This window comes from Diabrotica undecimpunctata, chromosome 9 (assembly GCF_040954645.1).
Source record: "Diabrotica undecimpunctata isolate CICGRU chromosome 9, icDiaUnde3, whole genome shotgun sequence".
NCBI lineage: Eukaryota > Metazoa > Arthropoda > Insecta > Coleoptera > Chrysomelidae > Diabrotica > Diabrotica undecimpunctata.
Window position 1 is genome coordinate 36,144,653 of NC_092811.1, and position 72,089 is coordinate 36,216,741.

General features: G+C 32.6%; 4 protein-coding genes and 2 long non-coding RNA genes across 7 annotated transcripts in view; 5 read left to right on the forward strand and 1 right to left on the reverse strand.

Moving 5' to 3' along the window:
• Positions 1–1,778: 1,778 nt before the first annotated feature.
• LOC140449838 (U6 snRNA-associated Sm-like protein LSm6) lies at positions 1,779–2,622 on the reverse strand. The gene is made up of 2 exons (XM_072543202.1): positions 2,435–2,622; positions 1,779–1,996 (listed from the first exon to the last, which is right to left on the reverse strand). The coding sequence occupies exons 1-2, from the start codon at positions 2,523–2,525 to the stop codon at positions 1,848–1,850; spliced, it is 240 nt and encodes a 79-aa protein (XP_072399303.1). The 5' UTR covers positions 2,526–2,622; the 3' UTR covers positions 1,779–1,847.
• Positions 2,623–3,041: 419 nt separating this feature from the next.
• LOC140449840 (uncharacterized) lies at positions 3,042–5,781 on the forward strand. 2 transcript variants are annotated; one of them, XR_011951897.1, is made up of 2 exons: positions 3,042–3,481; positions 3,828–5,781. It is a non-coding gene; the product is annotated as an uncharacterized lncRNA (long non-coding RNA). The 2 variants fall into 2 exon arrangements; XR_011951898.1 differs by lacking the exon at positions 3,042–3,481 and adding an exon at positions 3,495–3,539.
• A 433-nt stretch (positions 5,782–6,214) lies between these two features.
• LOC140449839 (eukaryotic initiation factor 4A-III) lies at positions 6,215–9,411 on the forward strand. Its single transcript, XM_072543204.1, has 5 exons — positions 6,215–6,554; positions 6,613–6,948; positions 7,647–7,869; positions 8,100–8,342; positions 8,995–9,411. The coding sequence occupies exons 1-5, from the start codon at positions 6,413–6,415 to the stop codon at positions 9,257–9,259; spliced, it is 1,209 nt and encodes a 402-aa protein (XP_072399305.1). The 5' UTR covers positions 6,215–6,412; the 3' UTR covers positions 9,260–9,411.
• Positions 9,412–13,872: 4,461 nt separating this feature from the next.
• On the forward strand, positions 13,873–29,710 carry LOC140449841 (uncharacterized). Its single transcript, XR_011951899.1, has 2 exons — positions 13,873–14,231; positions 27,874–29,710. It is a non-coding gene; the product is annotated as an uncharacterized lncRNA (long non-coding RNA).
• A 35,869-nt stretch (positions 29,711–65,579) lies between these two features.
• Positions 65,580–69,053, forward strand: LOC140450521 (uncharacterized). Its single transcript, XM_072544178.1, has one exon. It carries the CDS (start codon positions 65,580–65,582, stop codon positions 69,051–69,053), a length of 3,474 nt encoding a protein of 1,157 aa, XP_072400279.1.
• A 360-nt stretch (positions 69,054–69,413) lies between these two features.
• Positions 69,414–72,089, forward strand: part of LOC140450522 (uncharacterized) — a 3,244-nt gene continuing 568 nt past the window's right edge. Inside the window, exon 1 of the mRNA XM_072544179.1 lies at positions 69,414–70,736. Coding sequence (XP_072400280.1) covers positions 69,414–70,736 — 1,323 coding nt within the window. The remainder of the gene's footprint in view (positions 70,737–72,089) is intronic.

Here is a 72,089-nt window from a genome sequence, read left to right on the forward strand (position 1 = left end):
CTGCGCTCATCCTACTGTAGGATGGGTTTTATTATATAGGAAGAAATGAAGATTTTTATTAAAGAAATGTGTTTGGATAATTTGGAAAAAAATGTAGTGTCTTGTGCACCCGGTACACAGACGCTGGACGTTAGTTGGATTGTACTTAGCTTTATCGGTCGTGCTCCCCGGGATATATCCCACAATAGAGGGACCAAGACTGATGACTAGCCTTTTCTACCACGGCAAGGTTATTTTATAGCCCAAGATGATTATCTAATTTTGACCTAATTTTCTCGCTACCATTGTTTCTTGGATTTCAACACTTCAAACTTCTATTTGGAAATCTTCGTTTTATTTTTCTAACTATCTGTTAATCCCTGGAGATGTCGATACTACCACATAAGCTTAACAATGTTGTCAATAGCCTTTTGAGGACCATCTACTTTGAGTAGTTTTTCTTTATCATACGGACTAGAAAATACTCATAACAAGTCTGGTTTTATTCTGGACTTCTTTCAGGATCTTGGCCAGTGTGGCATATAATAGTTCGTTTGCAAAGGGTCCATATAAGCCTGCATATAAGCATATCGATTTGCATTGGTATACCTGTAGGATATCCGGGCAAATCACTAAATTTAGTAAATCCTTTACCATGTATTGTTTTTTATGGGGGATTTGGTTTATTATTGCATTCACTACAATGAGTACCACGTTTTCTGATAAAACTATACCATATGTACACATTTTTACACCTAGACTGTAATTTCTTCCCTGAATATTCCTGAAAGAAGTGAATTGTATGCAATGCAGCCACTTCGATGTCGAATGGAAAAAACGCCAGGATATGGAGGTATAATTTATCTACCTGGGTATGCAAGACCTAGACAATCGCCTTGTTGTTCTATGAATCGGGGCTTAAATGGACAGCAGTCTGTATGTACATTGATCTGTTTTTGAAAACAACGAATCGTCTTTAGGTGATGAGTTTTTAGCCATCGTAGGTTCGTAGTCGTAGGGATTTTTATACATTGTTTTATCGGATTTTGGTGTATATTTGCTAATTTTAAAACCTTTACCAGCCTTCTTGTATCTATACAAAGATTTTCTTTCTTTGATTTTAACTAATAGACTTTTCGTTTAGATTCATTTGTAAATGCGTCACTATAAGCTTGCCAAAACAGGACATCCTGATGTAGACATCTATTGGGAGATGTTATATAAATTTGCCCCTTAAAAATTGTGTCGTGAGAACATTTTCTTCATCTTCAGTTGAATAAGTTATGCTGGTAGCATCTTTGTGTAAATCTTTAAAAATATGTGAAATTTATTCAAAGCTTCTTCAGCTTACTCAGGATACAGAGAAAACAGGCAAAAAAGAGACTTTCCATTTTTTATAATGGTAAATTTTGGGCAATTAGACGATTAAAATCAGTTTCCCATACATCGAGGGGAGCATTATCTAAAAAATTGAATGTTACACATTTTTCATCAAAATTATCATCATTGTTGTTGTATTTTGGATCAAAAGTCATATTATCCATAAAAATCCCACAACCACTCTAAGCAGTTAGAAAGATATGAAAGAATAAAAAAAATAGTGGAAATCATGGAAACACCAAAAAGGAACACAATTTTAGGAATGAGCTGAAGAGAACTACTAAAAACATCATATACTGATGATATACATATGTATGTATAATGATGATAATATGATTCTACTAATATCTCAGTTGATTTGTTCCTATTCATACTGCTATATATAAATACCTTACTATATAAATAATTAAAAAATAACATTTTACAAAATTTACAAAATATTTTATTCTTAGCAGGTTACATGTTACTTATATAGCTTAAAACAAAAATTAGTACCGCCTTTTTTGTGTACTTATATACAAAACGTTATTTCCTCTGATAAAGGCATCACCAAATTTATTTTTTAGCTGGCCATTAACATATTCTTCAGTCTGCTCTAAAGCAATGTTCATGTATCCATCTAGGCAGGCTAGAACACCTAAAAAGTTAGAAACACATGAAATAATTTGATATATTTACATTATATAATTTAATAATTGTTAAGCTCAGGTAGACAACCAAGACGAAAATCACAGATGAGATGGGTAAACAACATAAAACAATAGCAGGAGCAAATTGGAAGTATGTTGCTCAGGATAGAGATCGATGGAAGGAGTTGGGAGAGGCCTATGCCCAAAAATGGACGATAGAAGGCTAACAATAAGAAGAATTGTTAAGCTTATATACATTATAGAGTACTATAGTGCAGATATTACAAATGCCCCCTCAGGTTGAATAAGTTGTAATAACTTGTATTATGATTCTTCATATTTCTTTCAATCTCAATAACTGACGAATCGCCCCGTAGCTAAGCCGTAAAAAAAGATCTCAATAAGATACTAATTAATAGTATATAAATAATAATACAGTGTTATACCTCTATAATCCACACCACTGTTTAGCTTTACCACAACAGGTCTACCATGAATTTGTTGAATGAAAGTCGATAGTGCCTCCTTTCTATTCATTTTGTTAATAAAATTAGTAGAATTTGGAAAATTTGATGAATTTCAGTTTTCAATATAAAATAGGTTTTAGGTTATCTTTATGTTTGACGTTTTTTGGTCCCAGTCCAGTAATCATTATCTTCTTTTTCATTACTCTGCAAATAAGTGTTCGTTTGGTCTATGATCGATGTGTTTTATGATGTGAAACAATAAGACCATTTTTTAAAAGCTACCCATTTTATTTTACCAAAACTTAAAAACAAGTTAAAACAGATGGTTAATACATAATAGAATTTTCTTAATAATTTCTTTTTTATATTTCTAATGTGAAAGTAAATAACGGATCCGTGATTCTTTCATTGAGACTATTTTTCTGTTTCCATCTCTATTTTGACACATTTTGATATGGGTTGTTTAAGTCAAATGTCATTGTCAAGGTACATAGTACATAAAAAGAAATAGTAGTGCAAGAGAGATAGGGCAGCGGGGAAGTTTGTTTGGACGATTCCAGTCGTACGTAATGGCGGCGGCGCTACAGTCACTCTAGGTGGGGGTATGGTATGAGACGCATGTGCCGTGGAAGAATTGAAGTTGAGGTTGGTGTTGTGTTGGTCTGTTGGTATTATGGTATTGTATTATTTGTATTGTACGCCATTGAAATATTGCAAGTTGAATTTTGTTTTGTTTTGTCTTTGTTGTAATCATCTTATTGATTGTTGATGATTGTTGATCGTTAAAATGGAACAAAATAAAAGAAAAGAAAAAGCCAACCATGTTGTGTTCCTGGTTGTAAGGACCACACAAGCAGTAGATTTTGTTTTCCAAATCCGAAAAATGAAATGGACACGTTGGAATGGTTGAAAGTAATTAAGAGAGGAGTATTAAACAATTATACACCTCTTACTGTTTACAATAAATTTCGTGTTTGCTCTAGACATTTTACAGACGAAGATAAAGTGGATTTTTACCGGCAATAGGTAAGCACTGTACCTCATAGCAAATGTTTGTTAGCAAACTTAAATTAAATAATATTTTGTATGTTTAAACTGTTATTGTTTAAATTAATGTTAATCCTATCATATGAATCTTACTTATATATTTTAAAATCATCAAAACTTATAAATCTAATTGTACTTAATTGTATTCCGCAAATATGACTTTGATTTTTAATATAAGTATTATGAATATTAATTGTAGTTAATTATTATAAATTTTGATGGGCCTTCTGGGCAACATATTATTTGGGTTCATTTCTGATGATGATAAAGATCAAGATATCTAGTACTTGTTTATTTATTAGTCCAACAGATTTATAAATTTCAGGCTCTCAGAATGCAGCAGATATTGAAGAAGAAGAAACTCAAACTATAAGGTTTATTGACGTACATGGTAATATCAAATATTCTATATTCTTTGGTAATATATTATAAAAATATGTCTTTACATTTTTCATTCAGTAAGTGTGCCAGATGCTATAACCACTTTCAAAGCTTTGCTTATAAATAATTTTATATCTTTTCATTCACCTGAAAGCAATTGTGAAAATGATAGTGAGGGAGCATTAGATGCATTAGGTTTTTTTTAACAGGTGAGGTATTACCAGGTTGTAAACCTTTGGCACCTGAAGTGAATGTTTCACTTCCTCTTTCAGTTTCAAATGTTATGAGAACTCAGGTGGGAAGGTGTACTGTAACCTATGTTGCAGGATATGTAGCAAAGAAAGTATTGAAGGTTTCCTGTGAGCAATGTAAATATAATATGTTATTTAGAGTAAAGAAAGAGGATACAGATTTCATTGAAATTGAATTGTTTAAATTTTTCACCATTCAACTGTAAAATCCATTCAAATACAGGTATAAATATATGTAAATTTATTGTTAGACTTTCTCTGTATATGTGGTGTAAAAGTGTAAATGCAATTGTAAATGGCAGAGACCAGAAGTTTATTAACTTACTTAAAAATAAACCAGACTACACTATGATAGATCCTATGAAATTAGTAGCTCACAGAAAATATGAAAGTAGGAGAAAACAATTTTGTAAGTACAGGTCATAAGTGTAATTAAATTATTTCCAGTATAAAACTGTACAATTTGTATGTTATTCATTCTTGTTTACAGTTTCATATTTCCATTTTGTTGTAAACAAATAAAATTGTGTTTTCTATTTACTGGACTCATATGGAATCTTTAAAATTCTTTTTATTGTTTTACATATATCTTCATCATCAAACATTTTCCATCTGCTCCTGAATCTAGGTCTTTCACAATTGCTTTCATCTGTATCTACCTTGTCTTATAGAACAAGGGTGAACAGTTTGGGAGAAATGCTATGTCCTTGTCTCGCTCCCCAATGTAGTACATAGTTACATATTTTACTTTAATTATACATAATCACATATTTTCCTTTTATTATACATAGTTACATATTTTACTTTAATTATACTTAGTTACAAATTCATGAAATTCAAAGAAATTGCATATAATTTGTGAACACAGTGTATTTAAAAATTCTCCTTTGATGTAAGTTCTGGAAAGAATGTTACTTACTCTTTGTTTACAAAGGTTTTCAAAACATTTTAATTGTAAATGAATGAGATATTTCACTCGCCATTGTAGTACATAGGTACATATTTTACTTTAATTATACATGGGCACATATTTTACTCATAAACATAGTTTATTTTTTATTTATATATGTTTGTGTGTAAAATACATTAGATACATAATAAATCTCACACACATACACAACATATACACACACACACACACACACACACACATATATATATATATATATATATATATATATATATATATACACAAACATACAAATAGCATAGCAAGACTAAAGAGCCTCATGCTGCTCTGCACTATTCAGTAAATATATAGATGAAACTAGCCTCCCATAGCACATCAGCGTGGTATGGGGGGGAGGGTGAGGAAAGCCTGGGGAGCATTGGGGCTCGAAGGAGTGGTCCCTAATTTACTAGGACCAGTCTTTCTCACCTCAATGAATTGTATGCCTGAATGTCCATATGGGTATGCAAGTCTCCGCAGGTAGGGCTTACTTATTTCGGTGTTGCTGCTTGTGTGTAATTCCATATATCATTTTGCAGGTTGCAGTGAATAGATGGTTAAGTTCAGAATGGAGCCTAGTTTCGTGGATACAGGTGAAGACCACCACAATGGCAGTGATGACGATCTTTATAATTTATTATATCTCTGTGATTCCTCAAATTTTATAAATTACAGAAATAAATAAATTTTTAAGAATATCTGTTTTTTTAATGTAATGGAAAACAGATATAGTCACAAAATAATAAATAAAAACTTTTCCTGTGCCAAAACATATGTCTCTATCTGATATGTTATACATTTATGGTATACAAAATTGCATAAGTGTATACTACATTTTTGGACAGAGAATATATTTTGGCATAGAATAAGTTTTTATTTATTATTTTATGACTATATTTGTTTTCTATATAATATTCGGAACATTTTGAATTTCCCGCCTAAAATTTAGAAATTTATTTTTTGAATTTCCCGCCTAAAATTCAGTATATCCTTTTTGAATTTCCCGCCTTAAATTTAGAACCTACATTTTGAATTTGCCGCTAAATTTTTAGTTCCCGATTCCGAACTTATTTGGCGCTAGAAACTCTCTCCCCACTTTTTCTCCGGCACTTACCTTACTAGGGGGGGTATATACTATGGTCAAGGTAGTTGATTTTTGAGCGGCGTGTGTGGAAAGAAGTATGTACATAATCCGATTATAATTGAAACTGAAGTAGTAATAACAGAATTATCGCATTTTCCAAAGTAGTGAAGTAACACAACTTTACCGAAATCTAAAAGTTGTACCAGCGTTGTGGTTTAAGTTAAGGTACAAAGAACTTTATAAATATGGCAGTTCCAAAAAGAGGTGCCTCAGTTTTTGAGGACTTATCAAATGTAGAGTTTGAAACTAGTGAAGATGTCGAAGTTATCGAGAAGTTTAAAAACATGAATCTTAAAGAAGAACTTCTTCGTGGTATCTTCGCATATGGTAAGTCTAGAATGTAGGTCATACTGTGTACTCTCACTAACCTTGTTTTTCTTTATAGGTTTTGAAAAACCCTCAGCCATTCAACAGAGAGCAATAAAGCCTATTATGAAAGGCAGAGATGTAATAGCTCAAGCACAATCTGGTACTGGTAAAACAGCCACCTTTTCTATTTCGATTTTACAAGCTTTAGATTTAACAATGCGAGAAACACAAGTTTTATGTTTGTCTCCTACTAGAGAATTGGCTGTACAGATTCAAAAAGTTATTCTAGCTTTAGGTGATTTTATGAATGTTCAATGTCATGCTTGTATTGGAGGTACAAATCTTGGAGAAGATATCAGGAAACTTGATTATGGACAGCATGTGGTTAGTGGAACACCTGGGAGAGTTTATGGTATGTATATTTCTAAGCTGTTAGTGGTCAAGAGAAGGGTTCTAATCAGATGAGACTAATATGTTCACCTATAGTAAATCTTTCAGCTTCTTTTTATATTGAGGTGCCACTGAAACTATGGGAAATATACTTAGTCAGTTGAAGATTAACAATATGAAGTCACACAGTATTTGTAGTGAAGTCCCTGTTTATTATAAAATATTAATCCTCACTGTATGCTTTGACTATATTTTTACAATAATATTTTAGAGAGCAGTAACAAATTGAATATTATTTTTTTAGTTCTAGGGGACATAGCTCGTTCTTTACATCTGTAAGCCTTTTCACTTATTTTTATCTTGGAGCGTTAAGATCTGATTATATTTTAACTGTTTGTTCTCTCAGAAAACACAACCAGCCCAACTTTGATTGTTTTGGATATAATCTTCATATATTGCTACCATTTACCACATATATAGTTCATCAGGGAGGGTGGTTTATTAGCACAGATTTTACAAAATATTCTTGTCATACCTTCAAAGATACATAGATGATGTGCATCTACTTATGTATCTTTGAAGATACATAGATGCGTCTTAAAAATAGTCCATGTTTCTGAATCATATGTTTTTTACAAATATTCTAAAGCTGTATATAAACGGCATACAAGTATGTTTAATAAAAACTGCTATGACTAATTTTAAAATTGTTTATTTTAGATATGATCAGAAGAAGAGCTCTAAGAACAAGATCTGTAAAAATGTTGGTTTTAGATGAGGCTGATGAAATGTTAAATAAAGGATTCAAAGAACAAATTTATGATGTATATAGATTCCTTCCCCCATCAACACAAGTTGTACTCATTTCAGCTACACTGCCTCACGAAATTTTGGAAATTACTTCCAAATTTATGACAGATCCTATTAGGATTTTGGTAAAACGGTGAGTTTTAAAATAAAGATAGCAACTGATACTATGTAATTTTGATGATATATGAAAATTTTGCGTCAACATACTTATTTTAACAAATTTTAATTATTTATTTAACATAATTTTTTATTATTCATAAATTAAGATGAATATAAGTATTTCAAGATAGATATATTTTATTATCTTGTCCACTGCATACAATGTTATTATCCACCAAATATATCTTTTATTTCTCTTTTAAGTGATGAATTGACATTGGAAGGTATAAAACAGTTCTTTGTGGCAGTTGAAAGAGAAGAATGGAAATTTGACACCCTCTGTGACCTCTATGATACATTAACCATTACTCAGGCTGTCATTTTCTGTAACACAAAGAGGAAGGTGGACTGGCTGACAGAGAAAATGAGGGAAAACAATTTTACAGTTAGTTCAATGCATGGAGATATGCCACAAAAGGAACGTGACAATATTATGAAAGAGTTTAGGTATGTATTTATGAAGGATGTATTTATTTTAAGACTTTTTTCACCAGGTCTTTTAGCTCATATACAATTATTTAGCCACACTATATTTTGTCATAAACACATCATTTTTGAATACTACTGATGATAGAGATATATTTCTATAGTTTTTGCATGACTTTGCCTTCATTATGTATTGAAATCAGTAAGTTGTCTCATTCTATTACATTTTTTTGTTTTTCAATGTTCCACCAATCATTATTTTCCATATTCACATTATCATTTCAAGATCAATGTTATATGGTCAACAAGGTTTTCCTAAGTTTATTTTACTTATTGCTTTTCCTAATTCTTCAGTTGTTATTTTTCCATTTGGTTTTCTTTTGCTGCTATTTGTTCTATGACCTCTGTGTCTGTTAGTTTCTTTCTCACATATATTTCTAGGTACAATATTCTCTCCACATCTCTAATATTTCTAATATATCTGTTTTTATTTGGTCTACTCTTCAGAGTTCTTTTCTTTCCTTCCAGAGTTCTTACGTTTCTGTGTGTTTGGTATTATATTTTGTCTTGTTCCTTTCTTGTTCATGCGTTTTCTCTTTCCTATACTCACTATACTATTATGTTGACCACAAAATTGATAATTAATGTCATATACTAAACATTTCTGTTTTAGATCGGGACAGAGTAGGGTCCTAATCACGACTGATGTTTGGGCTAGAGGTATTGACGTACAACAAGTCAGTTTGGTTATCAATTATGACTTACCGAACAATCGTGAATTGTACATCCATCGTATCGGTAGATCTGGTAGGTTCGGGCGAAAGGGTGTAGCCATTAACTTCGTGAAATCCGACGACATCAGAATTCTGAGAGATATTGAACAATATTACTCAACCCAAATTGATGAAATGCCGATGAATGTTGCTGATTTAATTTAATATTTTCTTATTTATTTTTATACTGATACCATTAAATTATCAGTAGATACTTTTATTTAATGATAATGTATTATGTAACGAAAAATGTAAAATATTTTGTATGTAAATTTAAGATTTAGAAATGTAAGAGAATATTAAAATGTTTTTGTGGATTTTTTACTTTTTATTTATACAGATTGTTTATTTTAACGATAAATTGCTCAGTCATGTCGATTTTTTAAACTTTTTCTAATATCTGACGGTATCAAAGTTTCGGTATTTCGATGAACCACCTTCAGGTGAGAGCCATACTCTTAATTTTTTTAAATAGCAAAGGGTGTCATGTGACAAAACCTTTAAAATTTCTCTCTAGTTTTCCCTATCCATCACCTTCCTCTGCCAAGCATGTATTCCCATATTTCTCATGTCTTCATCGATGTTATCAAGAAACCTTGTTCTGGGTCTTCCTCTTCTTCTTTGACTAATGATCTATCAAGGTTTTTCTACCTGTTTCATTTTGTTACATCCGCATTACATGTCCTATCCACCAAAGATATCCTATCTTAATATGTTTTACAATATCTAGTTCCTGGTATATTCTATAAAGTTCGAAGCTGTATCCTCTTCTCCAAACTCCATTGTCTTTCACTGCTCCATAGATTCGCCATAGTACTTTTCTTTCGAAACATCCTAACATGTTTTCATTACTTTTTGTATTAGTCCAGGTCTCTTCTAACCATATGTTAGAAATGGGTGTATTAGTTTTGTAGAGTTTTATTTTTGCATTTCTCGATATAATTGTGGATTTAAGCAGGAGATTGGCCCCTAAATAGCCTCTGTTGGCCGTGCAAATTCTGTGCTCCCAGGTATACAAATTCGTTCACTGCTTCGTTGACGTCGTTTTCTATAACAAGTGGTTGTAGGATTTGTTGCGTGCTGTTTTTCATATACAGTATACACCCTCTATAACGAACACGGTTATTACGAGGTTTCGCTTATAACGAGGTACATTAGATGTCTCGTGAAATTTCTATTGACCTATAACCCTCTATAGCGAGGCAAATTTGGTTATAACGAGAGAAAATAAAATTGTAAAACGTGTTTTTTTACGTTTTCGACCCAACCGTGGTTATAAATAAATACCCTTTTAACTGCCCCGCAATAAACTTCTTTACAATAAATACAACTGTTTCACATCTTTAGAAAATATTATAGATAGAATAATACTGGACAATTTAAAGCAGTTAAAAATGACAGACTTCTTTCAATTGCAGAAGCAATGTTTTATGTTATCCTTCAAAATACGCTTTATACATTATGCAGTTGGAAAAAAATGTAAGTACAGATTTTTTGTTTTAACGAATATCATTGACAATAAAAGTAAACAACTCTTTTTGTTTTAACCTATTTCATTGACAATAAAAGCAAACAACTTTTTTTCAAAAACGTCATTCAAACAATATTTATTAGCATCTTATATTGCTCCAAATGGCTTCACTATAGGAAGTTAATGTTTTAGAAAACTACATATTCATATGTATGCGCAGTATTATTGTTGTCTGATATAACGAGATCGGCTTATAACGAGGTAATTAGTTTGCCATTTCAGTTTTCGTTATAGAGGGACGAGTCTACTGTACTTTGTTTTGTTGGTGTTTGATATTAAATCCATTTTTGTAGCTGATTATTTTCGTTGAGATTTGTTACATATGTATTACTTTTCCCAGAGCCAGATTGAACAGTATACGGGAAAGAGGGTCTCCCCGGCACAGCTCGTTATTTGTTTTAAAAGGTTCAGACAGTTCCCCCTGAATTCATACTCTATATTCAACATTTTCAAGAGTTAGTTTTGTTAAATTTACCAACTGATTTGGTATTCCTAGCTCTTTCATTGCTTTGAACATTTCCCTTCTATTCACAGAGTGGTAGGCTGCTTTGTAGTCTATAAATATAATGATAAGTATCTATGCCATATTCCAGTGTTTTTTCTAAAATTTTCCTGAGGGTTGCAATCTGACGAATTGTCGATTCACCACATAGTACTGTGGAAAATATTATATATGCTGCATTTAGAAGCATAATTCCTCTTAAAGCATTTAAAGCAGGGACGGCCCGTCAGGGTAGGCAAGGTAGGCACCGCCTAACCTCTTCAAATGTACAATAATAAATTATTTATTATTATAAATTATTATTTCAAAATTGTGATTTATAAATTTTGACATAATACATATTTAAAATAAAAGAGAATTATATTCTCTCCATAGTTCATTCTCTCCTAAATAATTATTTTGCGCCCCTCGTAGTAGTTGAGAGGCTCTTCAGAGAGGCTTTAGGCTGTTCGCCTAAAAAGAGAATACAACGTCTATCCGTATCTCTGTCTTACGCTTACCCAGAAGCAACACGGCTTCACTTATATTTATTTTACTTATTATTATTATTATTATTATTATTTTATATTTATTTATTATAATATATATATTATATTATTATTTATTTTACTACTTATTTTAGTCAGTGATTTTATCGTTTTCAGAGGCGATGATTTCGGTCGCCTCCGGACTGCTTCGGGCTATGAATATTTTAAACGATTAATCTGCAGTTTGAAACGATTTTTTCAAGGCACCAAAATCAAGAAAGATTAGAAATTATTGTAATGAGCCTTCCTTTGCCACATTTACAAATTTTATCCACAGATAAGAAGGATAATCGACCATTTTTGAGATAGTTTAAAACAATATCGTATGATGCGGTAATAATTTTAGAAATTCACTGTTTTGTTGGTCTTATCTACTGCTTGCAAAATGTTTGGGTGAGTAAGGGATATTCAGATTTGAAAAATTTATCCGCTAGTGTCAAAAAAATTAATCTTCGAAAAAACATTTAAACAATTGTTTAGGTTTAAAAAGGTTAGAAAAAAATACGCCAACTATTGACAGTGCTTTAGCTGTGCATATTACTTAATTCAATAAGCTATATAATGAAGAAGTTAGAAAAAACAGAATTTTATTTTCATATTTAAATTGACGTTACGAATATTTTAGCAAAACAAGAACATTTCGCCGTCGGGACGAGAGCCATCATTCTTCAAATATGGGTAATTTTAAAGAAATTTTTAATTTTGCGGTTAAGCCGAATCAGGAAATCTAGGATCATATTAAAAAAACAGAAGGGGTGTTCACGGGTTTGTAAAAAACAATACAAAACGATTTAATAGATTGTTTTGCTGATTAGGTACATAAAAAAATGAAATTTCAAGCGAAATTATTAAAGCTCAATTTTTTTCTATAATAGCGAACAATACTACTAATATAACCGAAAAATCACAGTGTATTATTTTATCAATCCATTTTGTTAACAAAATTGGTGAGATAACAGAAAGATTTTTGGGGTTTTTTGATATTAGCGAAGACAGATTCGCAGATGCTCTAGATAGTTTAATTACAAACGTTCTTGAGTCATATGATTACAAAAATTAATTGATTGCTCAATATTACGATGGTGCAAGTGTAATGGCCGGCTCTTTAAACGGCATCTACGAGCCGCCACTGGTTTAAAGATATCTTATTTTTTGTGTATGGTGCAAAGTGTTCCAATCATTGGGGAGGGATTTCTGTGTCCATTATTCTGGCTAGTTTTATAACTGCATCTTCAACTTCTAGACTTGTTGGTGGTTCCTCTTTCCTCTCGTCTGTTCCCCTTACCTCATCTCTTTCGTTTTTCAGTTTTTCTTCTTCTTCCTCTATATTAAGTGCCTGGTTAAAGTATTCCACCCACCTATTCAATACATATTTTCTTGTTAATTGGTCGCCATTCTGACTTCTGCATTGTCTTGTGGTTGCCTTGAATTCTTTTCTGTTGACGTTAACTTCCTTACAGAATGCTCTGAATTCTTTCTCTGTTGAAGTTTTCTATATATTTAAGTTCATTATTTTAGTGATTTCGTTTTTTTTCTGTTGTGTATCCTCTTTTCTTCTATTCTATTTGTCTGGTAATGCTCTATAGCTGTTCTAGTTCATCGGATAAGCATCTTTCTGTAGGCATAAATGAAAACGGTATATGGCTTAAATGATAACTCATACTCTCAAGGACTCACATATAGTAAAAGTAGTAAAGATAAACCTTATAATATGCGTTGGTCACGTGTTAAGAATGAACTCTGGACTAGAGGAAGATTTAGACTAAGATTTCTCGACGATGTCGAAGAGAATCTCCAAACAGTTGGCATTAGAGGATGGATAAGTAGGTAGAAGACCAGAGCTGTAGGTTCATTTATAGTTAATATTAATTGTTGCTCTGGAGTGCAGTGTGTTGTAAGCATTTCGCTACGAAATGTGCGATTTGCTGTTGTGGTGATCCATGCTCACTTCCACAATAACTGCAGCGTAATGATGGATACCAATATTGCGATAGTCAGAAATTGTAGTTATGGTTGCCTTCTTTTTATATATTTTCTTCATTTCTCATCCGAGCCATACTCCTTTTTATGGATTAAGACAACTGTTAAGGTTATAAAATAAATATTTGAATTAATACCATTTTATTAGACCTTTATATCAAAAAACGAAATAAATAACTTTATTATAAATCAATAGGAGACAAAAAATTTCAAACTAGACAACACTGATTACACGACTCCTCACAGCTGTAAAGGTAATTTGATATTTTTTTAGGATCAGCTGTTGACGTAAACAAATAAAATGTTTTTGTTGTTATATCTATGATATGGTTTTATTATACAGATATATCTGGTATTTTTATTAATTATTATCAAGGTTGTATTATTTAGGTCATCCCCGAAAACTACCGTTAACCTGTTTAGAGCCTCTGGGAATCCCGTAATTTTATAAATATATAGCAGTGACCTCAAAATAACTTTCATTTTGACAATATTCCTTGAACAAAATGGATAATAATCGTGCAAATCAATTGAATCCTAACAATGGTGCCTTTTGGACAAGCAGAGGGTATGAGGATCGTCCTATGGGATGGATGGGTAAGTTTTTTATATTTAATATCCTATTTTAAATTGATATAAAACAATATGTAAGTAGGTACTCATTTCAAAAAAGTAAATTTACATAATTGATTTAGGATTCTTTGGTTGATACTAGTTACTACAGAATATATTGTGATATAGTATATCTTTCAATAGCCTATATATTTGATAAAATAGCTCTGTAGGTTACATGAAAACCCCAGGACCAGAAGTAACTACTTTTTGTAGAAAAAATATTATCTTTTACTGTTTATGACCTTTTGTTAACATTTAAAACTCCTAATGTTTAACTGTGTATGTTACATTGTAAACCTACATAGATCACTTTCACCATGAGCATAGAAATTCTTTTAACATATTTTCATTTGTCTTAAATGTCAATTACTGAACATTCTTTGATAAGTGTTATATTTATTTTTGGTGTGTGTATTTGTTTACTCATCCCTTCTTCTAAGCCCTTTAATATCCATAAAATACAATTAATCATTAATATATTTTTCATCATCCATGGGTAATGGGCTTGCTGGTTTTACTCATAAAAATGTTGCTATTTGTCTATTTCTTAAGTGCATTATATTATCCAAGAATTAATTATTCCATTCTTTTGTTTAGTTGTATTTATGCTCTTTTTCTTAACATTTAAAACTCTTCTTTGTCTTAATGCATTCCACAATTCTTCATTTGTTATGGTGTTGGGCCAATATATCTTTGGAATATTTCGTGGGAATCTATTGTAATGTACCTACCTACTCACATGTAAGATAATTAAAGTATCTATGTATTTCTATATAGTTTTTAGTCACCTGGTATATGTTATTTACAATTATGAAAAGTTCTCATGTATAATCACTAATAATTATTTGCTGTTAGAAATCAGAATCAATACTCTTCATAAATATTTTCCTATTTAGAATAAATAAGTTTCGCTAGTTTATTCACCTAATACTTCGTATCTATGGAATAATAATAATTTATTTCTCTTATTTCTTTGTTCGATAAGCTATCCGTATTTGCTATTTTAATATTAATATTTGAGTCCAATCTCTTGTACTCAAATCCATCCAGAAACATCGTTAAATAATTGTAGATAACAGAACTTATATATTCATAGTTTTAAGAAATAACAAGCAGAGTGTAATTTTCATCCTCTAATATAATAAATTTATACATGTCAATATATTCTGTTTAATTCCAAAACAAAGAGTTAGTCCGGAGAAGAAATAAACGCATAGTATTCCATAACAAAATTTGGTGTCAGAAGTGGGATATTAGTAGCAGAGTTCCTCTGATTGCTGATAGAAGGAGAGCTGAGGAATTTTTGAATTGACTTGTTTCCTTCGAGGAATCATTCAAAAAAAAACTGTCAGTGTGGAAAAATCGCCACTACAACTAATTACATTGGGGTCCAGTACATCCAGTTCGAAATCCAGTTCCAGTCATAACCCAATTGTAGTTCCATCGGAAGTAGAGGTGAACCCGTGGAATAATAGACTATGCGACCAACAACAATATTCTACTTGTAAGTACATTCTATCTTAAATTCTGTCTCATATTTTAAAAATCTTGTAAACGTATGTCTACTTTATATCCTGATATAAGTAACTTATTTGACGAACAAATACCTTCTCCCGACTCAAATTCTCTTTCAAATTCTTCTACTTCTAATTCAAATAAAATGTCAGTATCAATTGAAATAGCTGAAAAACTTCTCATTCGATTTGATGGTACAAAATCAAAATTATACGAATTCATAGACAATTGTGATAAAGCATACAATTTAGTAAATCCGCAATCCAAACCCATCTTATTAGCCATTATAGAAACTAAATTAACCGATAAAGCTAGGGCCATAACTAGAAACAGAACATTTGACGAATGGAAAGATTTAAAAGACTTCTTATTAGATGCTTATTCTGAACGCCGAACTGAAGGTCAGTGGCAATTGGAATTACATTCCTTACGTCAGATGCCCAGTGAAAATGTAATGTCATTTGCAAATAAAGTTGAAAATTGCTATATAAAATTAATAAATACACTTGATCCAGACTTATCTCCAGATGCAAGAAATGCATGTACTAAACTCTTAAAAACTCAAGCACTAAATGTCTTTATTAGAGGATTAAACAAAGACCTCTCTATTTTAATCAAAGCCCGAAATCCAGATTCCTTAGAAAGAGCTGTTGCTATAGCAATTGCCGAAGAACAAGAACAGTTATCAAGACAAGAAATTTTCAGACCATTCTGTAATATTTGCAAACGAAATAACCATTCCTCAAATAACTGTCGATATAAAAACAATTCAGATAGAAATGTTAGACATCTTCAAAATTCTAGTTTTCAAAACCCAAAATATCCTAATTCAAATCTTCAAAGGTCAAATTCTCAAAATCAAAATTATAAACCTTCAAATTCAAATTCCAATTCTGATTTTCCTCCAAACTTAAGAAAAGAAAATACCAACACTTCCCAACGTTTTTGCAGATACTGCAAAAAACCAGGTCACGTTATAGAAGAATGTAGAAAACGCGAATTTAACAATAAAAACAAAAATCCAACAAATTCTTTAAACTTCCAGAATCCTCGACAACCAACGGTCGATTCTCGAGGAGTTCGTTCAGTTCAGGCCGTATCACAACCATCAACTTCTCAGTCACTTCCTATGTAGATTTACCCTTAGTAAATAATTCTAATCCATCCTCTTGCAAGTTTCTAATCGATACAGGCGCAGATATTTCTTTAATTAAATATTCAAAAATACTAAACATTCCAAAAATTTATTCTAAGTCTATTACTCTACGAGGCATTGATAAAAATGTCTTAAATCCAAATAAAACTATATGTAGTTGTAACGTAAATTTCAAGATAAAAGATTTTGTCCAAACTCATGTTTTCTATGTCGTAGAAGACGATTTTCCTCTTCATTTCGACGGTATATTAGGTAGCGATTTTTTTGAAATAAATAAATGCCAAATTGATTATAAAGAAAATAAATTAAACTTTAAAAATTGTTCTATTTCAATCGAATATATAAAATCTCCATTAAACAATGACAATGACGAATTTCTGAGAGATCAAAATATCGAGACAAGTTCTAATATCGATGAAATATTTCCTTATGATGCTAAATCCATAGAGGATCATTCTTATTTAGAAACCAATGATATCCAAATAACCTTAAGTAGTGAAGAACTACTATCCAATCCAATTCAATCTAAATCTAACTCTAAATCCAAAGAAAATTCAAGTCCAAAATGTGTAAAATCCACTGAGATATGCACAAATAAAACTTGTAACTCTTCACGAAATCATAAATCAAAATCCTGTTCAGAAGAAAAATCCTGTTCAGACGATCTTATACTAAATCAAAACTCTAATTCTAACTCAAGAAGTAATAAAACTATTCTATCCGCAAGAACTGAAACAATTGTTCAAATTAAAGTAATAAATAATGAATTAAGCGAAGGATTATGTCCCGAACGCGAAATCTTTAAAGGTGTATTTTTATGTCCTAGTGTTGTTAAAGTAAAAAATGATTTCTTTTTAACCTCAATCGTAAACACTACTGAAACGGATGTTGAATTAAACGATATTCAAGTAGCAATAGAAAAAATTCCAAATTTACAAAACAATGCAAATATACGAAAAATGTCTTCTTATAAAGATAATACGAATTCTAACAGAATTGCTAAATTAAAAAATGCCTTGAGAACAGATCATTTAAATAGTGAAGAAAAATCATCTTTAATTTCTATTTGCAAGGAGTACAATCATATCTTTTATCTGGAAGGAGATCAACTTACCAGTACAAATGCCATAACTTGCAAAATTCCTTTAAATTCTAATGTACCTATTAGCACTAAATCATACAGGTATCCTGAAGTACACAAACATGAAGTCGAAACTCAAATAAAAGGTATGCTAGATCAAGGTATTATCGAAGAATCAACTTCGCCATGGAATTCGCCCCTTTGGGTTGTGCCAAAAAAGGCCGATGCTTCAGCAAAGAAGAAATGGCGAATTGTTATAGACTATCGACGACTAAATGATATTACTATAGGAGATTCATTTCCACTTCCGAATATAGTCGATATATTAGACCAATTGGGTCATTCAAAATATTTTTCAACAATAGATTTAACATCAGGATTTCACCAGATCAAAATGGATCCTGAGGATTCTCCAAAGACTGCTTTCTCAACTCCGTCTGGACATTATCAATATTCACGAATGCCATTTGGATTAAAAAATGCTCCCAGTATTTTTCAAAGGCTAATGAATACTGTCCTCTCAGGAATACAAAATTACAGATGTTTTGTCTATCTCGACGATATAGTCATTCATGCCGATACATTAGAAAATCATAATAAAAGATTAAAAGAAGTATTCGAAAAATTGTCTACATTCAACTTAAAAATACAACCAGATAAGTGCGAATTTTTTCGTCGCGAAGTAATGTATTTAGGACATTTAATAACTGAATTTGGTGTCAAACCGGACGAAAAAAAGGTATGTGCTGTTACAGATTTTCCTATACCCAGAACACAAAAAGATATTAAGAGCTTTTTGGGTCTCACTGGTTATTATAGACGCTTTATAAAAAATTTCAGTGCTTTAACACAACCTTTAACAAAACTGCTGAGGAAAAATGTTGAATTTAATTGGACAAGCATTCAACAACAGTCATTTGAGAACCTGAAATCAATACTTTGTTCAGAACCAATACTTCAGTATCCAGATTTTACCAAACCCTTTGTCTTAACAACGGATGCTAGTAATTATGCAATAGGGTCCATACTTTCTCAAGGTAAAGTACCAGATGATTTACCTATTGCTTATGCTAGTCGTACCTTGAACAAAGCGGAATCAAACTATAGCACAACAGAAAAAGAATTACTTGCAATTGTATGGAGTGTTAAACACTTTAGACCATATTTGTACGGAAATAAATTTTTCATTTATACGGATCATAAACCACTCACATGGCTATTTAATGTAAAAGATCCCGGATCAAGACTCGTTAGGTGGAGATTAGCATTAGAAGAATATAGCTATGAAATTATTTATAAACCAGGTAAATTAAATCAAAATGCTGATTGTTTAAGTCGTCCTCCTTTAACCATATCTGAAACAAATATTTGCGAAGAAAACAAAAACCCGGCAACAATCACCTTACAAATAAACAAAATGAGTAAAGAAAATAATGACACTTATTCACAGTTCTTATCTAAATCCGAAACTATATTAATAACAAATGATAATATAAAAGAAACAAATGAAAAGATTACATCATTTTCACAAAATTTAGCATTGTTTGTTCCCGTAGATTTAAATTTTAATGAGATCGTTCAGAAACAAATAAATAAACAATTCAGTCATATAGAAAAATTGAAAGCCAAAAATCCAAGACTAAATGACATTATATATATTTCTGATCAAAATAAAAACTTTTATTACATATTTATAAAAAATAATTATTGGGACAATACCTCTTATGAAGATATATTTAATTCCCTAATAAAATTAAGAGACTGGTTATTAAACGATAAAATATTAAAAATTTGCCTACCCAGAATAACTTTTAGCTACGATAAATTAAGTTGGGGAAAAATTAGATCTATGATTAGATTTATTTTTAGAAAAACTGATATATCTATTATCATTTATCATGATATACTAACAAATCCTGAACCTGAGGAAATAACTACAATATTACAAGAGAATCACACTAGTCCTACGGCTGGACACTCTGGTTTTCATCGGACATACAATCGTATAAAAAAACATTTCAAATGGAATAATATGAAAAATGATATTAAAAACTTTATAAAAACCTGTGAATCTTGTCAGAAAAATAAACTCGTTAGAAAAAAATTCGTAAAGCCCATGGAGATAACAACAACAAGCTCAAATCCATTAGAAAAAATATTTTTAGATATAGTAGGTCCTTTACCTTTAACCGAGTCAGGTAATAAGTTCATATTAACATTACAAGATGACTTAACAAAATTTTCTCAAGCTTATGCAATTCCGAATCATGAAACCAAGACTATCGCTGAAAATCTGGTTCGTGGATTTATTTGCAAGTTTGGAAAACCCGATATAATAGTTACTGATCAAGGCCGAGATTTTACTTCCAAATTATTTTCTCAAATCGCCAAGCTTTTTAAAATCAGACATATAAATTGTACTGCTTATCATCCAGAATCAAATGCTGCATTAGAAAGGAGTCACGCTACTTTAGCAGACTACCTTAAACATTATATTAAAGCTGATCAATCCGATTGGGACGAATGGCTAGATTTTGCTATGTTTTCATATAATACAACTAATCATACTTCAACCAAATTCACACCATATGAACTAATATTTGGATATACACCTAATCTACCTAGCAGTATAATACGACCAGTAGAACTCAAATATACATATGAAGATTATTTAGATAATTTAACACTTAAGCTTAGAAAATCTCATGAGTTAGCAAAAACGAATCTATTAGAATCTAAAGTAGTCAGTAAAAAATATTATGACCAAAAGATTAATGACACCGTTTTCTTAGAAGGACAATTAGTATATCTCCAAAATGAGCAAACAAAGAAGGGTCAAACCAAAAAACTTACACAAAATTATAATGGACCTTATAAAATTCTAGAGATAAATTCTCCTGTCAATTGCACAATTTTAGTAAATAAAAAACCAATAAAAGTTCACATGAATAGATTGAAACATGCTTTTGTTTCAGGTATGCAATAATATGGCTGACAAATAGTGAACAAATTCACAAGAAATATACCAATACTCCTATCAACAAATCACCTGGAATCTATTACGAACACATAAAAAATGTTCAATTTATTGAAACTCATTGGAACATATTAAGTCATATTCCTTTACAACCTTTTACAGACAAATTAAATTTTGTAGATCTCACCTATCAAAAAACATTAAGACTGTGTCAAAACAAACCAGTTCTTATTGAATTACGATTATGCGATACTTCACTAAAACTCTTAGGACAAATCATACCTAGACTCTTTCAAGATGAACAAACTTTAAAAAACATAATTCTGCATGAACATTTTAGACCAAAACGCGCTCTATTTAATGCAATTGGATCTGTTTTCAGGACCTTATTCGGTACCTTAGACAGTGATGATGCTGAAAATTTCAATAATGCTATTAACAAAGCTGAAAGTAACGAAAATCATCTTCTTGATTTACTAAAACAACAAATTCATGTAGTAAAAGCCACGATTACAAATTTTAATAACTCTATTACAAATCTAGACCGAAACAAAGTGATTTTTGATAAAAATTTTGAATCAATTACCAATTACACAGATAAAATGAATAATAAATATTTTAATTTAGATTTAAAACAAAAAATTGAAGAACATTTTACCTTACTAACTTTCTTTATAACAGAATTACAACAAGAATATTCTACTTTAATAAACGTTATTCTATTTGCAAGAAATAATAACCTTCATCCTTCTGTTATAACACCTGAGCAACTAATTCAAGAATTATCTAAAACGGTAACGCATTTACCTAGTACATCGACTTATCCATTTCCATTGACTATCGATTATGCTCATAAATATTTCGATATCATTTTACTTAAATATATATATTTTGATAACAAGATTTTAATTACGGTTAGTATACCTTTGGTTAGTAATACTCCTTATTCTCTTTTTAAACTAATATCTCTTCCTATAATTCATCCAACATTAAAGAGACTTACCTTTATTCTTCCATCTGTCAAATATCTTGTTCTTTCAGAAAATAGAAACATTTATGTTACTATTGATACATTAGAAGACTGTTATTCATTAGATGAAGAAAAACTTATTTGCAAAAATCCTGATACTTTCCGATTTACACACACTAATCCAATTTGTGAAACTGAATTGTTAACTTCAATAACAAACATACCATCTAGTTGCGATACTCGTATAATTCAAACAGAATATGAAATTTGGCATAAATTAAACAAACCAAATTCTTGGATATATGTTTTACCCAAACCAACAGATTTAACTTTAAGCTGTCAGACTAGTACGCCAATATCTATTGTTCTTTCAAACACAGGTATTTTTTCTACTTCGAATAATTGCAAAACTTACACCGGATCAACTATTTTGATATCTGTCTCAAATCCAAAAGAAAGTAATTTTCAGTCTATCATTCCAGATTTATCCCTTCCAGAAGTCTGTTGTGATGATATTAAGATAAATAATGAATCCAAATTACACCTTGTTCCCTTACAATTAAATAATCTCGATCGAGATGCATTAAATTTAGCAAGCCATAAACTAGATAATTTAGAGAAAATGACCTCAGAAACAAATATTAATTTTTCAGACACAATAAAAAATAGTTCTTATTTCACTTATGCAATCTTATTTTTGATAAAATGTATGTTACTTTATATTTTATACAGGATAATTAAATATTTTTACCGACGATTTCGTAGAAATCCGTCACATAGTTGTCAACAAATTACAAATTGTTTAACACTAAATATATGTCAAAGTAAACGAAAACATGTACATGAGACAGATTTAAGTATAGATTGTAAACATAATAAAGACAATAATTATAGTGAATCCAAAAAGTGTGAAGAGACTAGTTTCACAGAGACTACACCGATAAGACGAAGTGAAAGACTATCGAGACTAAAAGAAACTATTTAAATGTGTTAAAATAAAATAATAATGTATACAAATGTTTTATACCATTTAAATGAAAATTCATTTTACAATTATTTTCATTCTTACAAAAGGAGGTGTAATGTACCTACCTACTCACATGTAAGATAATTAAAGTATCTATGTATTTCTATATAGTTTTTAGTCACCTGGTATATGTTATTTACAATTATGAAAAGTTCTCATGTATAATCACTAATAATTATTTGCTGTTAGAAATCAGAATCAATACTCTTCATAAATATTTTCCTATTTAGAATAAATAAGTTTCGCTAGTTTATTCACCTAATACTTCGTATCTATGGAATAATAATAATTTATTTCTCTTATTTCTTTGTTCGATAAGCTATCCGTATTTGCTATTTTAATATTAATATTTGAGTCCAATCTCTTGTACTCAAATCCATCCAGAAACATCGTTAAATAATTGTAGATAACAGAACTTATATATTCATAGTTTTAAGAAATAACAAGCAGAGTGTAATTTTCATCCTCTAATATAATAAATTTATACATGTCAATATATTCTGTTTAATTCCAAAACAAAGAGTTAGTCCGGAGAAGAAATAAACGCATAGTATTCCATAACACTATTTACAAAAACTTTTCCTTCTGATAGTGTTCATGTCTCACTCCCTTATAGTAGTATTGATTTGATGATACTATTAAATGTGTTTTGGCTAATTTATGTTGAGATATGATATGAGACGATTTCAAAGGCCCGTTGTTCTTTTATTATTCTATGTTTAATGTTTGCCTGTAAAGGTAGCAGAATTCTTTAACCTGTTTTATTTCTTCTTGATTGATGTATAGTTTACCATGTTCACTTATTCCTATTCTTATCTCTACTATCTTATTAGTGATGATTTTAAGACCAACCTCATCTGCCTTTCTCTCCAGCTTCCTTATCACATTCTTCATGCCATCTATTGTATGTGATACCAAGCAGATATCATATTACGCATATTGCATCTCCCAATGTTGGATTTAATGGGCAACCAAATCAAATCTTACAACAGTTACAGATGGTGCAGCTGATTACTTTACATGTAGTGAGTTCTTATTTTATTTAATTAATTAACTAAAGGTAAGTAATTCTCAATTAAATATTTAAAATTAAAACAATTGATATTTTTTTATTTTCACACCAACACAATATGTTGAAGTAGAGCTCAACAAATCAATGCTCCCCTGTACCACCATCTCCATGCATGTGAAGCCCAATATAGATCCAACAAGAAAAGAGGTTATCTAAAAAGAAAAATAACACTTTAGGGAGTGAATCTTTAAAACTGATGTTTTATATAAAAAAATTGGGAAGTGCAATAATAGAAAAATGGAGCAAATTAATTAATTATAGAAATGAACATCTTCTTCTTAAGGTGCCTGCTCCATTACTGAAGGTTGGCTATAAGTACAGCAAATTGCTCTCTATCTTGAGCTGTTCTTAGTATCGAATGTGTGTCCATGCCTGTCCAGTCTCTTACATTCTTCAACCAGGAGCATTTTCTTCTTCCCGGACCTCTTCTTCCTTCCACTTTCCCTTGCATTATAAGTCATAGAAAGTTGTATTTTTCTCCTCTGTAAATATGTCCTAGATAACTCGTTTTTCTGTTTTTTACAATATTTAGGAGTTCTCTCTCAGTACCCATTCTTCTTAGCACCTCGTTGTTGATCACATGCTCTGTCCAAGGGATCTTCAGCATCCTTCGAAAAACCCACATCTCAAAGGCTTCTATACACCTCATACTTGTAATACAGTCCATGTTTCCACACCGTATAGCAATATGGAATAAATAAACGTTTTTACAAATTGGTATCGGATATCCAACGATAACGTAGAGTTTATATATTCTATACAAGCACATATTTCGACCTTGTGGTCAAGATCGTTTGTTATCCAGCAACCAAGATACTGGAATTTTTGTACTGGTTCTATATGTTTGTTATAGAATGAACATCTAGAATTAGAAATAAAAATAAAAACATTAGAATATGAAAATTTAAAATGTTAAAAATTTTGTTATTTGAATAAGTAAGAAAAAAATGTGTTTTGAAGGTTTATGTACCCACCTATTAAAATGCGTTTTTACTAGAGATGAATGGACAGTTGTATTCTCATTATTTCTTCCAGCAATCTCATACATCTCCTCAGGAATAGCAGCTTCAACATCTACCATATCATCAATGCTGTCATTGTGATCGATAGCTATGTTGTGCAATACAGCACAGGCCACAACAATGTTCATGGCTGTATCTAATTTTACCCGTAGTCCCATAGCCAGGCAGGAAAAACGCCTCTTTAATACCCAAAAACACCTCTCTCTGGGATTTCTTGTGGCTACTTGTGCTCTATTGTAGGCTTCCTCACCATTTGTTCTAGGCTGCAAAAATGGAGTCAAAAGGTAAATTCTACAAGGGTATCCACTATCTCCCAAGAGAAAATCTTTCCCATATACATCACTCTCAAAATCGTCATGTATGTGGCTATCATTGAAAATAGTTGTGTTATGCACAGAACCAGGTCATCTACAAATGATGTCTTGAATCCTCAGCTGTGCATCACATATAGCTTGAGTATTTAACGAAAAGTATCCTTTTCTATTCCTAAACAATTCTGCTCGTGGGCCTCCAACTGCCTGAATTTTGACGTGGGTACAAACAAGAGCACCTATTACGTTTGGAAATTTAGCCAACGCATAAAACCCAGAGTTAACCCGCAGGCGCTCCTCTGCTGTTGCTGGCATCTTTATAAAAACTGGCCTTAACCTAGCTATAGCAAGAGATATTCTCTTGATGATTCGACATGCTGTTGCACTCTCACATTATCAGCTACAGTCACTTGGAACCCTCCGTAGCATAAAAGCTGATTGTCAGTAAGATCTGCTCAATGGCACTAATAGATTTGTTTCGTTTGGTTGTTGGTTTGATACCATCTATTAGTCCCACTAATTCTCTCACAACTTCCTTGGATACTCTGTATAGTTGTTTGAATTCACTATCACTGTGTGTGTCATTGGATTCATCCTGGTTCTGTGATTAACCCTAGGGACGACATTTTCCTCCTCGCTCGACAATGAAAGGTCAGAAATATCAGAGATGTCCATGTTCTACAAGTTAAATAAATATTTTATTAGATATTATATTTATAATTATTTCTTCCAGAAAGTCTTATTTTTATTGAATAATATGACTTACCCTATTTACAGATCTATTTTGTAACAATTTATTCTGGGTATTTGTTAATTACACTATATATTTAATTTTAAAAATCTAATTTATAATTAAATAACTAATAATTGTAATTAAAAATTAAAAAACTCTTTATTTAATAACTCTATTTAACCTATATAATAACTAAAAAACTCTATTTAATAACTAAAAACAATTCGGGCAATGATTAGTTTAGTTTAGACTTTAGAGCACTCAACAACCAAATATATCTTCTTCTTCTTCTTTGTTTGGGCTATGTCCTAGACAATTTACCCAGTTTACTTCGAGGGTAGACACTTTTTGTCTTGCTTCAGCAATCAGTGTCTACCTACTGTACCTACACATATTCTTCCTATGTTTGTGTTAGGTTATTCTACATGTATACCTACTTGTGCTGTTTTTTTTTCTTCACAGGCTGAAATATTAGTAAGAAAACAAAACAAAGGTATAAACTTTTCTCGCTCGGGGTAGCCCCCAAGCTTTGCACACACCAGAAATGCTACCGACGGATAAAGTAGAACCACCCAGGACTGAAAGAAGGAAGATAATAGTTTATAATTTAATATTGAAGGTAGAAATAAAGTTGCATAAGGTGTTTATTGTATTTTCATTAATATTTGTGAGGATTGTACAAATATTTATGGGAGTGGGAAGTTTAGTTTTAGCTAATTCGGCATACAAGTCGAAGTGTGGGTTTTGATTTAAGCGACATTCTAATACAATATGATTTAAGCCTCCCACTTATCCACATTCGCAATAAGGATCATCTTTGACTTCAATTCTAAATAGATGAAGAGGGGATGGGCAATGACCCGTTCTCATACGGATGATTGTAGTTACATGTCTCCTACTGATATATGCGAATTTATTGAACCAAGGTAGTGTGTGGATTCGTTTATTCATTTTGACATAGAATGAATTACTTGTGCCGTATCCTTCATACTATTCAGCTGCCCAGTTAGACCAAATCTCTCTTTTTAAGTAGAGTGTAAAATTTGAAAACTGTAGCTTGGTATTCATGGGAATATTCAGGGAATGACCTATATTGGCAAGTTGGTCAGCCTTGTAGTTTCCAGTAATACCAGTGTGTCCTGGGATCCATGCTATATTCCCGTATAATTTGGACTGCATGATTGAACGCGGTTACCTCTGCTGTACATATTTGGATATTATTTTGTAGTTTAGATGAAAATGAATAGTTTATATCTGGGGAAAAAACTCCAAATCCCGCATTCCCATTGTGTCCGTTGAGCCATCTGTAAATAATTATTTGTATGAATGGAATTTTTTAACTAAGTTCCCAAAATTCATAAGGTTGAATTCATTTTTTGTAATGTTTTCATTCAGAATTCCTATTGGTTGAAGTTGTAGTTCCAGTTCATATTCATGAGCGATTTTTCTAAGAGGAACTATCAATATGGGTTTTTCCTTATTTCTCCAGTATTTATTGTCCATATTACAAAGTGCTTCTATTCAACGATTGATTGAATGACAGGGTTGTTTTTAACACCTAAGATACAAAATTCTAAAGTACCGTTACATTCTCATAAAAGACTATATCGGCAAGATTTTTGGATACGGCCATTGGCGTAGCTGCGGTAATTGCAAAGGGTTTTTAAAATTAATCTTAAAGTAATATATAATTAATTTGTTACTAATTTAATTATAAAAAAAATGTTACAATATCTTACATCACTTTTCATTTTTTGTAGATGTCCTTTCAACTATATTGTCACTGGCTTATGTGTTCACCAAGAGCGATAACGACAACAGATCTAATCAAATGAATCCCAACAACCCGGTTTATTGGTTATCTAGAGGACAAACCAAACCCTAAGACGTGGTGGCAGTCCAATTGACCCATTTGGAGTAAAAATGAAATCGATACTACACAAAAACCCATCAAAAAATGTTTCACTGTTTATTTGATTTTTTTTTAATTAACATTCAAAAATATTAATTTGTAAGATAGAGCTATAACATGTCATTTTAGTTATATGTACGTAACAGGCAGTCATAATTTTTATTTGTCATGTAGTGGCCTAATATTTTTACATTTAACAAATGGTAAAATTCAATACAATATTATTGTTAAACCTTTTCAAATTCCTTTCAAATTTATCTATGTATTTGCTTTTTAAAATTCTTCTAATTGAGTAAAATGAGTCATAAACCATAAACAAGATTTTGACATACAAAGATAGCCAAATAAATGCACAAATATACAGGGTGTTCTTAGGTGTGCTTTCATTATAGACATTGTATATTTTTGCATTTATTTGGCTCTCATTATGTCAAAACCAGAAATTTATGATAAACATCAAAGTCGCAGTTGGTACATATTATATCTATATATATTTTAATATTGATCTGAAACTACTTTCTTGTGACATTATAATGTTATTTATCATTTTTATTGAGAATTACCCACAATTTGAATATACAATTGTAACTAGTTCCCAATAGAAATAGTAAACCATTATTGTAGCACACAATGAAATCTAAATAAATGCAAAAATATACAGTGTGTCCCCAGTTGTGACTTATTTTGGACACACTGTATATTTTTGCATTTATTTATATTTCATTGTCTGCCAAAATAATGGTTTACTATTTTTATTGGAAATTAATTACAATTGTATACTTAAATTTTGGGTTATTCTCAATAAAAAAATAGTAAACCATTATTTTAGCACACGATGAAATCTAAATAAATGCAAAAATATACAGAGTGTCCCCAGTTGTAATCTAATTCTGGACACACTGTATATTTTTGCATTTATTTATATTTCATTGTGTGGCAAAATAATGGTTTACTATTTTTTTATCGAGAATTACGAAAAACTTAAGTATACAATTGCAATTAATTCCCAATAAAAATAGTAAACCATCATTTTGGCACACAATGAAATATAAATAAATGCAAAAATATACAGTGTGTCTGAAGTTGTGACTTAATTCTAGACACACTGTATATTTTTGCATTTATTTGTATTTCATTGTCTGCCAAAATAATGGTTTACTATTTTTATTGGGAATTAATTACAATTGTATACTTAAATTGTGGGTAATTCTCGATAAAAAAATAGTAAACCATTATTTTTGCACACGATGAAATCTAAATAAATGCAAAAATATACAGTGTGTCCCCAGTTGTGATCTAATTCTGGACACACTGTATATTTTTGCATTTATTTATATTTCATTGTGTGGCAAAATAATTGTTTACTATTTTTTTTTATCGAGAATTACCCACAACTTAAGTATACAATAATTGTAATTAATTCCCAATAAAAATAGTAAACCATTATTTTGGCAAACAATGAAATATAAATAAATGCAAAAATATACAGTGTGTCCCCAGTTGTGACGTTATTAGGGACACAGTATATTTTTGCATATATTTCCTTGTATTCCAAAGAAATTAATATTGTTTCATACAATGATATAATAACATAAATTTGTTTAAACTAATAATTGTATACTCTGTGTCGACATGTTCACATGTAGTTGATTAATATATTTAGTAAATAAAAGCAGTCTTAAACAGTGAGTGTTTATTTTTTGTTAGATTATTCCACGTGTCTTGCTCACGATGTGTTTGATATCATCCGTTCACCTCCTCTGCTGCCTGCTCACTCCTCTTCTGTTCCCTCTTTCTTCCAATTCTGTCGGTCTTGAGCTTCCTGCAGCCAATTCACAGCGATTTTTTTGACGTCGTCTGCCCATCGTGTAGAAAGGTTTTCACTCACGAAGGTACTTTTTAAAAAGACCCTTTTTAATAACTTTTACAACTATTATACTGCACTGCTTTATTGATTGAAAATAACTGAATTTAATTAGAATAGTATTTCTTTTACATAAAAATTAAATGCTGACAAAACTGCTGATTGGGATTGCTGACCTCCAGGGTTACTGCACCGTAATTTCTCCTTCCCATTCGGAAGTTTTGTGAGGGATGAACAAAACTGAAGGTATAGATTCTGGATCTGCTGTAACTTTTTCTACTTCATTTTTTTTCTTTTTCTATAACTCTCGAAGTCTGTAAACCAAGAATAATGATAAGGGCTGTTTGCCAGGATATATATTGGTGGTGCCCATAGATGATAATGATCCATTGTTTTAAAGACACGCGTTGGAGTCTTTCTTCTTCTGTTGAGAGTTTATGTAGTTCATCTAATTGGATTCTATCTAATTTTAGGGGCTTTACTGTTGGATCTTAAGATTAATTTATATTTTTGGCAGGATTAAGGGTTCTTTCTTTATTGTTGCTTTGGAGTTGATGTAAACTTCGTTGTTAGTTCTAAACTCACATCCTGGGGATAGAGGAATGTTCCTCTGAGTACTTTAGTTTTGGAAGTAGAACAATGGGTGGAGATTTTAGTAGCTTTTGGGAAAACAGCAATATAGTGAGTTTCTGATACTTTTTGGATAATTTTCGTGCTAGTTGTGATCGGCACGTTTTGACATTGGATAATTTTAGGATTTGATTGACTCAGTCGTCGGTTTCTGTATTTTCTTATGGGAACTTCTCTGAACAGATGAACTTCTTTGGTTCACTTTTTCTGCATGGTAGGTCCTTCTTCTTTAAGTGCCGTCTCCCGATCGGAGGTTGGATATCATCATCACTATCTTTACTCTATCTACTGCTGCTTTAAAGAGTTCTATAGAACTGCATTTAAATCAGTCCATTAAATTCTTCAAACATGACACTATCCTTCTTCCTATACTCTTTTATCCTCTTATCTTTCCCTGTATTATCAGCCTTAGCAGCTCATATCGCTGTCCCCTCATTACGTGTCCCAGATATTGTAACTTTCTTATTTTTATTGTGTTTATTATTTCGCATTCTTTGCCCATTTCTCGCAATACTTCCGTGTCCATGCTATTCTAAGCATCCTCCTGTAACACCACATTTCAAAGGACTATAACTTATTTATGTGTTCTTGCTTTAATGTCCAACTTTCAAGTCCATATTGCAGTGTCGAAAACACGTAGCATCTCAGTGCTCTTACTCTCAGTTCTAATCTAAGGTCTTTGTTGCAGAGAATTGTTTTCATTTTTACAAACGCATTTCTTGCTATTTCTATCCTGGCTCTTATTTCGGTTGTTTGATCATTATTGTCTGAAATCCAGGTTCCTAGGTATTTGTATTTATCAATCCTTTCTATCAGTACATTTCCCAAATGTATGTTTGTTGGTATATTTGTTTTCTTTGTTATTATCATGTATTTGGTCTTTTTTATATTCATTTTTAGTCCATATTTTTCACAGAAACTGTTTGTTTTGTTTAGCAGTAATTGGAGTTGTTCAGCAGAGCTTGCCATAATCACGGTGTCATCTGCATATCTTATGTTGTTAATAGATCTTCCGTTAATTATTATTCCTTCACTTTAAGATAGTAATGCTTCTTCAAAAATGGCTTCACTATATACATTAAATAGTAATGGGGACATAATACATCCCTGCCTAACTCCTCTCCTGATTTCAATTTCTGGTAGGTAGGTCCATGTATTGGAAAAGTTCTAAAGTAGAAGCTAAATATAGAGCAGGTGGAATAATTATTGTGGTATTCATGGTTGAAAGTGAATATAAATGAAAATATGTGAATACTTTTGAATAACGAATGGGGAAATGTAAGATAAAGACTAAAGAGTGGTTGGAGTAGTAGCCATCTACTTCTTCTATCTCGTAATATCTCATCAGATCTTCTTCTTGGAGGTATGGTAACTGAGAAGCTGGATGATGTTCTAGCATTTTCTGGATAGTCCATCTTATTTCGTCTGGTTTTATAAGTCCATTATGAAGAGTTTTTATTTTTGCGAATGTGATTGCTGTCTGTAGGTCATCTAATATTTGTATACTGGTTTGTAAGGCTAAACTCACCTGGTCTAGAACGTTTCGAACAACCATGTAATGGTTGAAATCAAAGACGAATTGGTTTAAGTCTGTTCGGATTTTGTTGGTTTCTGCGGCTATTATCTCTTGATTATGGGTTAGTAGCGTCACTGTCTCGTTATAGTTGTTCATTATTTTCTTATTAAGGCTTAATTGGTTGTTGATGTTGTTAATAATATTTTGTTGATTGAGTTCAAGTGACTCAATTGCAGCATCGTATCTTTCTGCGTCTGCTTGGTCTAAGTTTCCTGAGATGGATTTTACAATATTTCCTAATCCATTGATAAGGCCCCTTTTATTTCTGGTTGCTGGATAAACTGAAATGAGTTTCTCTTGGGCTGTTTTGAGGAGATACTGCAATGTTTTGTCGACTGTTGAAGTACGGCTGACTTAGTCCATTTTCTATAGCTGTGGTTGTAGATTTATATTGTGATATTCCAATGTTTCAATTTCTTGTGCTATTGGTTCCAATTGGAAATAGTGGATCAAATCATGGGTGCTAGTTTGGATTCTGGCTTCTCCGAGCTTAACAGGAAGGATCCCTGGATTGTCTCGAAGGTCCTAGATTTTTACTTCTTTTGCTGTTACATCTGTAAAGTATTTTTGCGGTTAGTTTTTATTGATGGTTGATGTTTAATATTTTTCTTGCACCGTAGTATCTTGGGTATCAACTGTAACAGGATTGTTGTTTTTGACTGTTTTGGATGAAAATCTGGGGAGCAGTTTGTTTCGTTTTACTGTTTTTTGAGTATAGATTTTCGTGCTGGGTTTATATGTTATAGGTGAGTGTCGTTTTTCGTTTATTTTTTCAACGTTTTTCTGTTTGCTCTCTTGCTTTATTTATTTCTTTATACATCTCTTTTAATTTCAATTTGTGCTCCTGTGTGTAATTATTTATGAGTGTTCTATTAATGTCAATGTCGAATGGATCCTGAGTATCTATGTGACCATTAAGGATGTTGATGGGCTTCTGTTTGGTAGCTGACTGAATAGAGTTGTTGTATTTTTGTATGTATAAGTGTTTTCCTTTTTTTTTTTTAATATTCGAAGGTGCTCTATGATTGTGGAGTGAAAGCGCTCGACCATTCCGTTGGATTGCGTGTTATCAGGTGTTGTGTAGTGGATTAAGATCTTTTGAGTGTCCACGAATTCTTGAACAACTCCATTTTTAAATTCAGTTCCACTATCACAAATTATCATATGTGGTAGTCGATGGTGGGTGATGAATAGCAGAAATGCTTTTAAGATGTTGATCGTGTTTGATCCCTCTATTGGGTACGCTTGACCGTATTTTGAAAATGCGTCGATGATGGTAAGAAATTTTTGTTCTGCTGCTTGAAATGTGTCTATGTCAACAATTTCCAGTGGTTTCGTTAGTGTTGGGGTTATCATAAACTTCGGTTTTTCAGGATTTCTACCGTATTTGTTTGTTTGACAAGTATCGCAGAGATTAATATGTTCATCTATATCCTTTTTCAACGTTGGCCAGTAATATTGTTTTTTGATTTGAATTTCTGTTTCAATAATTCCTCTATGATTTGTCTTTCCCTGGTGATAGTCTTGTACAATGGTTTTCTGTCTTTCTGGACTTCTTATATCTTCTAGTTCTTGAAGAAGTTGGAAATATCGTTTTTTAGGTCGTTTTTATCTAGTTGGAGTGCATTCTTTTTTTTCTGTTATAGGTTTTGCAGGATTGTAATTTACCAATTTGAATATGATTTGGTTGTTGTAACAGTTCAATGGTCTTTCGCTGATTGGAATTCCGAGTATTGGGTTTTCCTCTATAGAATGCTGGGTACCATCTGTGTCGTTGTCTTGTTGATATAGCGAACTTGTAGGCTGACTTTCAATATTTTGGTTTTCTTCTTGTAGAAGTTTGTCTATTACTTCCATTTCTTTTGCAGTTAGGCCGGATGCTTGTTTTTCTTTGATAATTTCGTCTAAGTCATCTATAGGAGGAGCTACTTCATCTGGATCGTACACTGAACTTGGATGGTTGATCATGGATATGTCATCTTCTTTTCTGGATAATAGACTGATTATTTCTTTTACGTGCTCGTCAATGGTACTTACTTCTTAAGTGTGGATTTCCACACAGGATAATGCATTAGCGGTCGTATTGGATTTTCCTTTTTTGTATATGACTTCATAATCGAATTCTTCAAGTTTTAGCCTTCATCTAACGAGTTTTGAGTTCGAATCTTTCAAAGAGAATAGCCATTGAAGTGGTCGGTAATCGGAGAAAATTTTAAATTTCCTTCCAAATACATAAGGTCGAAAATATTTAGTAGTCCATACGATTGCAAGCCTTTTCGATGGTGGAATATTTAAGCTCGGTCTCGTTCAGTGTTCTTGATGCAAATGCAATGGGTTTGTATTGTCCTACAGGACTCTGTGACATGATAGCATCTATAGCAAAGTTGTTTGCATCTGTGGTGAGATTGAAAGACTTCGTAAAATCCGGATATTGTAGAAGTGGTTCGTTGGTTAACAGGTTTTTGCAGATTTTGATACAGTTAAGGAATTGTTCGATGTGTTCTATCTTTGCATCTTTCTTTAAACAAGAAGTGAGCGGTTTTGTTATTTTTGCGAAATCCTTAATGAACTTTCTGTAATATCCAAGTAGTCCTAGAGATCCTCTAATTTCCTTGGTAATCTTTGGTATATGATAGTCTATGATGGCTTTAATTTTGCTGGGATTGGGTTTTATTTCTTCGGGAGTTGCGACGTGACCTAAAAATTCAACTTCTTTTTTAGAAATTCTGTCTTGAACCTAATTTCTCGTAGTCTTTCGAAGATTTTCTTAAGGTTGACCATGTGTTCCTGAAGGGAGGTTGAGTATACGATAATGCCATCCATGTATACTAAGCAGATGTCTCCTATAAGTCCTTTGAGCACATTGTCCATTATTCTCTGGAATGTAGAGGTGCATTCTTCAAACCAAAAGGCATTCTAAGATATTCATAATGGCCAGTTTTAACGTTAAATGCTGTTTTCTGTATATCTTCCTCTGCCATTTCTGTTTGGTGAAATCCACTGGCTAGATCGAGGCGAAAAATCAATAATTTCTTTGGCCGTGAAATCCTAACGCATTTTATTTATCAAGAATATCCGTGATATTTGGAATTGGATACCTATCGTCTATAGTCTCCTCATTTATCTTTCTGTAATCGACTACTATTCTCCATTTAATTTTTTTAGAGGCGTCTAATTTTTTCGGTACGACCCAAATTGGAGATGACCAGGGTGACTGACTTGGTCTGATGATGCCTTGGTCCAGCATTGATGTTATCTCTTTGCGAACATCTTCTCGATGTACATGTGAATATCGATATGATTTTGTGAAAACTGGGACTTCATCCGTTGTTCTTATGTGGTTTTTTATTTGATTTGTACATGTAAAAGTATCATCAGGATTATGGAATATATCTGCAAATTTTCTGCATAAACGTCTGATGTGCATCTCTTCTTCTGGATTTGTATGATCTATTCTGATGAGAGGATCGCTATCTTTTATTGTTTCTGTTTCCATAGGAATGATGTCCGAAGTATACAGGTGATATTCATGAAGATCTATTGTATTGCTTTTAAGAGGATTTGTGAGTGCTACTTGAATAGGTTCATGAGTTTTGTTGATCATTTAGGTCCAGGCTAGTTTCTCTTAGAATTTCCCCATGTATTTCTTGTTTTGGTATAAGTATGGTGCCTTTTGTTTGTTTTATTGGAAGTCGTACGTGTGTGATTGTTCTGGGTTCCAATTGAATTGTATAAAATTGTGTTTTGTTGGTTTCATAATAAAAGATAGGGAGAACTGAGTGCTGTAGTTAATGTGGATGCTGGGAAATTAAGTTTTAAGTTATCGAGGCCGATAAGACCATCAAATGTTTTATGGAATTTAAAAAGGTCAAATTTAACATTAATATTGGAGTTAAATTCTAGAAAGATTGGAATTTCGGCACAATATTCTTGTGAATGATTTTGAAATATTGAACTGACTACAAACAGTTCATGTATGATAAAATTTTTATAAAATTTGGATGCAGTTTCGGGGTTAAGAAATGATTTGTTGTCCCTGTGTCAAGAAGTTTAAGGGGAGGATTTTTAACTTCGATATACGGAAGTTCTATTTTGTCTGAACAGAAATTGAGTTCGATTACGTTTCTTCGTTTTTCTCTTGGAGGTTTGGAAAATTTACATCTTCTTTTTCTTCGTATTGGACATTTTGGTAATCTTCTACGTGGTAATCATCTAAATATGGGTCCTTATTTGGATAGTAATACGCCTGTTCTCCATAGTAGGCATTGGTACTGTTTAAGTCTCGTTGTTCAATATTGAACAGCTCTTCCACGGTGAACTTTGGGATGTGTGGTTGCTGTGGCTGTGGCCTAAAGTTTTTGAAGTCCTTGCTAAGTCCTAAGCTTTTTAGGAATTCAATATACTGTTCTTTTTTAATTGAGTGTTTAGGTGGGCAACAAATTTCAAAAAATTTAGTTTTTATGTGTACTGTTCCAACTCTTCATAATGATATATATGATCTTTGATGATGGTTGCACTGCCTCCTTTGGCCGCATTATCACCATGCAACCCATGTGTGAATGACTTTTTTATCTCTCTCTTCTTCTTCCTTACTCGTTCCTTCTACTGGGCCCGACTTTTTTGAAGAATGTCATGCTTTAATTTCTTTTTTTTTTCTTCTGGACTCGTCTCTTTTGAGAAATTCCAGGTGTTAATTTCTTGTTTCGTTGCCATATTCATTTCTACCATTTTCTCTTTATCCACTTCATCTATATTCCTTTTATTCTAGTTCTTGTCCTTATCCAATTTTTTCTCCAATTCTACCATTTCATCCTTGATTTTCATTATTTCATTTTTAAAATACATCATTACATGGTTACAAGAAAAAAAGATAAGTAAATATCTGCCTAAACAAATTCACTAATCCACTAAGGCTTTATACATTTTCTAATCATTCGTTGTACACCTTACGATAGAAAGACATCTTAACATTTTATTAAATTTTTGTCTACGAAATTCTTATCTGCATAAATGGTCGAACCACCGCTATTGTCTTAATATTCCTCAGACCTGGTTTATATTTTACAAACTTAATATTACTGTGTACAGGGTGTTGGATTTGATTTTTCTCTCAACATTTTCTTTTTATCTTTTCAGAAATTTGAAATCCTAATAAAATATATATATATATATATATATATATATATATATATATATATATATATATATATATATATTTATATATATATATATATATATATATATATATATATATATATATATATATACATATTCATAAATAAAATATAAAATTCCTATCTTTCTTTATCGCATGTTTTTATATTCTGCTCAGTTTTATATTTTGTAACCGATTCAATTTAAAAAGTATTTCAGAGACTTGTCTGCCAATTTGGGTTTCTTAAAGTTTCTTTTTTTAATTTAATATCACAATAAAAAATTACGTCATAACAAACATTTTATTTAATAAATACTACAATACTAGTGGACAATCATCAAGTTTTCATAAGAATCATTAGTCACTGTTATAGAATACCTCTGGATTTTTTATAGGCGTCATGGTTGGGGTTCAGCATATTTGCTCGATTATCTATATCGTTCTTTGTATATGGATAACGAGGAGTTGGAGGAGTAACTAAAAATAATACATATTAGAATATTATATATTAAATATTAGATTTTTCTAACAAAAATTTGTAACACATTGATTGTAATTGATTATCCGTATTGAAAATGTAGGTGCAAATATATCAATTTTTTGTTTACTTTTTACAAAAAAATATTCTGAACTTCCTTTAAAATAATTTTAATTCTTATTTCACCTGTGTTTATAATTTGCGGAGTATTATATGTTGATATGTTAATAATTTGACAATTTAAAAAAAACTTCCGACTGTTACATACTTTTGGCAACATCATTTAATTTTTTATTGCACAAAGACTATAAAACGCTACATTTTCATCTCGTTTAATTATTCTTTCTTTCAAGAAGCAACATGAAAATTCTTTTTACGATAACTTCTGGATACAGCACCATCTAGTTTTGATATTCATTTATTTTATTTGTATTGTTCTATAACCCCCCTAGATAAATTCTCTATGGAACCCTTAATAACCGCTATAATGGTTGACATGGAAGAAAAAATGGTGGGCAGACTGTATTTCCGCGAACGAAAAAAAAAAAAAACGTTATACAGCGTGGTGCAATATGCAGCGAGTGGGGACGTGCCCCTTTTCAAAAACAATTTACCTGGAACTGACTGGGTATATTCATTACTAAGACGTCATAAAGGAGTAATTTTCCAAAAAGTGGCGACCAATATTAAAAGACCTAGAGCTAATATTTCAACAGAAACTTTATTTGTCTACTTCAAGAATCTGCGTGTAGAATTAGAAAATATTCCACCTAATAACATATTCAATTACGACGAGACCAATGTACAAGATAACCCCGGAAATAAGAAAATGATATTTCAATGCGGCACCAAATATCCCGAACGGGTTTTTAATTTTACTAAAGCAGCAACGACTATAATGATGTGTGCTTTGGCTTCAGGATTGCTGTTACCACCATATCTAATTTATAAAGCAGAATAAATGTATGGTTACAATGGACTGAAAATGGTCCAAAAGGATCACCTTGCTGTACTGACACTACTGACAGAAGCTGTTTTGTAGGTTCTCGATATAGTAGCACCCATCATGGATGGATAAATTCATAGATATTTACGGATTGGTTTACTTTGACCTTTTTACCACATCCAAAACGTCTTGTAGGACGAAAAATCATCATAAGAGATAACCTTTCCTCACATTTTACCCATGAAGTGGTATCTTTATGCAAACAAAACAATGTGGGCTTAGGGCTTTATATGTTTGTTCAAAAACTCAACACATTTGACCCAACTACTTGATGTCGGATTAACTGAAACTAATGGACGAGAGAAGAGAAGCCAAAAATGATCCAGACAAATATAAAACCATAAATATATTAATAATAACGAAAATCAAAGAAGCGAAAGAAAAAGAATCATGGAAGAGATGCGAAGAAATTGAGACTCTGCAGTCAAAGTACGATAGCTACAATGTACATAGGAAAGTTAAAGAACTCACAGGGGGACTAAGACGAAGGCAGAAAGGAAATATAACTGATTCTGACGGAAACATCATCTTGGACAAACAGAGTAAAATAAGAACGTGGAAAGAATATCTAGAAAAACTATTTGAAGACCAAAGAGATAACACCTTCGAGCTAGAAGAAGAGGTAAATGATCGACCAAGAATATAACAACAGGAAGTTTATTCCGCAATAACACAGTTAAAGGATGGCAAAGCGGCAGGCCCTGATAATATACAAGTAGAACTACTTAAACTAATGGACAACGAATCAATAGCAATAATCGCAAAGATATTCAACAACATATACAACTCTGGAGTAATACCAACAGAATGGCTGAAATCTGAGTTTATTTCACTTCCAAAAAAACCAGGAGCCAAAAAAAGGCGAAGATAACCGTACTATAAGCCTCATGAGTCGTCTTCTAAAATTGTTCCTAAAGATAATTCATAAGAAAATCTACAAGCTGTGTGAAAGTCAAATTTCCCCCAACCAGTTCGGGTTCACAAATGCTATTGGTACTAGAGAGGCTTTGTTCTCAGTACAAGTCTTATTCCAGAGATGCAGAGACGTCAACTGCGACGTATACGCATGTCTGGTTGATTAAGAGAAAGCGTTTGATCGAGTACAGCACGCCAAGATTATGCAAATACTAAAAGAAGCAGGAATTAACAACCAAGATCTGAAAATAATTAGAAATCTTTACTGGAATCAGACTGCAAATCTCCGAGTTGAAGGTGAACACACTGACTATGTGAAAATGTGAAAGGCTCTATTTTGTCTCCTCTAATCTTCAATCTGTACTCTGAAAGAATATTTATGTTCAAAGAATTTTAAATTTTCAAGCTACTGGAAACCTACCTGACAAAGATGAAAGGGGAAAGCATCATAATCGGCCTAATAAAATACCAGATGAGATAGTCGCTACTCTTAATGAGCACATTAAAAGCTTTCCTTCACGCAAGTCCCATTATTCTCGTAACGAGTCTCAAAAAAGATACCTTTCAGCCGATCTTAACGTAAAAAAAAATGCATGAACTTTTCTTGCAGAAGTACGAGTCAGAACAATACACTTTGTTAATGAAGCACGAAAAAATTAATCCTAAAATAACGTATGATTTCTATTATAGATATTTTACCGAAACTTTTAACCTGTCTTTTGGATATCCAAGAACTGACACGTGCTCAACTTGGGATGCTTTGAAAGTGCAGATAGAGTCTGCCTCAAGTGAGGAAGAAAAGAAAAGATTGGAAGTTCAAAAAGAACTTCACTTGCAAAAAGCGTAAGCCTTTTATGATGATCTTAAAGAAAAAACAGAGCTGGCAAAAGTTGACCCATCTATTGAAACAATCTGTTTTGAATACCAACAAAATCTACCTGTACCTGTCTTAACAACAGGGGAGATATTTTATGCACGGCAGATTTGGGTATTTAATCAACTATTCCATTCATGCATAAAAAAAATCAGTCGGTTAATTACATGTCAGATAAAACTATATCAAAAAAGGGTTGCATAGAGACTACCTCGTATTTATGGCGTTTTATTAAAAATTATATAAGCGACCAAGTAAAAACCCTTTATATATTTTCTGACAACTGCGCTGGGCAAAACAAAAATGCTGTAATGGTTCATTTGTTAACAGTTTTAGTTAATAATAAACGATTTTTAAAAATAGTGCATCATTTTCCAGGGCCAGGTCACAGTTTTCTACCATTTGATCGTGACTTTGGTACTATAGAACAAAAAAGGCACAAAAAAGAAATGTTATATTTGCCTGAAAAGTGGTAGGTACTCTATGGTAGAAAGCTGCGGTAAAAAGTTTGTTGTTGAGCGTGTTACACAAGAAATGATTTTTGATGTTAACTCATTTTTGGAGGCACACTTTAAAAATACTTCAGTTGTCAAGAAAAAACCATTTACAATATCTAAGTACCGAATATTTATTTATGATTCTACAATGCCAAAAAATGTGTGCGTTACAGAATCTCACAATCCTACTTGTGTAACCTGTTACCCTTTATTTAAGAATTCAGGTAAATTCATAGACCTAAATACGATTCCATTGGCATATAAAGAAAAACTCCTACTTAAATACAAGAAATACAACAGTATTATACCAATAGTAAAAAAATATGTACCTCCTGCTTATCTTCCTTTTTTTCGACGCTATTACACGAGAACAAAATGATGCAGATAGTGATTATGACTAAAATACACTATATTTATCCGCCATTTTGTATTTCATGTAAAAATCACACCATGTTTGTAATGTTTTACTTTAAAATGTACTACTATTTTTTTGTATTTATATGATATTTTATTTTTTTCCTTGTATATTTCCTTAAATTTTCAGTTTTTTCTAGATTTTGGGAGCAAAAACCGTCCACGTGGAAATTTCAAAAAAATTTTTAACTTTATTTTCAAAAATTCAAATTCAAAAAGTACCACATATAAAAGCCTTTGATTTCTGTTTTCCACAGAAAATATAAAATTATTAAATTTTATAAAACTACGTGACTTTTTTTTCATTTTTCTCAAAACTATAAGAAATGCACCTGGCCGGTTTTTGCACCGGGGTCTTCAATTTCGCCTTAGTATACATTTTTTGAAAAAATATTTATAACGTGGGGTGAACATAATCGGCCGGCATTACATATTATGCTATTTTCATTCACTTAAAAAGGGGTGATCAGTTTCGCCCCGTTGAGAGTATGAAATTGTTTGCATTTTTTGGTCAAAATCTTAATCAAAAAACCATTTTTTATGGAGAAATATTTAATATAGATCTTGTTGAATCATAGTAGTAAAAATAAGTAGTGAATTTTACAATTTACTATCATATTTTTGAATGAATAATTTTAGAGTGATTAATTTTACCTCATTTTACGGTACAGATATTATCCAAAGAATAAAAAAGAAAAAAGATGTGCTAACTGGGCAGTCAACCATCTCACATTAATGGTCTAGAAATACAGAAGTGTCCAGTACCGCACGATGAGCGATGGTTGTAAAAAGAGAAAGATTTGGACCAAAAACAACAACAGAATACGACAAGAAAATTCTAAAACCCAAAAATTATGGAAATAAGAAATAACAATGATTTAGTAAAATAAGTAAAATCTGTTAAAGGAAATGGAGAGATGCGACAATATATAGCATGTAAAGTGAGAAACATATAGAACCGGATATTGTATAGAAAAAGCGTGAGATTAGTAAATTAGCAGACTAGAGAATAAAAGGGAGTAAAAGTCACTAAATACTTACCTTGCCAATCATCTGGTCTACCAGGAAGTCCTCTAGATTTGTAGTATTTCGGATTATTCCAGTTCATCACAGTGGAACGGTTATCCTGATCTGCTTTTGTCTGCCCATTTGAAGAATTTTCAGTATTTTCAGAAGACCATAGGTTACCCATGATGTATGATTATTATCAAACTGTCCAGTTTAGATCAGTTTATCGAATCTGTTATACTCTATATAAATGCTAGATTTTCGCGTATATATATACACAAATATTTCTGTATTTTACAGAGTTAAGAAAAATTGATAAGCAATTTGTTTTTTAATTCAAAGAGATTAATCAGTTTTTTAAGTTACTGGAATCCCAGAAGTTTATTTTTATTAATACCGAATTAATAGCGAAGCCAATCTTATATTAAATTCTATTATAGAATAGAAATATATTTTATTGTCACTGAAAATTGTACAATTGTATGGGCAAAGCTTACAAAAAGTCAGAAAATAACAATAACAATTTGAAATTTACTGAAATTACATAAATCGTCAATATCACAAAATAAAAGATAATAAAATAGGTACACAATCCATTACAAAATTTAAACAAACTGCAAATTTCATAATAAAACCTTACGAACTGATGAGTTTTAGGTGCGGCATGTGATACCCAAATATACAGGGTGTTTTAAAAAAGTATGTCATAAATTAAGTCACGCATTCCGGGGTAAAAAATAAATTGATTGAATCCAACTTACCTTATTACAAAAGTGTACACAAAAAAAGTTACAGCCCTTTGAAGTTACAAAATAAAAATTGTTTTTTTGCATTATCTCCTAAAATACTTGACATTTTGTAATAAAAATGGACACGTTACTTTCTTGTTCTGAAACAACAAAATCTAAGCGAACAAAAAAATTTTAAGGGGGGTGTGCAGCCCTAAATTCCCCCAAACTTTTGAGTACGTTCAAATCAAATGAATTGTGTGGCATCATTAGTTTAACACATTATTTTTAAAACTTTTTTGCAACTTATCACTTTTTCGAAAAACTAGTTTTTTCCTAGTTGGCCATAAAATTACAATTAGTTTTTACGGATACAATAATTACAAACAGTTCCATCAATAATAGTCAATAATTTGAAGCTATCATTTATTGTGTGAATAAGATTAATATTAAAAATTTTGATATTACAATGGCCTACACATTTCAGGAAATGGCAGATATGCATTTAATTTTGGGTAAGTTGGATCAGATTAAATTATGATTTCAATAAACTATGGAGAATATCGTAGGTGAATGTCAAGGAAATAGTGCAGCAGCCGCAAGGCGTTATGCAGTAAAATAACCCAATCGAAATACACCCGATAGACGATTATTTCTGACCATTGATCGTCGTTTACGGGAAACGGGTACATTCCAACCGCAAGTTGCTGGCAATAGTGGTCGTCCAATAATGGATGCAACTGATGAAGACATTTTAGAAATCATTAAAGAAGTCCCTGGAACAAGTACAAGGGTAAAAGCTGCTCAACTAAATGTTCCTCACGTAAGGCGTGAGGGTTTGGAGGCGTTTGAAGGATCAGGTTGAAGATTATCCTAAAAGGATTGGATTTTGCAATTGGTTGTTAATGGAAAACACTCGAAATGTTAATTTTATTAGAAATATTTTGTTTATCGACGAGGCTACCTTCAGTAGAAATGGAACAACAAACCATCATAACGAGCACATTTGGGCCGACGAAAACGAAAAATAAGTTAGTGATGCGTTAGTAGAGGACCCAATACTGAACCTTGTGGTACACGAAATACCTCGAATTCCGTAGAAATTTGTTTTTTTATTAAATTGTTGTGATTTACACAATCTAAAGCTTTGGCATAGTTACGAAAAACAGTGGCAGTGTAAAGCTTATTGTTTGATTGAAGCGTATTGTTTGATAGACCTGATGTAGTACAGAAACCGGTACATTTATTAGATGAAAAGCAGAACTGACTGTGATAAAATGTTGTTTTCAATGAGAAAGGACATAAGTCGGGCTTTTATAAGTCTGTCAATAATTTTGGATAGGACCGGTAGTAAGGCAATAGGTCTATAGTTGCAGACATTCGATTTTTCACCACCCTTATGAAGAGGAATAATAACGGCTCTCTTTAGGTACTGTAGAAATATACCTTTTTCAAAGGAATCATTAATTAGTGAGACCAGGACTTCCAACACATTTTTTGGGAGATTTAAGAAAATTTTTATGGATAGTCCATCAGTACTACAGGAATATTTACTTTTAATACTACTGATTGTTTGGATCAGTTCAGATTTACCAACTGGTCTTATAAAGAATGAATTCGAGACCTGTTTTGAATTAGGGAGATAGTAAATAGGACCTTGTTGTGGCAAAATAGTTGATGTTATATTTTTACTCACATTAACGAAGTATTTATTTAGATTTTTATGGTTTGGAAGAAAAAATTCACGGTTTGAGCTGTGTTAGTTTTATTTCGAAGATCGTTTATTATGGACCGAGTTTCTTTTGCTACATTTTTAGAGCTTTCCAGATGATTTTGATAGTACATCTTTTTAGCTGTTTTGATAAGTTTTAGATAGGTTACTATGTACTTGGAGATATATTCAGTGACAAAGATATTAAAAGCATCACTACCATACGCCGAAGAAATACTTGATAAATACTATTATGGCTTCAGGCTTGAAAGATCGCCTATTGATCAAATATTTACTATTAGACAACTGCTTGAACAGTATTGGGAGTATAATCAAGACGTACATCACATCGTTATAGATTTTAAACAGACCTATGAATAAATTAATCGTCCAAGACTATGGAATGCAATAGTTGAGCTGGGCATACATAAGAAACTAACTGCGGTAACGCAAATATGTGCAAGTAACTCCTTTGCAAAAGTTAGAATAGAACCGAAAACATCAAATGCTTTCTGCGTAAATTCTGGACTGAGTCAGGGAGATCCACTATCCCCATTGTTGTTTAAACATAGCAGCAAGGTCTATTTTTGTTATTAATTGTTTTACACTCAGCTGGTTTGGTTAAATATAATAATATTGTATGCATTAGTTAGATTATATAGTTCTTTTCACAGTGCACTATAAATCTGTGCATTTAGTCTGAGGATTGGTCTGATATTCTAAGATTGCCTTTTGAGGTTATGAGGTTTGCTTCCAGTAATAACAATTGTGGTGAATGTTCACTGGATTTGGGTAGTGATCAGAAAAAAACCATTGCTTGTGATAGCTGTAGAACTAAATTTTACTTGATAGAAAGATGTGGATTGTCGACCTCTGAGACAAGGGCTGTTGTGTTGCAGAACTGGGTACTAATGTTTTTTTGTACAACATGTAGGGACGTATTTAAAAGTGTTCCAATAGTTATTCGGAAATTTTTAAGTTGAAAGAAGAAATAACCATACTAAAGGATAATATTGTGGCTCTGGAAGGCAGTAACAGTAAAAGTACATCCAGTAGTCTTTATTATGAAGTCCAGCAACGTATAAAAAGATATTATAATTCTATGATTTACAATACTCCTGAATGTAACTCAACCAATCTCAATGACCGTATTTATTATGATAGGAACACAGTAAGTGAGATTTTAACAGACTTGGTTTGTAGCCGAATGAAAGTACTATAAGTCGAGTTATACGAGTAGGCAAACCCTCAGGTGAGAACAGACCAACCCAAGTCATATGTAATGATGCCAAAGTTGAATTACCGCTTAAATCTGGAGGTAAACTTCGTGGAACCAATTTCAAAATCTCCAAGGACTAGACAAAAATGGACCAAGATGCGTATAGAACTGCTAAAAAGGAATTAATAAAAAGAACATCTGCTGGGGAGCTTAACTTGATTATTCGTTATCATAGTGGTATACCAACCGTGGTTTTAGCTAAACAACAAAACAAGTCTCTAATTGTATACTACCAAGTAGGAGGTCTACGTACCAAACTTTTTGATCTCCTAAAAAGTATTTCATGCTGCTCTCATGATATAATTATTTTAGTTAAAAGTAACTTAAACAGTAGCATAATGGATAGTGAATTAGAGTGTAAAGGTTTTAACATATATAGGGGTGATAGAAACAGTAGAACGAGTAAGAAATGAGGTGAAGGTGGAGTTCTAATATTCATTAATAATAATTTTCGATTCACTTTATTTCTATTATTGAAGATCACATAGAACAGCTTTACATTTTGTGCCACGTCCATGGTCCTCAATTTGTTATAGTGGGTGCTTACATTTCTCTTCAAATGCCTCGTTAATCTTATATCCAACACTGCCACTCCGTTGAAAATATTATTGTTTCCCTAAGTTAAAATCCATATATTGGATTTTAACTTAGGGAATTTAAATTTACCGAATTGATTATGATCTGACGATGAGTATAGTGTATTGGTTCATTGTCCAGGAGGAGACCCAGCTGTGGATGATGCTCAAACACTTGGTTACTTAAAATTTTATCAATGTAATTCTATATCAAATAAAATGTATTTTTGGATTTGGTTTTTTCCAGCGATAGAGAAATGAATGTTGTAAAAGCGAATGTCAAATTGACTATGAATGTTGTTTAACAATCTCAAATATATCTAATTCGTCAAGACTAGCTTATGAGGAATTTTTTATGATTTTAAAAATGGCAATGACACTGAACTTAATAACTTTTTTGGCTCTATTAATTGGCAGCATTGCTGAACTCACAATGATATGAATGTTTCAACTAATATGTTCTATGTAATTCTTTCTCTAGGAATTTTCTACTTTATACCTCTGAAGAGATACGGAATATCAACTTTTCCTAAATGGTTTTCCAATGAACTTCGAATTTTGACATGTGAGAAAATGTATACTTACTTATTGTACATGAAATATTGTACCGATGCCAATTATAGTAAATTTTCTCTTCTTAGGACAAAATGCAGCGTTTGTCTGGTATATGCTTTAATCAATATCGGTATCGATGCTCAGTTGAAAGACAAGTCATTTTGGAAATTGTTAATGATAAACGTTATAGTCACAGTTTACCAAATGATATGTTTTATAGGGATCAGTCTGCTTCTAATGGGCAAGAAATTGCTAATTTGTTCAAGGACTTCTTTGAAACTGTCTATACCCCTAGGGGGTAATAACCTGTAGATTTCCAATATCCCCATCAATAACAATATTGGTAAAAATTAAAATGTCTCTGAAATTACTCTCATTGATATTTTTGATTGCATAAGTTCTCCTCCAAATAAGTTTTTCTCTTGACATGATGGTGTTCCCAGGTTATTGTACAAAAAAAATCTGCAGCTACTAATTTAGTTTGTTATCAGTCTGAGCTTATGAAGCAAATCGAATATAGTTAGATGCTGTATATACCGATTTCAGTAAAGCATTTGATCGTGTTGATTATCAAATTCTTCTTGCAAAATTGCTCTCTGTGAAATTTCATGTTCATCTTTTTAAATGGATCAAAAATTCGTTGTCAGGTCGTAGTCAAAAAGTTAAGGTTGCTGGTAATATTTCAGAGTCAATAATGGTTAACTCAGGTGTTAAGCAAGGAGGACACACATCACCTATTTTTTCAACATATTTGTTGAATGTTGTAGAAATCAGTTTTCTTTACAAGCTGATTTTTATCGAATACAATTGGTGTAGTAGGAATGATCTTCATTTAAATAATAATAAGTGTTGTTATATCAGTTTTACCTGAATGGTGAACAGGTTTAATACAATTTATTTCATTGATGAGGAGAAAGACCTGATTATGGATGAAATGATAAAAAAAAATAAGACGTAAAAAAGGATACAAAATGAGAGAATACCAACTTAAAATAATTTGCTTCGCAGACAACGCAATACTACTCTCTCAAAGCAAACAGAACCACAGGTTGCCTGAATGAAACAATATGGAGAAATAAAAATATCGGGAAAGAAATGAAAGGGAGAATTAACAGATAAAAGAATGTTAGAAACAGCAGAGATGAAAACACTTAAAAAAATTGGACTAGGTAAGAACTAGAATAGTAGAAAGGAATAATTATATAAACCGAATGACAACGAATAGAGGAGTAAAGACGGCAAGAGATGGTTCCTCAATAGGAAGACGATCAGTAGGAAGACCACGAAAACGATGAAACCATAACCTACTGAAGGCACATTGAAAAACAGACAGAGTTATGTCTATATAAAACTAAGAAGAAGAGAAGAAGAAGGAGCTTCCGTCAACACTGAAAATAACACTACAGCAGCAATAAACCGCAGAATGCTCCTACTTGCCTCGGGTAATACATTTTGAGATAATGACATTTTCATTTGCATTTTCATTTTCATATGTCAAATGACATGTAATACATGACATTTGACATAATTAATGTTATTTTATGGCGTGATTTTAAAACATACCGTGCTTGCCAAGACGTGTTGATCGATTTAGATCAAGGTGTTGGAGGGGATAGTTTGAGAAAAGACAGGAAAGACCCGCATGATACGAAGGAGGGATGTCTGCGGCTAGCATAAATCAGGGTACCAAGCCCCGTAGCAGTATATGTTCTACCTGGATCTTAGAGGAGTGCTACCTGCTACCTTACTGGTCGATAAACCTGGCGAATTAGAAGGAGATGTAGGGACTGCTATACGGCAGTTTTCTCTGTTGCCCTGGAGGAACGGGCATGTATTGCAACGTTCAGAATATATGTATTCTATGTCTATGTTTAAAACATTTACGGATCAAAACAGTTTAGAATTTGCATGTTTATACACCGACACTATGTGATCACACCAATTTAAGTCACCATTGATTAATTATCACTCCGAAATCGTTGTGGGAGGTTACCGAGTTTAAGGGGTATCCATTAATAAAGTAGTGATGGGATATTTTTGCCGATAAGTAGAACAACGCATTTTTCAACGTTAAGCGGAAGTAACCATTCTGAGGATAATTCGAATATTCCGTATATACGAGAATATTCGAATATTATAAAGCCATAATGATGATGATCTGCGTTGTCCCAAAGACTTGTAATTGTACGATTGGTGTAAAACAGACTTCTAGAGAAATAAAACTAAGAGTTTTAAGTACGAAATTCTCACCTACACCTATAAAAAAAGCAAATAAAAATTAAATTGATCGTGTAGAAATATCCTGGCAAAGGTGTTAATTTTCTACACAGTTACCGCTGTGTGATTCCCAAAGAACATTTTAGTTATTTCTTGGAACTTATCAACAATATATTATTTACCGTATCTGATAACATCATATACGTGGTGATTAATTATTTTTAAGCACCTGCTGCTTTTACTGATTAAATATATTTTAATTTTAATTAATTCTTGTTGATTTACAGGGTAATCACTAATTAAACTTTTTTTGTATTGTCTATATTGATTATATTTTTTAGCAGAATTACAGTGACATTACTTTCAGTACTTGTGTAATTTTTATATTAAATATTTCATGGGCTAGGTTGTTGCGAAACCTGCACGTGGTTTTGCGAGATTCACCAATATCTCTAGGTATATGCAGTATTTTACAAATTCCACAAATCGAAGAATATAAATGAAACCTACGCTAGCTAGCTTATCTCGGAAGTAATTCATGATAACAACATTCATGTAAACGGAAATCAGATACATAAAGTTAGTTTCAACTAAAAATTTTATTATAAATTAAATAAATAAACATCCTATATCCTTCACAATAACGTGCATAATTTCAGAAAAAAATAAAAAGTCTTCTGCTGTTAACCTGTATAGTAATCTTAAGCCAGTCCTTCATTTGGCAAAGGCAGAATATTCAATTAAATTAAAAGCAGCTAAAAGTAGTCACTTCATGAGACAGTTAAACGAATCATCAAATAAAATGAAATGTATTTGGCATTTAGTAAACTTAACAGTCGGGAAACAAAATAACTCAAAAGTACCTAATAATGATAACAGTAATTTAGCAGACAAATTTAACCACCATTTTGTTGAAATGGCTCCAAAGTTACTTGCCGCTTTGGATCCTACTTAAATAGGTGGGTTCACATCAGCATCAAAAAACCGTAATAGTTGTTCTATGTTTTTATATCCAACTAACACACAGGAAATAACTAGTATAGTCGAAAGTTTTAAATCCAAACACAGTTGTGGTTTTGATCAGATTTCCCCTAAGTTATTAAAACAATGCATTCATACTCTCGCAGATCCACTGACGGATATTTGTAATGCCTCTTTTCAACAAGGCATATTTCCTAGTATGTTTAAACTATCTATTATAATTCCTTTATTCAAAAGTGGTGATAAAGATAACCTTAACAACTATCGTCCCATAAGTCTCTTATCTGTGTTTTCAAAGATAATTGAAACTCTGGTTTATACTAGAATGAACGCATTCCTAAAAAAGAATAGTATCTTGCATAATTTTCAACATGGTTTTACATCTTCTAAGTCTACAACTACAGCTCTTGCAAATTTCGTCAGCTTAGTGTTAGATGCTTTGGACAGACGAGAGAAGGCATGTGGTTTATTTCTCGATTTGTCCAAGGCTTTTGACACTTTGGATCATAATTTGTTGCTAATAAAACTTGAGGGGATTGGTATTCGTGGTGTAGTTCTCAAATGGTTTACTTCCTACCTAGAGAATAGAAAACAAAAAGTAAAGATAACATCTAATGAACTTGTAAACGAATCAAACACATTGGATATCCATTATGGTATCCCTCAGGGTAGTGTATTGGGTCCTCTACTTTTTATAGTATTTATTAATGATATAGCTTTGGTAACTAATTCACTGTTTGAGAGTAATAAACTGTTTGAGATGATCCGAAAATTATTCGAAAGATGCTTAAACGGAGAAGAAGTTCCAGAAGAATGGAGACAATCGTATATCTCTCCAATACACAAGAAAGGCACAAAGATGGATCCTAAAAACTATAGAGGGATCGCAGTGATTGATACTATAGGCCGACTATACTCAAAAGTACTACGAAACCTGATAGAAAATGATATTAAAGACAAACAACCCGAAGAACAAGCAGGATTTAGGGCCGGACGCTCCACTTTGGATAATATCTTCACATTAAAAATTGCAATGGAAAAACGAGTGCAGAGAAATAGAGAAACTCATATAGCTTTAATAGATTTGGAAAAAGCATATGACAGTGTACCGATCTCCCAACTATGGATAGAAATGGGTAACTTGAAAATAAACCCAATTCTTATTAACGCCACTCAAAAATATTACGAACAAAACTTTGCAAGAATTAAAATGGGACAAGAAATCACCTCTCCTTTTCAAACAACAAAAGGACTAAGACAAGGCTGCTGTCTGTCACCCACCTTATTTAAAATCTATTTGGACAGATCCTTAGTGAAATGGGTAAAAAAATGTAGAAACATGGGAATAACGGCGGAAGAAAACAAGCTATATACACTTTTCTTTGCGGATGACCAGGTAGTAATTGCCGAAGACAGCTACGATCTTAGCTATATGGTAAGAAAACTACAAGAAGAATATGAGGTGGCAGGTCTAAACATGAATATGACAAAATGTAAATATCTCTCAGTGGGAACAGATGAAATATGTGACCTAGTCTTGGAAGACGACAAAATCAAAGGCGTGCAATCCTGCAAATATTTGGGGGTCATTTTCAACAAGAAGGGAAATAGCGCAGATGAAATCAGGGAAAGAATAAACAAGGGCAGAGCAGCGACCCGTGCCTTAAACTCTCTTCTCTGGCAAAAAACAATTCGACGAGAAACCAAAAAACACATTTACGGTAGTATAGTCCAAAGTATTACACTTTACGGTTCGGAAGTATGGGACGTCACCAAAGCTAATAGAAACAAACTTATGACGACAGAAATGGATTATCTGAGACGAAGCTGCGGTAGATCGAAACTGGAGAGAGTTAGAAACGAAATGAAAATGGAGAGAAATATCAATGATGACATAGAAAGAAAACAATTAATCTGGTTCGGACATGTTAAAAGAATGCCAGAGTACAGATGGCCTAGGAGAGTACTGGAATGGATCCCTCCTGAAAGAAGAAAGAGAGGACGACCACGGAGAAGTTGGCGCAACGATATTGATGAAGCAATGGCGGCAAGAGACTTAGAAGAGGCAACTGCATATGACAGAAAAAGATGGAAATTGGGGGCGGAGAAGCGGCGACAGCCGTAATAAATCCGTTATTATATATATATATATATATATATATATATATATATATATATATATATATATATATATATATATATATATATATATATATATATATATATATATATATAACTAATTCACTGACTGGGGTTAACATCATCAGTAGGTAATGCGGATGATACCAACATTCTAGTCACAGGAACGTCTGATCAAAATTTGCAAAATAAAACTACACAGATACTATCTACCATCAACAGTTATTTATTATCCAACAAATTAGTTTTGAATGAAGAGAAATCAAAGTATATGATTTTCACGCCAAATAATTTATTAAACCATCAAGCCACTATAGAAGCAGCAATAGATAAAACAGACTGCACGAAGTTGCTGGGGGTACTTCTAGACAGTAATTGTAAATGGTCAAATCACATTTCTAACTTGAAATCCAGATTAAGTAGCGCATGCATTGAGAATTCTTTCACGTCTCTTTCATACATCAATATTAAAAACAGTATACTTTGTCCATTTTTACTTAATAGCCAAATATGGCATTGAAGTCTGCGGTTGTACCTCTGAATTAGAGCAGATATTCGTACTTCAGAAAAGAGCTATTAGGATAATGTATAAAATGAAATTTAGAGATTCTTGTAGAGGCATCTTTAGACAAAACAATATTCTAACAATTCCTGGTTTGTATATATTTTCGTGTATAATGTATTTACATAGCAAAATTTATGAATTTAATAAATTTCAATTTAACCATGTTTATTCAACAAGATTCAGAGACAATCACTTTATGCTTCCACAACATCGTTCTGTTTTGTCGGAAGGTAGTACACATTATGCAGCCATAAGTTTCTTTAACAAATTACCAATAGATATACGAATGAATTTACATCAGCCAAACTTTCGGAGGTGTGTACATCAATACATTTGTGAGCTAGAGCCATATTCTAAAAATAACTTTTAAGTATGTTTTATCGTGTTTATTAATTTATATACTTTTAAGATGTATGTCTATAACTTTGACTTGTCTCATACATATACTTTGTATAATGTCGCATGTGATCAATAAATTTGACTTGACTTGACTTGAACCTGGTGCCTTTACTCATTTCGTGATCCATGAGCATTTAAAACATCCTATTTATGTTGTTATATCTGCGTTAAGACTTGATGATCTGAATGGAATGGACATTTATGGTTCAAAAATATATTTTAGAGTACATCCAAGGTACGGTTTAACGGTATAAATGACGAGACTAAAATAGTAAAATCTTCTTTCTAAAAAATTTATAAATTTTAAGGACTAGTCTGCAACATGAGTATCAATCGGATAATAATATATGTACAAAAACGGTCAATTTATAACAAGATATTAAAATTTCTTCATAATAAAGAAGAGACAAAACTCACCTCTAATGTTCAGAAAAATACAGCAGTTGGAATAATTATATCTGTTTTCAGTTTATTAGTGATGGATCTAGAATTGTTCTAACTGTATTCTGTGTGAATAAAGTGCGTTTGCACTAATTTTGGTACAATACTAATACGTTAGTATAGGATTTCATTGGAGATACACTTTTTCTGCGACATTTCTTCTGTAGTCATTCCGTCTCTATTGATGTAAGTAAAATCGATAATAAAAAAATCGCGCTTATTAACCATTGCTTAAAAATATTTTGTAATATGAATTTATGTAATTATAAAAAATACTTTTTTCAGTAGATAGTATGTGTTTCTTAGTCATACTTCGTTTGGTCTTACATTAATTACAATTATTTCATAGCACAAAATTTGTGTCATTTAAACTGTAAAGTAGTACCGACTTATTTTTTTCATTTCAAAAAAGAAAATAACTGTTGAAAACTCATCCTACAAATCAACTTCAGATGTGGCAAACCATGTAAAAGATGTCCGTTTTTTAATGACCAGGTGTGAAAACTTGGTACCTCCATCTTATCTGTTAGTAATGAAAACATCTACTAGTGAAGCAGATGTGTCATTTTTATTTTCAATGCACGTTGTTTCAAGAATTCAGTTTTGTACATCTGAGTCATCAGTTCATCCCGATTCACTTAATATCGGTCAAGTGAAGGAGCCATTGCTAACCATAGTTGATGTACCTAGTACATTATTACATAATATTATGATGGAAGATAAGTTAACAATTGATTTACCTGGTCCATCTTCAAATGTCTTACTTGATGATTTAAGTCTATCTTCTTCAGGGTCGGACCCGTTTGGAGGAGATGGCGAAGATACTGACCCCAATTATGATTTAACAGGTACTGTTGGCCGTCAACCGTTCATGTAAATATTTTCGCCCTTACCTTTACCGAACTCGTTTTATAGTCAAAACCGACATAACCCTTTAATACGGATTTACAAAATAAAAGATCCCGCATCTCCTCTAGCAAGATGGCGATAAAAATTAGAAGACTATGATTTCGAAGTTAAATATCATCGAGGTCGCGACAATCAAGGTAGCGAAACCCTATCTAGACTACAAATTAATGTCTTTACGGTATCTTCAATTATAGCCGAACTACCAACTACTAACGACTTTGACCTAGACGAATTCTTAGAGACATTTGATAATATTCAAAATATGTAACAATAAAACACTGAAAACTTCGTTTTCAAAACTTCCACAAAATTTATTTTAAATTCTTATCACTACAGCTGTTTCGGCTGATTGCCTTTCTCAAGTGATCTGTTTTTGGCATGGGTTTACACTTTATAGTCTCTAATGAAATAGGTTGAGGAGGGGAGAACTGTTTGTCTCAAGCTGGTCATTCAGAATTATATCTGTGTTTTTTAATTTGTTGATTTCCATAGATTCTAACAAAGATAGCTTAAGGCCTTTATTTTGAATGTGTAGAATTTTAAATTCGTCATTAAAAGAATGATTATGATCTAGAAGGTGAAGTGCGTATGTAGAATCTGTTTTTTTATTATTGAAAGCCCTTTTATGTTCTGCTATTCGTTTATTAAAATTTCTACCTGTTTGACCAATGTAAGTTTTTGGGCAGTCGCCACATTTAAGTTTGTACACACCACTGTGTAAGTGTTTTTTATGTTGGCTCTTGTTGTTTTTAATATATTTGCCTAGGTTGTTATTTGTTCTGAAAGCTGGTGCTATTCCTTTCTTTTTTATGTGTTTGGCTATTTTTGTTGATATTTTGCCTGTATATGTAATCGAGCAGAAGGTACTGGGTTTTTTCTCTGGTGGTGGAAATACTAAGTTCAGGGCTTTCTTGTGTAGTTTTTGATTTAACATTTTATTAATTGTTTGTTCGTTGTATCCATTGTTTACTGCTATTTGCTTAATGATGGGCGTAGGAAATTTCGACACTAAGCAGGTAGCGACTAAAATTTAATGGCAATTTTCGACACCAGCCCCAATTCCCGTTTTTATCTTACAGGTATATTCGACACCAAATAAATATAGCTGCGACATAAATAAAATACCACAATTAATTAATTTATTTATTTTAATAAAAGTAATGTGCATTTTATTTCTTTATAACTGTAATAATATCTAAATATAATACAACTAGTACCTAATTTTTGTACATTTTACCGTTAATATACTTGTATACAATGATTTATTTGCTATTATAGGAATGATAAGATACAGCTTTTATAAAATCTAACCTACGTATTTGTTGGGATCGTAGTTTATCCATCATTTTCTCCAAAAATGCCAATTTAGCCTTAACAGTAGTATCTTTGATTTTTGCTGGTATATGTAAACTATTTATTTTGACATAAGTGTCTACTTGAAATTCTTTTAACTTTTCAATAAAAATAAAAATAGAAGGATGTGTTGAATAAAAAGAAGAATTAAATCTCGAATGAAAGGATTCACAGGCATTTGTGGTCATCGCAATAGACGGATTCTGATTAGACCATATGTGTGGTAGAAATAGAGCGCTATCGAAAATGTAATTTTCCAGTAAATAATCTGCATATATATCAAGTGTTGCGTTTATAGGTTTATATGACATTAAATCATAAAGAAAGCATTCTTCAACTTCTGCTGGATTTAAATAAGTTAAACCAAACGTATGCCTTAACCATTTTCCAATTTCTGAATTTGTATCCTTATATTCTTGTACCAAACCCAAAGATTGAATTTTTTTAAACCAGTTTTGGTGTAAGTGAAAACGGCATCCACTAATTTTTGCATTGGGCCACATATACAATAAAGCACAGTGAATTGCTTTTTCAAAGTCCACAAATATTTCAGTTGGCTCTAATGACAATTGAAATGTTTCAAAAATCTTAGACCTTAATAAAGAAAATAAATTTTTGTATGTCATTGACAATTTGTCCTTTAACAAACAGTATGCTAAAGGAACATAATGTCCATTTTCCAAGCCATGTATAGTAAATAATTGTAGAAAATATTTGGTACTGTATGAAAATGTACCATCCATATACAAAGTTTTTAATTTACACAACAAACGAATATTTGTCTCGCATGAAAATACAATTACATTTAATTCAGGATGATTTAAAAACAAAAAACTTTCATTGCGACAGGTTTTAGGAGAATAATTACTAACCGCGTTATGGACTTCTGATATGCTTCTTGGTAACGGACCTGGTAACAGTTTACGACGACAGTTGTAAATGTTCTTTCTTATGCTAGCTATGTCAGGAACCGTCAGCAAATTGGCATCACACTCAGCAACAGCAGTTCTTGTAATTTTGGCAGGCTTTTCCGATATGTCCTCTTGGGCTTTTCTTTTACATGCATTGGTTACCATCTTTACTTCAAGCTTTTTTGGATCGGCTTCATGATTATGTACCAAATCACTTCTTGTGATGGTGAGGTCCTCACAGCCTATTGTAAACACTTTTGCGGAACACTTAGTGTTTCTTTGGATGTAGCGCCAAAATATCTCGCCGCTTTTTAACACTTTCTGTTTCGAGAACGAATGATACTCCACCACTAATAAATCTCGACCACGGGAACTTTTTATCAAACTCATTTTTTAAATATCCGTATACGTGCACAAGTCAACGTCAAACAAGAAATAAATTACAACTGAAATAATTTAGTCACAAGTACACAAGTGCCACGCCCCCCGCCGTGACAATAAATATTGGGAAAACCCGCTTGTCCTGCTTGGGTGCAAATGTCCATCGCCGCTAATTACCTACCTACCTGCTTAACGCCACGGTGTCGAAATTTCCTATAATAAAATTTGACCCTTCGATTACCCCAGGTACAAAGACAATTTGGTGTCGAAAGTTCGCCCGCCGTTAATGATATTTAATTCTGTCTCAAAATTGTATTTTGACATAGGAATTGCTGTTAATCTATGTAACATACTATGATAGGCTGCCAGTTTTGAAAACAAAGTTTTCAGTGTTTTATTGTTACATAAAATGAATTTCCATCAAGTAACGGTCGAATCCATCAAATATTCAAAATAATCCAAACAATAATTATACCTGACAGCGAAAAATACGACGTTACCTACAAAAAAATATTTAAAAAACATAGATACTCCATTTACGTTACAGATAATTGGCAAGACTGTCTTGTAGATGCATTGAAAGCAATATTAAAACCAAGCCAAAAATTCAGCATAAAAATTCACATTGTTTCCAACCTTGTTGACTCAAGTTATTGTGACATAGAAGAATACAGAGTATATATGAAAATGGAGTCGGAATTATCACAGATAAAAGTAAAGCCAAACAATACGTCACCGATGAACACTAATATTATATGTCTATGCACCCACAGTAGACCACCAAATAAGCAACCTTATAAAAGATATACCGAGACATGAACTCCTTATAGTCATGGGAGATTTCAATGCTAAAATAGGTAACGGAAAAGAAGGGCAACATATTGGTCCTTATGGTTTAGGACAGAGAAATCATCGAGGAGAAACAATGAGTATCTTTGCAGCTGAACATGACTTAATCGTACTAAACACATTTTACAAACTACCATCTAGACGCATGTATACGTTTAAATCACCTAGAGACAACGGAGAAGACGTTATTATAAGAACCCAAATAGACTATATACTTAACAAAAGATATCGAAATAGTTTCAACAGTGTTAAAACCTACCCAGGCGCTGATATTCAATCTGACCACAATCCTTTAGTGGGCATGTATAGAACCAAGTTAAAGAAAACACGCGGAAAAACTGTAAAATAACATAACATGAGAAAACTAAAATGTAGTGAAGTAAAAGAAATAGTCAGCAAAATAATAAATAGAAAATTCAAAGAAATCGATAATACAACGGAAGGCACAGAAGAAAAGATAAAATCTCTTAATAAAACGATAGACGACATTAAAGACAATTTTATGAAGAACGGAGAAGGTAAGAATAAGACATGGATCACGACAGAGATTCTGCAGCTGATGGAAGAAAGAAGGAAAAACAAGAACAATAACTCTATGTATAAAAAATTACAATAAGATATAGAAAAAAATCCTCCAAGAAATCGAAACTCTTCAAAGTAAATATGACGACTTCAACGTGCATAAAAAGGTAAGAGAAATTATAGGCAAATGTAAAAACAAAAGAGTAAGTAAACTTGTTAATAACAACGGAGAGGTAATCGTGGACAAAGAGAGTATTGATAATACCTTGAAAAATTACATACGAAATTTATTTTTTGATGAGAGGGAGAACCAGTCTCCAATACCTGCGGAAACAGGACCACCTATACTAGTGGTAGAAATAAGAGCAGCCATAATATCACTAAAAGAAGGGAGAGCTCCAAGACCAGACGGAGTACAGTCTGAATTTCTTAAACTTTTTGATGATGAATCTTTAAGAATACTATGTAAAATCTTCAATAATATCTATTACACAGACAATATTCCAAAATATTGGCTAGTTTCAGAATTTATTACGTTACCAAAGAAACAGGGAGCAAAAAAGTGCGGAGAATATAGGCTAAGCCTAATGAGCCATATACTAAAACTTTTTCTTAAAATTATACATCGCAGAATATACAAGCTATGCGAAGAGAGAATACAAGACACACAGTTTGGATTCATGAAAGGCGTAGGTAGGTACGAGAGGTGCACTGTTTAGTCTACAGGTGTTATTCCAAAGATGCAGAAATATGACTTGCGATATCTATATCTGCTTTGTAGACTCCAAAAAAGCATTTGACGCAGTTCAACACCGAAAAATGAGGGATGTTCTAAGAAAAGCCCAAATAGATGATAAAGACCGGCGTATAATACAAAATTTATACTGGAACACATATAAACAAAAACAAAAGAAAAAAGAGATAAATCTCAAGAAAAAACCAACAAAGACGCAGAAGAAATACCTAAAATCACACAAAAATTTTATGTAGAGAAAAAAAAATTCAACCCAAACTAGATCTTCTATATCAGACAATAACCCACACTTCACAAAACAAAAATTACCGACATAGCGTCAAAAAATAACAAAACTAGTACACGCTTAAAATACAGTAAAAGACAAAGAAAACGCTACAAAAAATCTTCTTTACAGGATGGCCCTTCAACATCTGCAAGCATTGGTCAAAAACCTTCCACAAACACATACTACAGATTGACTTAGACAAACTCGAACAAACATCATCCAACGTAGCGATAACTTCAACAACGTCTTACCAAACATACCTACGATATAACTTCTAAAAAACCAATTTACACACCTACTAAAAGAACCAGAAGATAACTTACAAAATCACTCGAAAAAAAATACAAAAACGAGGTCTTTTTAACTTCTTAGGCACAACTATCAAATAGATTACCGGCAATCACGATGACTCAGACTTCGAACTCCTCAAATCTCACCTCGTTGCAGTCGAGCTTAAACAAAACGAAATTATAAAAAGTATAATAATCAAATCTCTTATAGCGAAACCTTCAACACCAGATTCGACATACTTCAAGGTGATTGATAACAATGTTCTACTATCAAATTAATTAGATCACGTTTCCAAACAATTAGTCATAATTAATGAAATTTTAGAAATACAAAGCATAAATGAATATATCAAACAACTAATAAGAACAAAAACAATCTCTCAATCCAATATTCCAAATATCGAACTTCTTATCCTACATGAGATACTCAATCTCCGAAATACACTACTCGCAATTTATCTTCGAGACGCCCTAATACTTAATGAAGAACACCCCTATGAACTCTTAGAAGTCTTACATTCAGTAATATGTATAACTCAGACAAGTATGCTTATAATCCTAAAAAATCCTATTCTCCACGTCCATTCTTACCCAACTTACAAAATATATTCGATATCCAACAATGAACAAGCAATGATAATCCTACTTGCAAAGTACTACGCAAACAACACATGGTACGAAAACTGCACGCCAAAACCTAATATCATCATTTACCAAAACAGAGTTACCACATATTTCTACAATTTTCAACGGGTTTACGTGTAATTAATTGTAGATAGTAAAATTATTTATTATCGATTTGACAGTTATTGGACAGCTGTCCAGTAACTAAATTTGACCGTCCAATCACTAAATTGATTTTTTAAGATTGTAGTAAAATGCCTAAACTTAGAAAATACGATAAGATTAAATTTATAGAAGCTGTTAACGATGTCCAAAATGGCACTGAATCGTATAGAAGAGCTGAAAAAAATATGAAATTCCGAAGTCCACTATAGAATTTAAATTAAAACATCCGGAACATAAAGATACATTTGAACCGTCTCCTATTTTAACTTGCGAGGAGGAGAATACTCTGGTTAGGTACGTTCATTAAATTTATCTTAATCCATAGCATTATTTGATTTTACATTCAATATTCCAGATGGATACAAGAAACCATTTCAAAAGATTTCTCCAAAAGGCTAACGATTTAAAAAGCAGCGTGCAAAAATTTTTAACTGAAAATCCGCGCCCCAATAACTTTAAAGATAATCGACCTGGAGATGGATGGTTAACAGTAAGTCACCAAAAAAATGCATTTTAATCTGTATTTATCGTTTGATTTTTTTTAGGAATTTTTGAAGCGACATCCAGATGTTTCTAAAAGGAAAAGTAAAGGTGTGACGGCAGCTAGCGCTTGTGTATCTGAACAAGACATCAAAAACTGGTTTAAAAATATTGAAAACTATGTTAAAAAAACATCTAGAAGAAGTTCTAACTGATCCATCAGAGTTTTTAATATAGATGAGTCAGGATTTCAAATATGTCCATCTACTGATAAAGTATTTGCTATGAAAGGTTCAAAAAATGTTTATAATGTTGAAAAGAGCTGTTCAAAAGAAAACGTCACTGTGATGTTTACGTTTTCAGTAGACGGTAAAATTTGCGTGCCTATGGTTATTTATCCTCATCAATGTATTCCAGAAAAGTTGCTAAAGGCATTAATCCTAAATGGGGTGTGGGCAGAAGCAATAATGGTTGGATGACGGTAGAGACATTCTATCAGTATATTGCGAATGTTTTTGACCCCCACCTAATTGAAAATAATATTAAGCTTCCAGTTGTTCTTTTTGTAGATGGGCACAAGAGTCACTTAAGTTGCCAATTAAGTCTATTGTATAATGAACTGCAGATTGAAGTAATTGCACTTTATCCTAACACCATAAGGATTTTACAACTATGTGACGTTTCTATTTTCTGAGTACTAAAAGAAGCTTGGCAGCAGTCAGTGAGATAATGCGAAGAACAGCATCCAGGAGGGGTAGTAGAGGAATAAGTTTGTATTTACTTCTATATTGGATCAAGCTAGAAAAAAAGCTGTAAAACTGAAACAATTGTAAATGGTTTCAAGGTTTGCAGATTGTTTCCATTTAAAGCAGATGCTGTTGACTACACAAAATGTTTAGGTAAAGAAGTAGTAAAAAATTTAATCATTTTAGATCATTAAAAGAAACTCAAGATGAACTATAATACTTTTGTAAATATCTTAGGTCCTGAAAAAGTTCATAGCTTAGAGAATTTAAAAGAAAATCCAAAGAATAATCTACCTAGCGGCGATAATTTGAATTTGTTCAAAATTTGGAATTTTTTTTGAAGATGATCCAAAACATTCGGATAACCCAATGGTTCTAAAAAATAGAGACACAAACATTATTGTTATTCAAAATATACCTATCACATCACCCGTTAAAATTATCGAAATAAAAACATCAGAACAAAGCGGTATTGAAAATATAAATATTTCTGAGAGTAGTAGTACCAATGATCTCCATATTCAACAATATAAAACTAATGTTTATGACTTACCCTCTACAAGTAAAATTATTGTTAAACACGAATTGTTGGGTAATTTTTTAACTTCTTCTACTGTACCGGAAAGAAAAAATTAACGTAACACGGAACGACTTCCTTTTGCTATTACATCTGTACGATATCAAGAAATGTTACTAAAAAAGGAGGAGTTAAAAGAAAATCAGGAAAAACAAAAACAAGAAAGGAAACGGAAAAGAGAAGAAAAATTAACCAAAAACCAGTGTAGCAACAAAAAGAATTCAAAAAAGTCAAATGTTCTATTTGTTCAAATGATATTCAATCGAATAAATTAAAAAGCAATGACTGTAGTGTTTATTATCACGAATGTTGTATTCCTGTTAAGCATAGACAGCATATACCTAACGATGGTATGGTGATCTACTTATATGTCACAACTGCTTCAATCAAATTCAAAATCAATTCAAAGGATAGTGATTCCGATGCTAATAACAGTAATCAAGACAGTGAGCATAAAGACATTGACGAACTTTTCACTCAATACAAAGAAGCACAGAAGCAATTATAAAATTTAATTGTATCAACTGTATATAGGTACCCCATACCGCACAGAAATCTCTGGTTTTTCTTGTAATTTTCATTTGTTTCTAGTTTTTTATTGTATTAAAGCAGTTGTTCCTATAACTAATTTTGAGTGTCCTGTAACTAAATAAACTGTCCAATAACTATAATTTTTTTTTTTTGTACCTATTTTTAATCTATATATATATATATATATATATATATATATATATATATATATATATATATATATATATATATATATATATAAAAGAAAGTCGTGTTAGTTACACCACTTATAACTCAAGAACGGCAGAACAGATTTGGCTGAAAATTGGTAGGGAGGTAGCTTAGAGCCAGGAGACGGACATAGGATACTTTTTATCCCGTTCGACAGCGTTCCCGTGTGACTTGACATGAAACGTCAGTCACTATAAAACGTGGTATAACAAAAAAGAATCAGACTTGGAATAACAAAACGCAAATGACAGCTATGTAATTGACGTAAAATGACAGCTATGTAATGACGTATGGATGACAATTTGATATTTGTAAGAAATCAATATTAAAACTATTTCTATTAAATAAATAATTAACAAGTGGATTGAAGTGAAGTGAAGTTTAATTAATAATGCCTCGACCAAGACGATCGAATCTTTCCCGACAAAGCCGTAATTGAAGTGAAGTGAAGTTTAATTAATAATACCGCGACCAAGACGATCGAATCTTTCCCGACAAAGCCGTAATGCAAGAAGAATACAAAATACTGCAAACAAAGGACTGAAGAAGAACAAGAAATTGCACGTGAACAGCGCCGCGATAGTATGGCTCGACTTCGTGCTTCTCAATCACGAGAGCAAAGTGAAGCAGCCCGTGAAACAGCTCGGTTGGCAATGCAGAATCGTCGAGCGAACAACGGAAGGCAACTGTTTGGAAAAGTATCAAGACTGATTTAAATATTTTATTTTTAATATTCAGAATATGACCTTATTTAGTTTTAAATCTTTTATTCAATCATAGTATATTAGCTAAGTATAATATGGCTTTAGTTCATCCTTTAAATTCTCAAATTGGCTGATTAATTATTGTCAAGTTCTGAGAATTCACTTGTCTGAAAACAACATGTTTTTGGGAAACATTAATCAACCCAAACACTTCAGAGTTCTTAAGGAAACGTACCCATTCTTTGTGTAGAAAATTTAAAATGCCACTTTAAGCTTAATTTACGGCTATTCACGGAGGTCCTAAGAACAGAAGAACCACCCCAATGGATTCGCGTACATACATATTTTGTTTCGTATGATCGGCCACTCTACAAGAACCTCTCATCGTGAAAAGACGCAAGAAAAACCAGCATCGGGTGTGCATCCCATTTTTACCAAGACCTTAGATTCCGAGCGAAGCCCAACCACAGACAAAAGGTAAGTGAATCTCATATAGAATTGACAATAAGATATTAAATCTGCCAATTGTTATTTGAATTGCATTTTATTTTACATATCTATTTACGAACATTTGCTATTTTTCGCTAATTTACTTACAAACAAATTATTTTATTTTTTCGTTATTAATATTCATTGATTATCATTTAACCAGCGACTTCATTAAGTTTTATACAAAACAGTGGTTACTTCGAGCGCGGATGATAAATAATAATTTTTTTTGACTTTGATTCAATTAATTTCATTGTGTTTCAATTAAATCATTTTAATTAATTGTTTTTTGTTTCTTTTCAATTTAACTTCTTCGGTCCTTCAGCATTATTTTTAGACTTAATTTACATAATTAAATTTGGTCATATTTACGTAACAATTTTTAAATTTATTTCGACTTTTATAATTTATAATATCAATAGGTACTTTTATATTACACATTTTGACTTATATTACATATATTAATTATTCATATATATCACTTTTATGATTTATTAACGTTGTATTACATTTTTACATTTTTTTTGTGTCGATTTTTACTTTTATCACTCTTTCCAACTTATTCTCTACGTCTTGCATAATAATTTAAACACAGTTCTTTTGATTTCTTTTGTCGCTATACCTTTCGCTAGTTAGCTTTTTATCGATACTTCACTTGTTTGTTCAGAATTTTGTCTGAAACCAAGAAGAGCATTTCTCTTCTTTCAATCTAAGGCATTTCTTTAGTGTTCGATTTGCTTAATTTTGTTTGCATTGTCCTCTTTTTCGTTTCTTTTATCTTACAATGTCCAGCAAAATAAACAAAGCCAACTTGGCGCGTCAAACAGCGTATTCTAGATTGAGGGAAGCCCATGAGGCAGGCATTCAAGCCTCAAGGGATGATACTGTCAAATCGTTATTCTTAGCCAGGGCAGAGGAAATCGATGCTATTTACCAAGAATTCCATACAGCTCACAATCTAATCATCGGATCAATAACCGATGAGGAATTTTCGGAGCAAGATAAGTTTAGGGTGGCCGCCGATCAGGCATACTACGGAGTAAAATCCATCAAGAGTGATTTTTTAATTAGGGATTCGTCTTCTTCTTCGAATATCTCCTCACATTCCAATGCACAATCTTCAAGGCCTTCAGTTAGACTTCCAAAGCTTAATATACCAACATTTTCAGGCAATTTTCGAGATTGGCCTAGTTTCTTTGACCTATTTAACAGTTTAATTCATCACAATCACGATTTGTCCGATGTGGAAAAATTCCGGTTTCTTATTACGTCTATTAGTCAAGAACCTTTGGCTCTTATTAAAGGCATTCCCCTGACCGATGCAAATTATCAGATTGCTTATGAGATTCTAGGGAAAAGGTATCAGAATAAACGAATTCTTGCTACCCAATATTATAACGATATTTTCAACGCTTCGGTTATTAAAAATTCCACTTCTTCTAATTTAAGAAATCTCTTAAATACTTTCACGGAAAATGTTGCTGCTTTACGTGTTCTTGATTTCCCGGTTGAGCAATGGGATTTCCTATTATTCAATATGTTGTCGAACAAATTGGACAATAAAACTCGTACAGATTTTGAATTAGAAAACAGTCGAAGCTGTGACATTCCCACTTACAGGCAATTGATTTCATTTCTAGAAAGACAATGTATAGCTTTGGAATCTGTTCAGTTTAATTCATTAACCCTTTCTACCCAGTCTCACTCGCGATCATTTGCTCATCATTCTAATAAAAAACCGTTTACATCTAGTTTCGTCAGTGCCACCAATCGAACGAAGGTAACTTATCAAGGGGGTAAATGTGTCTTGTGTTCTGATGTTCACCCTTTATATAGATGTTCATCCTTTCTCGCTAAAACGACGCAAGAACGTATCTCGTTAGTTAAACGCCATAATTTATGCTTCAACTGTTTGGGTACATCTCATCCCGTCGTGAACTGTAATTCTTCGGGAACATGTAGGGTTTGCCAATCACGACATCACACTGTTCTTCATTTCTACCCAAGTTCCAACGAATCTTGTTTATTCAGTCAACCGCCTCCTCAAATTCCAACTTCTAATGAGAATCACAACCCTACATTAGAGACGCCTCAAACCTCAACGTCTAGTTTTGCGCCGACGTCTCTAATAAACGCTAACTTTTCCACACAATCACGTTTAACATTCTCGTCTGTATTATTGTCAACATGTTTGATACACATTAAAGATGTCTACGGTAATTTTCAGATAGTTCGTATCCTACTGGATACAGGCTCGATGGCTAATTTTATTTCAGATAGTTGTTTTCGACGCTTAGGTCTTTCCCGTAATAATTTATCAATCCCAGTGGAAGGTCTAAACGGAATGTCGACGTGTACCACTCAGGGTACCACGTTCTGTCATATTAAACCGTGTGATCGTGACGGCCCGATCTTCTCGTTGGACGCAATCATTGTGAAAAAGGTGTGTTCAAATCAACCTAAGGTATTTATCAATCCTCACGATCTTATTCATATACGTGACCTGAAATTAGCAGATCACACATTCTATCAACCCGGTCCGATAGACATGCTGATAGGTGCTGAATTAGTTCCTCTCTTTTTAAAGTCTGGTCGAATTCTTGGCGAACCAAACCAACCTGTCGCTTTAGAAACCATTTTCGGTTATGTGCTACAAGGGCGAGTCTCTACGGATCTTTCAAATTGTAATTTTACCGCTCTACATACGTCTATGGATACAAACATAGATAGTCTTTTACAAAGGTTTTGGGAAGTCGAAAATATATCTAAACCTGTCATTTTGTCCCATGACGATCAAGTTTGTGAAAATATTTATAAGGCGTTTACTTTCCGAGAGTCAACAGGCAGATTTTCTGTTCCTCTACCGTTTCGACAACCCAATCCTGTCTTTTGCGATACTTATTCTCAAGCATATCGTCGTTTTTGCATGTTAGAGAATCGTTTTAAGAAAATTCCGGATCTCAAAGAAAAATATGTTGAGTTTATGAATGAATATATTACTTCCCAACATATGGTCCCGGTTCCTGAATCCGATTTTAAATCGCCTACCTCGTATTATTTTGCTCATCACGCAGTTTTCAAAAAACAACTTGTTAATTCGTCTCTTGTTTCCAAAATTCGTGTTGTCTTCGACGCCAGTCTACGTGACGTTCGAGGTGTGTCTCTCAATGATACTTTATATACAGGTCCTAAACTTCAAAAGGACATCTCTTCGCTTTTACTTAATTTTCGATATTTTCGTTACTGCTTCACGTGCGATATAAAGCAAATGTATCGACAAATTAACGTAAACAGAGAATTTTGGAATTATCAAAGAATTCTCTGGAGGTCGGATTCTTCTAAACCTCTCCAAGAATACTTTTTACGTACTGTTACGTACGGTGTTTCTTCTTCACCTTATCTCGCATTAAAAACCTTACAAGAGTTAGCTGAGTCGGCAGAGTCTCGTTTCCCTAATGCTTCACAAGCTTTAACGCGACATTTTTATATTGACGACGGTCTATTAGGAAGTGATTCTCTGTCATCTACCCGCTCTCTACAGTTAGAGCTCATTCAACTTTTAAAGCTCGGGGGTTTTGAGCTAGGCAAATGGGCCAGCAACCATCCCAGTCTACTCCAAGATTTTGGCTCCGATATTCTGACATCCTGTTCGTTTGATAAAGAGGAACCTTCTGTTATTAAGGTGCTAGGCCTGAAATGGGACCCGTCGACTGACGTCTTTTCTTATTCTTATTGTCCCCTTGACAAAACTTGTACAAAGCGGGCTATTCTTTCGGAAATTAGTCGTATTTTTGATCCTCTTGGTTTCATCTCCCCGTGTCTTTTAAGGGCCAAACGTCTGCTACAACAGTTGTGGCAATCCAATGTATCTTGGGATGATGAACCACCTGAACAAATACAACAGGTATGGTATCAGTTTAAAACCGAGTTACCTGACCTTGCAAACATTCAAATCCCTAGACACTTCGGCTTTAATAAATCTTCTAAAGTTGAGATTCATGGATTCTGCGATGCTTCAGAGCTAGGATACGCCAGCGTTGTATACTTCCGATTTAGTACTTTTGATAAATTTGAAACTGTACTTGTGTGTGCTAAATGTCGAGTTTCTCCTCTGAAGACACAATCTATTGCCAGATTGGAACTGTTGGCAGCTGTATTGCTGGCGGATCTAGTCGCCTTCATTAAAGAGTCGTTTAAGCATATCTTTTCTTTTTCCGATATTCATGTTTGGTCGGATTCCACGATTGCTCTTACTTGAGTTAATTCTTCTCCGCATAAATGGAAAACCTTTATTGCCAATCGAGTAAGACACATACAAGAACTTATACCATGTTCTTCTTGGCATTATGTGCCATCTAACCAAAACCCTGCTGATTGTGCTAGTCGTGGTTTGACACCGGCACAACTACTACAATTTTCACTCTGGTGGCGTGGTCCTGATTTTCTTTCGAAGTCAAGGGAGTGTTGGCCCTCTCAAGTTAATTTTCACTCCTCCCACTCCACGGAAATGTTAGAAGAAAAATTGCCCACTGTATTATCATTGATACCGGTCATTTCGGATAATATCATCTCTACTTTACTTTCAAAATTTTCATCCCTGATAAAAATTCAGAAAGTCATGGTTTACGTCTTAAAATTCGTGGCTAAACTTCAAAGAAAAAACAATGCTGCATCTTTCGATTCCCTGAACAGTCATTTAGAGATGGAATCTGCGTTACGATACATTGTTAAGCACGTACAAGCTGACGTTTTTTCGGATATTTTCCTCAAAATTCAACAAAATTCGCTGTTACCCAAACCTTTTCGTAAACTCGCACCCTTTATTGATGAATATGGTCTTTTGAGAGTAGGAGGTCGATTACAAAAGTCTCGGTTGTCTTTTGATGTAAAACATCCATTGCTATTACCCAAAACTCATCGTCTCACCGATTTAATCATCGAATGGACTCATCAAACGCATCTGCACCCTGGTTTAAAGGCTATGCATTATTTATTGCTTCAACGTTTTTGGATTCTGTCTCCGAAAAGTGCCATTCATCGCTGTTTGTCGAAGTGCATTCGTTGTTTTAGATGCCGACCTAAATCTTACAACCCCTTTATGGCAAACTTGCCAACTGTCCGAGTTACTCCGTTACGTGCTTTCCTGTCTGTTTGTGTGGATTTTGCAGGACCATTCTCGTTATTAATGTCCAAACATAGAGGTGCAAAAACATATAAAGGATATGTTTGTGTATTCGTGTGTACGAGTACAAAGGCCATTCATCTGGAAGTAACTTCAAATCTTAGTTCTGAGTCCTTTTTGGCTGCCTTTCGTAGATTTGTATCTCGACGCGGTAAGTGCCTAACCATTAGGAGTGATCAAGGTACCAATTTTAAGGGAGCCAGCAACGAAATCATTAAACTAGCTCAATCTGCTGCTGAGACTCTTTCTATTACCTGGGATTTTAATCCACCCGGTGCCCCTCATTTTAATGGGTTAGCCGAGGCTGGGGTCAAATCATTCAAGAACCATATGTATCGTGTTTTGGGTACACAAATTTTGACTTATGAAGAGTTCTATACTCTTATGACTCAAATCGAGGCAGTTCTTAACTCCCGTCCTTTGTGTGCAGCAAGCTCTGACCCTAATGACTTGCAGGCACTGACTCCTGGTCATTTTTTAGTTTTTGAACCCTTAGTGGATTCAATTCCCGATCCAGATCTAAGCGCTTTAAAGATTAACCGTCTGAATCGTTGGCAGTTAATCCAAAGGATAAGAGGGGACTTTTGGAAAAGATGGTCTAAAGAGTATATTCATTCTCTTCAAGAGCGATCTAAATGGCATAGTCCAACCCCATCTCTCATTAAAGGTTCTCTAGTCCTCATAAAAAATGAACAACAGCCTCCTCTTCGCTGGCAATTGGCCAGAATCATTGAGTTGCATTACGGCACCGACGGTATTGTACGCGTTGTTAGTCTGAAGACAGCTTCAGATGGCATCCTACAACGTCCGGTGGTCAAGATCTGTCCACTACCTATTTGTTAACAACTATATTTCTCTTCATTTCTATTGTTATTATAGTAATAGTTAAGTGTTTGTTTTTTATCCTTATGTGTAGTTGTTTTTAAAAACATTCGTTTTGGGGCGGAGAATGTTTGGAAAAGTATCAAGACTGATTTAAATATTTTATTTTTAATATTCAGAATATGACCTTATTTAGTTTTAAATCTTTTATTCAATCATAGTATATTAGCTAAGTATAATATGGCTTTAGTTCATCCTTTAAATTCTCAAATTGGCTGATTAATTATTGTCAAGTTCTGAGAATTCACTTGTCTGAAAACAACATGTTTTTGGGAAACATTAATCAACCCAAACACTTCAGAGTTCTTAAGGAAACGTACCCATTCTTTGTGTAGAAAATTTAAAATGCCACTTTAAGCTTAATTTACGGCTATTCACGGAGGTCCTAAGAACAGAAGAACCACCCCAATGGATTCGCGTACATACATATTTTGTTTCGTATGATCGGCCACTCTACAAGAACCTCTCATCGTAAAAAGACGCAAGAAAAACCAGCATCGGGTGTGCATCCCATTTTTACCAAGACCTTAGATTCCGAGCGAAGCCCAACCACAGACAAAAGGTAAGTGAATCTCATATAGAATTGACAATAAGATATTAAATCTGCCAATTGTTATTTGAATTGCATTTTATTTTACATATCTATTTACGAACATTTGCTATTTTTCGCTAATTTACTTACAAACAAATTATTTTATTTTTTCGTTATTAATATTCATTGATTATCATTTAACCAGCGACTTCATTAAGTTTTATACAAAACAGCAACAAATAGATAATTTGCGACGCAGAACAAGATATTTAGCTGATTTGAATCGAGCAGCGTTTCGATACGATTGCAGCAATGATTACAGCTTGCATCCTAGCGTTTGCATTGGGCAAATCGACGTTGTTTGCGAGTATTGTGGTGCATTAAAGTTTTCCGGAGAAACGCCTGGATTATGCTGCCTTAATGGTAAAGTGAAATTGCCAGTGTTGACTCCGCCACATGAGCCATTGGATTCATTGCTTTGTGGCGAAACACAAGAATCACGCCACTTTCTTGCAAATACTCGAAAATACAATAGTTGTTTCCAAATGACGTCATTTGGGGCAGACATTATCGAAGAAGGAGGATTTAATCCGACATTTAAGTTATTTTTGTACTTACATAGAATGTAGTTAAAGAATAACTTACTTTATCTATTGGTATGTATGATATTTGCTAATACTGAACTCTACTCTCCCACA

Bases quoted from the DNA above. Each gene is read 5' to 3' on its own strand.
- LOC140450521 (XM_072544178.1), top strand. From the start codon at position 65,580: ATGTCCAGCAAAATAAACAAAGCCAACTTGGCGCGTCAAACAGCGTAT.
- LOC140449838 (XM_072543202.1), bottom strand. From the start codon at position 2,525: ATGAATAGAAAGGAGGCACTATCGACTTTCATTCAACAAATTCATGGT. The intron at 1,997-2,434 runs GTATAACACTGT...CTAACTTTTTAG, and splicing joins CAGTGGTGTGGATTATAGAG to GTGTTCTAGCCTGCCTAGAT.
- LOC140449839 (XM_072543204.1), top strand. From the start codon at position 6,413: ATGGCAGTTCCAAAAAGAGGTGCCTCAGTTTTTGAGGACTTATCAAAT. The intron at 7,870-8,099 runs GTGAGTTTTAAA...TTCTCTTTTAAG, and splicing joins ATTAGGATTTTGGTAAAACG to TGATGAATTGACATTGGAAG. The intron at 8,343-8,994 runs GTATGTATTTAT...TTTCTGTTTTAG, and splicing joins AATATTATGAAAGAGTTTAG to ATCGGGACAGAGTAGGGTCC.